This window comes from Rhamphochromis sp. 'chilingali' (assembly GCF_963969265.1).
Source record: "Rhamphochromis sp. 'chilingali' genome assembly, chromosome: 7".
NCBI classification, from domain to species: domain Eukaryota; kingdom Metazoa; phylum Chordata; class Actinopteri; order Cichliformes; family Cichlidae; genus Rhamphochromis; species Rhamphochromis sp. 'chilingali'.
In genome coordinates, this window is record NC_137934.1 from 38,285,932 (window position 1) to 38,346,879 (window position 60,948).

Genomic DNA, 60,948 nt, shown 5'->3' on the forward strand with positions numbered 1-60,948 from the left:
GGATCTTTGCTCACCGTTCTCATGATCATTTTGACCCCACGGGATGAGATCTTGCGTGGAGCCCCAGATCGAGGGAGATTATCAGTGGTCTTGTATGTCTTCCATTTTCTGATGATTGCTCCCACAGTTGATTTTTTTCACACCAAGCTGCTTGCCTATTGTAGATTCACTCTTCCCAGTCTGGTGCAGGTCTACAATACTTTTCCTGGTGTCCTTCGAAAGCTCTTTGGTCTTGGCCATGGCGGAGTTTGGAGTCTGACTGTTTGAGGCTGTGGACAGGTGTCTTTTATACAGATGATGAGTTCAAACAGGTGCCATTCATACAGGTAACGAGTGGGGGACAGAAAAGCTTCTTACAGAAGACGTTACAGGTCTGTGAGAGCCAGAGATTTTCCTTGTTTGAGGTGACCAAATACTTATTTTCCACCCTAATTTACGAATAAATTCTTTACAAATCCTACCATGTGAATTCATGGATTTTTTTTTCACATTCTGTCTCTCACAGTTGAAGTGTACCTCTGGTGCAAATTACTGACCTCTGTCATCATTTTAAGTGGGGGAACTTGCACAATCGGTGGCTGACTAAATACTTTTTTGCCCCACTGTATGTATATATGTAGCTGTAGCCAGTCTTATTCATGATCTCACTGAGGCCTTTGCAGAACAGCAGTGGGGACAGCGCATCTCCTTGGTAGCACTTGATGGTGACTTATCGTATGGGCTTGAAGTTGGCCTGTAGTGTTGCACTCCACATAGAGTTTCCGATGAAGGATCCAGGTGTGGGGATATTCTTCTTTTTGACATCCATAATCTAGAGGGGTTTTGGAGCCAGCCTTTGGACGCAATTCCCAGAAATAAGGAGTGACAAAGAGTGAGCAAATGTTCTCTTGTACAGCCACGACAATAATCAGGTGGTGAAAGGCCTTGTAGGAGGAGAACATGTTCAGAGGTAAAAATGTGTGGGGGGGCAGGAGTGCTTGATGAGGAACCCAACGTGGTTGTGGAGAGTCTCCCCTCTTCCAGTTATTGTGCCGTTCTCATCCTCCATCCCACAGAGTAAAAAAAATACTCAGTAAAAGCAAAGGGGTATAGAGAGAAACACACTGACTGACACTACTGGCCAAGTAAGAACAAAATCCAAGTCAATGCTGAAGTACTCCTGTCCATGTTTTTCTATCCTCCTGCGTGGAAAGTGGCGCCGCATGACGTCACACATAAACAGGAAATAACGATAGTGAGCGGTGCTGTGGAGAAAGAATTAAGAAATCACGACCTGTCGGATTTAAAATATTAACACACAAATACAATGTAAAGCTATCAGTAACAGTTAAGACGGACGAAGTCTGAGTTTGGTCCCAGTACGACGTGTCGTTTTCCCAGCTCCAGGAAATCAGCAGGCTCAATGGTCCAGAACGGCACAGATCAGGTCCTGCAGCACGTCAAACCTGTGAGTCACGCTTTGTGCTAAGAAAGACTTAAGTAGGGGAGACCGGGGATAGTTGTAACATTTTTGACATTTCTGTCTGTAAATTGGAGCTCTTTTAAGGTAGTGGATTCAAAATGTAATGCAAAGTATTTACATGTCTCGGCTATTAAATAGTGCAGCTATTTTCTCTGCAGCACAATTACCCATTGCATGGTATGGCCTCAAACACAAAGAGTGAAATGTTACAATTAACCCCATAGTCTGGGTTAGTTGTAACATATCCCGGGGTGAAATGTAACACAATGAAATAAGGGTACTAACAAAACATTAACATGTAATCTTTGTTTATTCAACACATGAATGCACTTAGAGCCATTTATGTAGCTGTGTGTGTGTGACAGAATGCAGAAATCTAGCTTTTGAACATATTCCAACCCCCCAAAAAAGACAAATTATGGAATTTTCTGTTTTCTGCAACTGAATATTTCATTAATTTTGGTTGGTCTTCCTTGCGTTTGGCCTCATTGGCTCAGTGGGCATTATAACCTACAACTCTTGCACCAATTTTGAACATAACAATGAAGCTGAAAAAATTTAGTTGTTCACCAGCATCGCAATTCCATTACTTTTTATCATGGCTTACCTTGGTGTGGTTTGCAGAGTGCTTCAGAAAGATGAGGAAATCTGTTTCTTGCACCCATCCTGATTTATTTCCACTACCAGTACTTCCTACTGGTCCATCTCTGACACAGTGTGGGAATGTGTATGTGTGGGAACACAAACAGTGGAGGAATTTTGTTCCCAATGGCATTAACCGCATATACAAAGGTGACCAGTGAACCTCTCTCTGCTGATGTCATTGCCCCAACTTGTTTAATATAAGTTAAAGTAATAGTGTGGTAAGTTGTAACATCTGCATTAACCCAGACTGTTGCTGTTACAACTGACCCAGACTCCTATAGCCATGAACTAGCTAACATTACAGCCAACGGCTAAAACATTAGCTCTAAAGACCTACACAGAATATATCCCCATAGACATACAAATAACATAATTTAAGTTTGATGAGTTTAACTGCAAAGCAGATAATGCTATTAGAAATTGAAATAAAGTAGAAAAACTTACTTTTTGGCATACAAATTACTTTTTTTCGTGTTAAATTGTTTGTGTTTGACAAAATGTGCTGATTTTTCACATGTGATAGCAGAACTGAGTTGGGCATGCACAGGATTAATCACATCATTTGAAACTTAGCCCTGATTGGAGAAATTGGAAGTGTTACAACTGACCCACGTTACAACTATCCCCGGTCTCCCCTACAATAACTAGAGTCAGTTATCCGCAAAAACAAACATGACGAGGTCATATTTGTTAGGATAAGACCATATGTCATTTATGTTTATTTATCCCAAAGTTGTGAAATTCAACTACAGCTGTCATAAGTGTGCGTGCGTGTGTGTGAAAACCTAGATGAATATGGAAATGCACAGTAGTTTATACAGGAACCATTTTCCTTGTTTTAGTTTTATATTGTTTTAAATGCAGGGAAAACGTGCTGCTGTTGTACTGAAGGGTTAAAGTACCAAATAATCATAAACAGCCAAAATAAATAAATATCTGCTTACACCTATGAGTAATGTTGAAAGCTCATTTATATTTTACAGGCTGGGCCGCAATCATTATAACGTTCAAATATTTTGATGAAAAATCACTCCATGTTTATTAGCTGGCAGATGTTCATCATCTTCTATGATTCCAGAGAAGTTTTATGAGAAGTTTTATGAGAACTTTTCTTTTCTTTTCTTTTCTTTTCTTTTTGAATAAATAGTTACCAACCCTTTTTTTTTTCTTTAATTTTTACCTGTACCAGGTGAGCTGGGAAAGATGAGTACTGTTCATCGATCATGAAATTCCAAGTTTATAAAAGAAAGGTCTGCACATGCCTTCCAAGGTATGGCTGCATCTTCCTATTCTTGGTCGTGTTTGCCTTAAGCTTCGTGATAGATTTCATGGACATCCTGGAGGTGAGGAATTGTTTTTTCATTCATTTATACATCTTTTCTCTTACGCTTGTCCAATTCAGGGTCATGAGGGCTGTCCCAGCTGTCTTTGGGGAGGAGGCAGGGTGCACCGTGCACATAGAGACAGACAACTATTCACACTCACATTCACACCTATGGACAATTTAGAATCACCAGTTAACCTAACCCCACTAATTGCATGTCTCTTTATTCATTTATTTGGGACTTAAATCATTTTAGGCAGTGAGATAAGGTTCAAGAACTGTGTTTTTAGAATAGTTTCATTTAATGACAGGCATTGTTTTTGTTTTGTTTTTTTACATTTCAAAATTAGCAGTGTAGTTTTCTTGCCAATGGTTTCTGTATTTAACTGGAATGTTGTAAATATAACCAGCAGACATGATGGTGAAGGATTGATCTGTGAACTCTATGTGGCAAATAAATGTCTACCTGTGCTAACCAAGAAGCATTGTAAACAGGTGTATTTATCTTATTTCCACCAGTCCTGATACGAGAGTAATTCTTTCACCTAGCATGTAACAAATAAATCTAAACCAATTTAAAAAGTGATTGGTGATTATACCCCCACATTCCATACATTATACACCTCTCCAGAAGTCCCACAGTCACTGTGAGTGGAAACACATGTAAAAAATGTTTGTACAAAATGGCCTTGGGCACCTTAAATAGCAACATAATGGCTTCTTACACAAAAAATACAATTTCTAATCTGACAACTTAACTATAAACTTTGAAAAAAGTAACAAAATAGGAGTATATTTCACAAATAATTCTTTTAAATATTGCTTCAGTAAAAATGTTTAAAATCCACAGTATACTACTAAAAGTTTTCAAATCTATTACAATCGACTGTGCTGTTCTCATTGTCAAATACAAATTCTTTTCCATTATGTGTATTTTGTCGTATATGATAGGAAAGGTCTAGAAGTTACTCCATAGTCATTTGCAATTACACTGTAAGGAGGGGAAGTCTTATTTCCTATTTACCCATTGGTAAAACTAAATACCTACACTAACTGAGCAAAAGAATGAGAAACAATATACAGAATCTTCAAGTTTTATTTGTTTTGTCCCTTTTACCAGGACAAGGTAACTCCATAAACCTTTTTTTAGGTTTGCCCCCTTATGATTGAGGAGACACGCTGAAGCTCACTCACCAGATAGCTTCCAACTCTCTTTACTTGTAAGCACAATCAATGAAGAGCAGTTACAACCCACTCTCTGAATAATGATTTGTATTCACAATGTAAGAAGAGAAGGTTAACATGCTCCATAATATGGGCTGCATCAAAAATATTGTGCAGTTAAAATGTGCAAACATCATTGTTTTTTTTGTTTTTTTGTTGAAAAACAACAAAAATCTATCTAGTACGACCATCTTTTTTTTTAACTACTCAGAAGGTACTCATTAGTTTAAAAAAAATAGATGAAGTATCCATCCATGTAATTTGAAAGTTTTGTCATAATTTCTTTCTCTTGCAGTATATTTTTAATCTTTACTGTAAAAGTCCAGGTCAAAAGAAAATTAAACCATGAGTCACGGGCAAGCAACATGACTTACTATGTGTTAATAGACCTCTCTGCATTGACTCATACTTGTTATTAATCTCTGTCTTCCTTCTCTCTCCCCAACCGGTCGCGGCAGATAGCCGCCCCTCCCTGACCCTGCTTCTGCCGGAGGTTTCTTCCTGTTAAAAGGGAGTTTTTCCTTCCCACTGTCGCCAAAGTGCTTGCTCATAAGGGGTCATACGATTGTTGGGTTTTTCTCTATATGTATTATTGTAGGATCGATCTTACAATATAAAGCACTTTGTTTGTATAGCGACTTTTGTATTGATTTTGTGCTGTATAAATAAAATTCAATTGAATTGACCGTGGACCACAAATTACGCCCTTGGAACTGTTCTGTAGGATGGATGTCTGGAAAGATGGCTGGCTTTGTTGCCTCATTGTCCTAAATAGAGCCAACATTGTGATAAAGTGCATGTTCATGGTAAATCATCTCTTTCTGTCAGTTTAATGTTAATGTTAACCCAGACAAACCTGAAGTAACTCAGATATTGGAACAAGCTCGGGTTTAGTGCACTCATTTGTATTTGACATCTTCACTGAATAGTTTATTAATTTTACTGAAGATTGAAGATCAAGCAGATGTGGATCATTAGACATTTGTATTGGCACAAATAAGACATGAAAGTAGGAAATACAATTTCAAGAGAAACGTTTTATTGTAATTTGTTAACTGCTGGCCATTTATTTGATGGATTTTTGTGTCTGCTGTGCTCTCTCTCTGTTTCCCATTTTCAGAATACTGTGAAATCTACCATCCATAGCTCATATGCCGACAGACATTATGACTTCTGCAAATTCCAACCACTGTCCCTTAAGGAGACTCGTGAAGAACACCTCCTATTAAAGTCCATCGCTTGGCCTGAAACTCCACCTTTACCATTTCCTCATTACCTGAGCAAGACCAGTGATCCCTCACACAGCAGCTTCACCATTCTCTCAGGGAGGGAAGACGGAGAGTGGCACAAAGATGATAACCTGGAGATTCTGATCAAAATGTACGACTTCCAGGGGCTTCCAAAGAAATTTGGGGGAGACGTTTTACTTGCCCGGCTCCATAACCCGACTCTTGGTGCAGGTGTGGTAGGGCAAGTGGTGGATCATCTCAATGGCTCCTATTCTGCTGTGTTCTATTTACCCTGGGAAGGAAACGCAGAGGTTGAGGTGATGCTAAAACTGAATTTCAATGTGATCATGGTCTTTCAGTCAACCTTCCTTTTTAATACAATATGATCTTCAGACAAAGGTAGGATTCTCATTTCAAGATAGTGGACTAAACAAGACACAGGTGCAAACGATTAAAATAAGGATAGGGAAGTAAAATTCAGACACAGGAGACAACTTTCAAAGTAAAACACAGAAATGGTAACAGAATCTAACCAATCAGACACAATTCACACTTGACATAAAATGAACTAAATCTGAAAGCCAAGCTATAAACACTGAAAAAAAAGGTTTCAGGTCCTAAAAGGACATGGAAGTTAGCTCTAATTTGGCACTTGTCACGTTTAACTTTAAACTTTGTTAAAACTTCAACTGCACCCAGTCAAAAAGCCACACTCTAAAGCCGAGACCACATTTTTGTGCATGACTCTTACTGCAACCAACTTTAAGCATCAATATTATGTGATACATCATACAACCTCACTTCCAAAAAAGTATGGACGAAGTGATTTGCAAATATCATAAATCAAGATTTTCTTCATAATAGAACAATATAACAAGTTTAAACTGAGAAAATGTCCTGCTGTAAGGAGAAAAAATGTCATTTTGAATTTAATGGTAGCAATACATGTTGAAAAAGTTAGAACTGGGTCGTGTTTACCACTGTGTGGCATCTCTTCTTCTTTTAACAACTAAGGAAACCAAATTTTGTATCATCCTCACTTGATATAGGATTCTAGTGGCTTAACAGGCCTCATTTTATTTTCCTAATGTTGGTCAAAGTCTGTACTGTAGGTAGCCCAATTAAGCAGTATGTGACTCTTCTACTATGAAGCCATGGTGTTGCAAAAGATGCACTGTTTGCTTTTGCATTCTCTTTCTGAAACATGAAAGTCTTCCCATGAAAATGCCATCATCTAGATGGGAGCATATATTCCTGTAAAACCTGTAGAAGAACGGATCCTCCCACCAAGCACTGATGATGCTTTTCCACATGTGCAAGCTGCCAGTTCCAATAGCATTAATGTGGTGCGCCTGACATCAGAGAAGCAGGCTTTTGAACGGAGTGCTACTAACATGTTTCCTTTCCTCTTTATTAGAATTTCAATTCATATGACCACAGAACAGTTTTTTCCACTTTGTCTTAATCCAAATGACCTTAGCCCAGAGATGATAGTGGTGTTTCTTTATCATGTTCACATGTTGCGTCTTCTTTTCAGGATAGATCTTTAACCTGCACTTGTGAATTGCATGGTGAACTGTGTTCACAGAGTGATTTCTGGGAGTGTTCCTGGGGTCACACAGTGATTTCCATGACAGAATTATGCATGCTGTCTGTAAGCCTGAAGGTCATAGCTATCTAATATTTTTTCCCCTTATCCCATGCTTACAGAGATTTCTCCAAGATGCTTGATGATATTATATATTGTAGGTGCCGAAATATGCTAAGTGTTTTCAATCCTACATTTTGGAGCATTGTTCTGAAATTGTTCCACAATTTGTAATTTTTGCATATTTTCTTTTATTCAAAGAAACTGGGCCTCTCTGAAATGTTCTTTATACCCAAATATGTTACTACCATGTTGCCCATTAATCTAATTACTGCCAAATCCAACTGTGTTTTAGTAGAGCTCACTTTTCCACTTTTCTTTCCATTATCCCAATTTTTTTTGAGATGCTGCCATCAAATCCAAATTGAACTTCTATTTCTTAGAAAATAGTCAAATCTTCAAACTTCTAAAAGTATGTTTAAAATGAACAAAGAAAAAAAATGTATATATATAAAATGTATTTCTGTTCCCTTACAGATAAATACTCAGAGAGTGCACTGGTGTGGTAGCGGTTTGCACTCTTGGAGTACTTCTTTTGCTTGTTGATTTCTAAAGCAACTAAAACCATATTAATACTGATAAGATGACCACTATACATCGATATACATGATGTCTAAAAGTGTGGTTTGCATATTTAACTTCAACCATTTGTTCTTGTCATAAGCAGTATGCCGAGGCATGATCATTATGACGTCATCATGATCTAAGGGAAGTTTAGCTGTGCTGTATGCCAATCCACAGGGAAATACACAAATAGGAATGTCATTCTTTGTCCTCCCAGGTAACACTGGTTCACCCCAGTGAGGCAATCACAGTGCTGCGCAGTCTGACCAGAAAACACCCTGACAGGATTTACTTCAAGAGCTTCTTCCGCTCAGGCTACATCAATGAAACTACTGTCTGTAACGTATGTTTGCGTCCAACCCAGCAGCCTGTGTGCAACTACACTGACCTCAGTACAGGCGAGCCGTGGTTCTGCTACAAGCCAAAGAATCTGAGTTGTGATACCAGGATCAATCACTCCAAAGGAAGGCTTAAAAAAAACCTCATGACCACAGAGACCCTTTTTCAAAGGTGTGTATATGCCACATTATCTGTGTGACCTAAATGGGGAATTTCTAAAGTCGAGGCAAAAAGTGAGTTTTGAGGCTTTTCTTCCAAAAAGCTAATTATTTACGCTCGGATATGAAGAAAACTTCGTCTGTACTTGTGTTAATGGTAAATGGGCAAAAAAAAGGGTATTTTTGTTTTGTTCTCTGCAATCTAAATCATTTTGTTGCGTGTGCTTTGCCTCAGTGATGTCAACATGAAAGTCTCCATTCCAGCTTCAGGACCTTCCTGTGTCACTGTTTTGCCAAAAACTAAAGGTAAATTACAAGTTTTCCAATTTTTTACATTCTTTTTAGTAGTATGGAGTAAGCTAAAAGTTTTTGGATGCGATGTTAGTGTTCATGTGGAGAGATAATCCCTAAGAAGTTTTTTTCAGTGCTCCTTCAGAAGCTTGACTGCTACACATGGATCACTCCCTGGAAGCCATGTTCTGTGCCCTTGCAGTGCTGGGTCTTCGTAACTGTGTCAAAACACAACTTGTCTTGATCTCACAATTTTCTTTGCACTGTGTGTGGGCCCACAGTTGTGTGCTGATACATACTACATGTTCAGTTTCCAGTGGATATACTCAGACTTCCCAAAATGTTACAGTACAGCTGTCCTTCAGGAATTCACCTGCACAAACCTGTAAATGTCAAACAGTGACTACAGTTCCAGTTGATCTCCCACTGGATGTGCTCTCTGCACAAATTTAAGGTCCATAAGTAAATGTAAGTGATTATAACAGGACCTTCCAGATGCAATTTAAAAGTAGCTGCAACAGAAGAGTGTCATAAATGAACCATGAGCAAGAGATAAGGTTTTTGGTTTTTCTGACTAGTTTCCAAAATGTTTTGATCACAACACAAGCTGCACTTAGCAGATAAAATGCTGAATGAAGTGCACCCTCTCTCTTTAATCTTCAGTTTGAGGCAAGTTTTCAACATCCACATATGTGGTGAGTTGTAAGGTTTACAATCAAGACAGATTATGATATGTTCAAAGCTGCCATGATTTCATGTAGATGGCCACAGGGTTAAACTGTTCCAAAACTAATATAGTGGTGTGAAGTCTTGCATCTGTAGTATGATGGTAGAGTGGCTTTTTTTCTCTGGAATTTGCTTAACTTACGCATGATTGCCACAGTAAGATTAGACTTATCAGCTGGTTAAAAATATACTATTATTTATTTTTTAACGTCTTCTCAGGTTGGTCCATGGTGAGTAGGCGCACTGTGAAGTCTAGACCCTCTGGGTATTATTTCCACGGTGTGTGGCGAGCATTACGTGGCCACAGAGTTCCTCACTTCAACACTTCCTCAGCTATCACTCAGTGTCTGAAAGGAAAGGTGGTTCATATATACGGAGACTCCACCGTCAGGCAGTGGTTTGAATACTTTAACGCAACACTACCAGGTAGCTGCTCCACAAACCTCTCTGGCAACAATTTGATTTTTTTCACAGTGAAACTTAAATCATTCTCTCTGTATTATTTTCAGATCTTAAGGAGTTTAACCTGCATAGCCAGAAAAAAATTGGACCTTATATGGCTCTAGACTATGTGAACAACATCTTGGTGACATACCGCTGCCATGGTCCTCCTATCAGGTTTTCCAAAGTCCCAATCAGCGAGTTGCGCTATATTGCCAACGAATTAGACAGCTTGACTGGAGGCAGCGATACCGTCGTAGTTCTTGGCATTTGGTCGCACTTCAGCACTTTCCCCGTTGAGGTCTACATCCGGCGTTTGCAGAGCATCCGCAGGGCGGTGGTGCGGCTGCTGTCCAGGGCTCCAGATACACTGGTTGTCATTCGGACTGCAAACCCAAAAAATCTGACGCTCTATGAGACAATCACTAACAGCGACTGGTACTCGCTGCAGCGTGACAAGGTGCTCAGGGCCATGTTCAAAGGACTGAATGTCCATCTGGTGGATGCTTGGGAGATGGTCGTGGCCCACAGCCTGCCACATGAACTCCACCCACAGCCTCCAATTATTGAAAACATGATTAATGTTCTCTTGTCCTACATATGCCCTAAAAAAGGTGGCTAGATGTGATTGTTTTTCAGCAGCCCATGCACACACACATTTATTCCTTGCTTATTTATAACAGAGATAAATAGTAATGAATAATTAAACTGAGCCTTTGGATTCTCATGCAACAATCCAGGAAATACTGGAACTCCTTATCTGACACACAAGCAGGATTTACATAAGGGAATATTGCCTCATACAGGCTCATTCCAATGAACCAATCTATGACACACTATGAATGTTTTATTGACAGTAGGTTGTAATTCAAAGTCACTTATTGAGTAGTTTACTCATTACCACAAAAGAAGTAAGCTTCACTATGCTGCCTTGCTTCCAAAGAAAATGTGTTTCGCCACAGTCATCTTTTCAGTGCAACTCTTATTGTGTTTTCTGCAGCAAATCAAATAACACAAAAAGGCAAAATAAAAACGTAAAAAGGGGTAACATTGAGCAAAGTTAGAAATAATTCAAATGTTTGCCATAGATATATATTCAGGTGGACATAAAAATACCGAAATTAATGCTACTAAGAAGGGACATAAGATGGGATATAACATCTCGAAATAGTCACTGATTGTTAATTTAATAATGCTAAACATTACTTTATAAAATATGCAAACCCTGTAAAATGACGTCAGATTTTACACAACACTGCCAGTGAATTTGCATCTATTTCTAGAGTACTGTTGGGAGCATTAATCTGACTGACTTCTCAGGTATTACCTCTAGAGTTAAGTGTTTACTGAAAATATCACAAGACACGTGAATGTATTTTCTGGATTCATGAAAGGACAAAAACAAGAAAAATGTTCTCCAGCTGAATGAAAAGAAAAAGGAAGTCCTTGTCTTTGCCCGTGACAGATTAAGTTAATGACAACTTAGGTTCTCTTGCCACATTTGCTAAATCTTCTATCAGGAACCTTGGTGTAACGTTTGACTCTGTCTTCACTGTCAATGCTTACTTTAAATCTCTGGTTCGTTCTTATTTCTGTTACTTGGATCACCAGGTTGAGTTCTACTGTGTCAGGCTTTGGATTGATATTTGTTATTTATGCCTTTATTTTATCACATCTGGATTACTGTAAATTCATTGTTTACTGGTTTTAATAAAGCATCCTTGGAATGCCTGCAGGTTGTTCAGAACGCTACCCACATACATTAATCCAGGTGCACTGACTGAATTATGCTAAGGACAATTTGGAGAAAAATTATTTATACCAAAAGCATGACCTGTGGTCAGATGAGACTAAACTAGGTCTATTTGGGTAAAGAGATACTGCTCATGTTTGAAGAATGAATCCATCCACAACCCAAAGAATACCGTCCCCAAAGTAAATATGAAAAAAAGATATGAGAAGATTTTGAAAGTAGTCAGCAGCAAAACTTGGGTTCTCGTGTTCTCTTTCAACACGACAATCTCCAAAAATATACGTTGGCATTCTGGTCTGCACATAGCCCTGACTTGAATCCCATTCTCAGGGGTGAAGACCAAGAACCATGCCAGAAGATGGTCAAATCTGGAGAAGTTTAAGAGATTTGCCAAAGAAGAATGGTCTAGGACTGCTCAGGTGGTGCATGTGAGACTTGTTGAAAAAGACAACAAAGGACTGCTGGCTGTTATCCAGCAAAAAGGATTTTCAACATAATTACTGGCAACAGAGGGGCTAATAATGTTGACTCTGGCATATTTTAGTTCTTGTAAAATTATTTTTAATACATAAAAAGAGAGGGTAAGCAGTGCTTTAACAGGAAGAGACCTTGGGTAGAACTTGATTATCTGGAAGGCATGTTTTTCAGTTTAGTACAGAAATGACTAAGCATTAACAATACACTGATTTTCATGCTTTTAGCATTGTATTTTACATATCTCCTTCACAGTTACTTTTCTTAAAAGCTTTGTTGAAAGTTTTTTGCAGAATGAAAATCAGCACTTGATAATTTGAGGAGGTTCCTTTCACACCGACTTGATCATCATTCTTGTGGCCTTGGCTGAGTATGGTGCAGGTGGTTTCCAGGTGCGCCAGTGGAGGCCCGAAGCCCAACCTATGTGTTCACCGTAGGAATGCCAGTCACCGTTTAGATTGGCGGACCCACACTTGCTGTACCACCACCCGCCGCCCTCTCTAACGGTACATGCCCCAACAGCAATGTCACCAAAGATGCAGGGGGAGCAGCCATCATTATCGCGGTCAACTGTGCTAAAGCCATAGCCATTCTGATCAATGCCTTTATAGGCACCACGGATGGCATCACCTTTGGATAGAGTGGGAAACAAATCAAGAAAAATGAATTTTTAAAATTCACAGGGTTTCTTTAAAGTACAAAAAAAGAACAATATCTAACACCTGATTGCATTAACAAACAGTGAGTAACATTTATGTGTATATAAAAAGCAAAAGAAATATGGCGACAGTAAAAACTTCAACAGGCTTCAGTACCTGCATTTCCACGGTACTTCCCAACATGTAGTTTGAACGCAGTTTTCTCATTTCCCAGTCTAAAGTTTTTGTACTCAGCGAAAGCAGTCCCATCTTCATGATCCCACAGATCCACCCTCATTGTCCACTTCTTGGACTTGTCTTTGGTAAGATAAAAAATCTTATTCAGCCCGAGCCAGTGGTCCTCTGAAAATCAAAGCACAAAGAAATAAATGGTAAATGGCCTGTATTTGTATAGTGCTTTATTTAGTCCCTAAGGACCCCAAAGCGCTTTATACTACATTACACTACAAAGAAAAGATTTAATATTTTTATGTTAGATCCATTCTTGATCTCTAGGATTATATATCACTACATCATAATAATAATCATTCTAATTTATTTACGTGTCAGGTTTCCAAAGCCAGTTTTATATGCTGCCCATTTTCTGTGGAAAGAAACGGCTCCTCCGCTTCGTTTTTGAAACACCGTCCAGCCTCCATCTGGATGCATCTCACAGTAAACCTGAGTAAGAAGTTCATTCACCACATATTAAGAAATTCAGCTGGCATTTACTTCTACTTTTTATCTAAGGAGCAAGAAACATTTTAGAATATGGCCTACAAGTAGTGGAGTAATTCACCTGTAATAAATGGAAATTGAATATTTTATTTGAAATTACAATCTAATCATACTAACCTATGAATACTTAAAAGTAGGTACACTACAATAACTCGGGTTTTTACAGGAAACAAAGAAATTATTATATTGTATGTTAAGTACAGTGTAAGTAATTTTAGCTTGTGTAAAATGTCATGGTAATTTTGCAGAAAAATAAATATTTATGTATCTTACATCCATTTAGATAAGGGGAAATTACACCCTTGGTCGGGGCTATATTATCGAGTATATAACCAGAAGCTCAGTGTGCTTTTTGTTTAACATTATTGTTAACTTAATAGTTATGAATATAAAGTAAACTGTATCCTGTTATCTATAACCAAATGAAACCTTGTTCTGGTGAAATCATTTGATAGATAAATTGCAGTTATAGTTTACAGTGCTGCTTCTGTTTGCTGTGATCTTATAAACATGACTTTGTTATTATTTCTTGGCTCGATCGATACCTTAAACTTGGTCGCGGCTCCATTTGGCTGGATCGTATAAACGCCACTGGATGCTCGTGGTGACAGAGTCTTAATCTGTGTGCAGTCTGTTCCTGAGGCGTACACCATAACAGAAAGAAACACAATAAGAAGCAGAAGAATAAGACTGAAATAGTATACTTATCTGAGTAATAACAAACAAGATGATCCATACCTTGAGGAGAACCTGCTTTGTCCTGTCTCTAGCAATACAAAGAAACAGTTTTAAAATGAGTCTTAACCTCGTTTAAATATCCATCTTAAATACTGACAATACAGAAGCAGGACAGACCAGAATTTTAAAGCTCTTACTTTTACCCCGGCCTGTTCTGTGCAGCTCGAAAGAAATGCCAGGATGAGTCCACAATACACAACCAGACTCTTCATTTTGACCTGTGTTTAAAACAGACCAGACTGTAAACAGTGTTTAGTCCGATGAAAATTGCTGGTAACTCTGCTCTCAGAAGATGACTGGCTGCTCAGAGTAACTCTGTCCTGTTCATTACTGCAGCAGTAATAGTCAACAGTTTTTTCTCCAAACACATACTTGCGTGTTAGGTGAACCTTAAACCCCGTCTCAAGATTAACAACAGCAGCAGTCCCTTTATCCAATAGCTTAACTACCACACCCCCTTCACTGCTATGACAAGCGCGTCACTTCCTACCTTAGGTCAGTGTGAGTGTGACAACTCAAATCTGAACAACTGATGCAGTCATCCAACATGAACTGCACTGTTCTCTGAAAGAGCTTGTTTACCTAATGTTACACAACTTTCACAATGCTAATTTCTCAGACCTCTCTGGCTACACCTCTCTCTAACATTCCAACTGAGTAGTTCTATTTGCACAGCAATAAAGTCAATGTTTGTGGAAGCCAGTTACAGACATTATCTTTTTATTGACTCGGATAGCAAGGGATGTTTACAATTGCTCCTTTGGCGTCTGTAGTTAGAAAAATTACATGTTTCCCTTAAATCTAAATTTCTCTTCAGATATTGTTATTCCCCAGAGACTCTGCTCAGTCATTTCTTCTTATTCTTGAAGATGATAAATTTGATGTAGATATGAAACTGAAAGAATAAATTCTAACTACTTTTAAGCAATTGCCTAACTTTTTATTTAATGGCTCCACCAGATGAAATGTTTTAACCATTTAAGCATGGCACCAAATTTTCCAGTTATTTATGGTTTGTAGTAGTTTCAGTGATCGCCAGGTGTCCCATGAGACGTGTCGTTTTAAGTAAAATGTTTTTGCAACTTTTAACTTCAACTTTTTACTTTGAAACACAGAGGTGCCACAGTTCTCAAACCAAACTCTGGAAGTTGATCAAAAAACGATTTATGTCTTATTTTTCCAAATGTTTACAGTAACTTTGGATAAAGCACTTGTGAGATGCTCCACATTTCCCTTGTGTATCTGCGATAATGTCTATATGTACTCTAGCAGGATAATCTTTGTGGTTGTTATGCTACAATCACAGTAGGAAAAACAGTGGTTGGAGAATGCAACACAACCAAAATTACTGTGTATGGTGCGCAATGAACTTGGTTGTTTCGAGTGATTGTTTCGACGACGGGGCCAGCATGACGCACAGGGTGACGGCTGAGGGAGTTGCATGCTTAATCTCTGGGTGACCTTGGTTAGAGCAACTACTTCCAACTGGTTTTTGACAGCAAAGAAATTGCAATTGTTTCTAGGGAGGTTGCAATCTACTCTGGTGTGACTGAGCCATTAAATACAAAAAAGCTAGACTGTGGTGAGTAGAGCAGACAATAATAGCAATTAAGTATGTTATTGTGTGTACCCAATAGGGTAAGCATGAACATGCATGAAGATTGTCACACATACAGCGATTATCAACAGCTATACATATAATTCTTTTGATTTTCATATTTATCATCCCCCTGTGAATCCAATGTTATTTGTTTCCACAATGGAATTTCACCACTAAATAGGGAATGAAGAAATTGAAAAATTTGATGTAATTTGGTGTAACTTGGTGTACCTATTTCTACTGGTCATGTCATCGAGTCAAGTGCTGACTTGGAGTCAAAATTGGGACCAGTCATTGGTTGGGAGCAATGGGACATCTGCAAAAGGGATGTTTAGTGCAGCTATCAAGTTGAAAGCTAGCAGTTACAGTATTAACATTTTATAACCTGTTACCTTGGTCTTGAATATTATTAATGGAATGAACATGGTTTCTGCCATTTTTATGGTCATTTTTTTTTTACCTCTTCTTTTGTGGCAAACTAGTAATGGAGTGGGCTCATTGGAGGGTGAAAGAAGGTATCTTTTGTAATTAACTGATTTAAGCCTTGTGTAACAGAGATGACTGTTAAGCTGTGAATGCTAAGTTATGAAATTTGGGCATGTGCTATGGTACTAAGGTTTATCCAATTTATTGTAAATCTATTGTGTGATATGTGTAGTGTGGTGTATTTTCCAGTTGTTTAATGATTCAAAAGCTGTATATTTTAATTATATAAAACTCTAAGTAGCCAATTATGACCAACTGTCACCAACATGATTATCACTATTGTTTTCATCAGCAGTGATTTTTGAATTATTTGCCACAATTATTCATCGGTTTTAGTGACAAAAATATTTTTAATGCACTGCCATCTACACCAAACACTGCTTTCGCATTTTCTCACCTGTACAAATCTTTACATCCAAGTAAAACTGGTCTTCCGCCTTCCTCCTGCTTTAATTCAGTGCATCTCTTATCAGAAAAATAAAAAATTGACACCAAAACTTAAAGAAATTACATCAACAGGGCATTGCCTTCACTTTTACATTGTCCTACATTCCTGCTAATTAAAATTTCTTTGCAGGAAATGTGTTTAGTATAAGTCCTTCACTACATGCATTGTAGGGGGGGCGTGGTATGAAAAGGGGAAAAAAACCCAAAGAAAATGCTTAGACACTGCTAGCATGGGCGCCCACACAAAGGCAAAGCAGGAGATGAAGCATCGCTGAATATGTTTCCAAAACAACTTCATTCTAAGCAAAGACTAGAAAATATGGTGAAGCATATCTTCCCTTTGGCTTCACCTGCACAAGTGCCAAGATAGGTCTCCCTTGCATAATTGGTTTTCCCTTTGTTGGAAGCACGCGTTGGGCTCTTCAAATCACGGACAAACAGTATCCCACATTCTTAATTTTTAGTTCACAAACACTTCTTTAATGACTAACTACTGACATTTTGGGGATGTTAGCTCTTTATACAGTAAGGTTACAGTGGGATACAAATAATATCAGGCTGATCCTGCCACGATTTGTTCCCTCAGTTCAAATCACGGACTAACAGTATCCTACAGTTGTTTATGTTTTTAAACCCATTTTGCACAGAGAGGCATTTTTTGACAAATGTATTGATAGCAATGTTGAATATTATTATCCATCCATCCATCCATCCATCCATCTTCATCCGCTTTATCCGAGGCCGGGTCGTGGGGGCAGCAGCCTAAGCAGAGAGGCCCAGACCTCCCTCTCCCCAGCCACCTCCTCCAGCTTATCCGGGAGAACACCAAGGCGTTCCCAGGCCAGCCGAGAGATATAATCTGTCCAGCGTGTCCTGGGTCTGCATGCCCGGAACACCTCACCCAGGAGGCGCCCAGGAGGCATCCTTGTCAGATGCCCGAACCACCTCAGGCTGGCTCCTTTCGATGTGGAGCAGCAGCAGCTCTACTCTGAGCCCCTCCCAGATGGCCGAACTTCTCACCCTATCTCTAAGGGAGAAGCCAGCCACCCTTCGGAGGAAGCTCATTTCTGCCGCTTGTATCCGCGATCTCGTTCTTTCGGTCACTACCCACAGCTCGTGGCCATAGGTGAGGGTAGGGACGTAGATCGACCGGTAAATTGAGAGCTTCGCTTTTACACTCAGCTCCCTCTTCACCACGACGGACCGGTGCAGCGTCCGCATTGCTGAGGCTGCAGCCCCAATCCGTCTGTCGATCTCCGGCTCCCTTCTCCCATCACTCGCGAACAAGACCCCGAGATACTTGAACTCCTCCACTTGGGGCAGGAACTCATCCCAGACCCGGAGTGGGCACTCCACCCATTTCCGGCTGAGAACCATGGCCTCAGATTTGGCGGTGCTGATCCTCATTCCCGCTGCTTGACACTCGGCTGCGAACCGTTCCAGTGCGAGCTGGAGGCCCCCATCCGATGAAGCCAACAGAACCACATCATCCGCAAAAAGCAGATTCTGAGGCCACCAAAGTGAAAGCCCTCCGCCACTTGGCTGCGCCTAGAAATCCTGTCCATAAAAATCATGAACAGAACCGGAGACAAAGGGCAGCCCTGGCGGAGCCCATCACCCACCGGAAACAAGTCCGACTTATTGCCGGCAATGCGAACCAAGCTCTTGCAACGGTTGTATAGGGATCAAATGGCCCATAGCAATGGGCCAGACACCCCATACTCCCGCAACACCTCCCACAGGACAGCCCGAAGGACACGGTCGAATGCCTTCTCCAAGTCCACAAAACACATGTAGACTGGTTGGGCAAACTCCCATGCACCCTCAGGTATCCTTGAGAGGATAAAGAGCTGGTCCAGTGTTCCGCGACCAGGACGAAAACCGCATTGTTCCTCCTGTATCCGAAGTTCGACGAGTGGACGAACTCTCCTTTCCAGCACCCTGGCATAGACTTTCCCAGGGAGGTTGAGGAGTGTGATCCCCCTGTAGTTGGAACACACCCTCCGGTCTCCCTTCTTAAAGATGGGGACCACCACCCCGGTCTGCCAGTCCAGGGGTACTGCCCCTGATATCCACGCAACATTGCAGAGGCGTCCACAACGTCCTACAACGCCCAGAGCCTTCAGGAACTCGGGGCGGACCTCATCAACACCAGGGGCTCTGCCACCAAGGAGTTGTTTAACTGCCTCAGTGACCTCGCCCCCGGAAATTGGCGGGTCATTCCCCTCATCCCCAGACTCTGCTTCCTCCCCGGAAGACGTGTCAGTAGGTGCACCGGGTCTGTCCAGCGTCCTCCCCCGCCACCTGATCCAACTCATCACCAGGTGGTGATCAGTTGACAGCTCAGCCCCTCTCTTTACCCGAGTGTCCAGAACATATGGTCGCAGGTCTGGTGATACGATTACAAAATCGATCATCGACCTGCAGCCTAGAGCGTCCTGGTGCCACGTGCACTTATGGACACTCTTATGTTCGAACAAGGTGTTCGTTATGGCCAAACTGTGATTTGCACAGAAGTCCATTAACAAAACACTGCTCGGGTTCAGCACGGTGGCACGGTGGTTAGCACTGTTGCCGCACAGCAAGAAGGTCCTGAGTTCAGTTCCAACATCAGGCCGGGGTCTTTCTGTGTGGAGTTTGCATGTTCTCCCCGTGTCTGCGTGGGTTCCCTCCGGGTACTCCGGCTTCCTCCCACCGTCCAAAGACATGCAGCTTGTGGGGATAGGTTAATTGGATAACCCAAATTGTCACTAGGTGTGAATGTGCAAATGAATGTGAGTGCGAATGGTTGTTTGTCCCTGTGTGTTAGCCTTGCGACAGACTGGCGACCTGTCCAGGGTGTACCCCGCCTCTCGCCCTATGACAGCTGGGATAGGCTCCAGCGCCCCCTGCGACCCTGAAAAGGATAAGCGGAAGTGAATGGATGGATGGATGGATGGATGCTCGGGTTCAGACCAGGGAGGCCATTCCTCCCAATCACGCTGTCGTTACCCACGTGAGCATTGAAGTCTCCCAGGAGGACAACAGAGTCTCCAGGTGGAGCACCTTCCAGCAATTGATTAAAGCAAAAATGAAAGCTTTCACGTAATGTCAAAATTGAAAAGCTTCGATTTTTGAGTTCATATATTTGTTTATCTGACTCAGAGGAGTCAGTGCCTTACCAATCATGAACCTCACTGCACGTCACTGATGTGAGTTATGAAACACTGCTTAATCACTTATCTGGATTATGTGTTAATATTTTTGACTTTGTTTTGTAAAGAGGTTGAAAGGAACCAAAATAGGAAACTTCCCTCATATTGAGTTCTTATCTCCACCAGAATCCCAGCGTTGATGTTTGACGGGAATGCATTCTGAAAGCTGTCTGTGTCTACTTAAATGAAAAGCCAGATAATCTGTTCAAGGAATTCTTGGTAAGTTAAAAACGGAACGATCAGTTATTTTCCTTTTTTTTAATTTGGGATTGGAAATGGAAGGTGGACTTACTTGTCCATATGTATATGTAATTAACTTATCTTTTTCTTTTATTTTTATTTATGTGGATCTTGGAGCAAGCAGAGAAACAGAGAAGCTGACTTTGGGAGTCTATGTTGTCAGACATGAAGGAGCAAGCTCTGCAGATACACCTTAGGACATTGGTGTCATCGTAGAAGGATGCACTGTGCAGCAAGCTCTTAGTGATGTGGCAAAGGGTTGTGCCCTCCTGCTTGGACTAATCTACACTCTAAATCTGAGCATTTGAATTTCTTCAGAAGGTACTGATGGAGTTAGATGGGAACAACCTATCCATGAAGGTGCAGGTTCTGAAAAACAAACTGCTTGAGTTTGAGCAGCCTGCACTCTATAGTTCTATAGAGGACACTGAACTTCTGCAAGGCCTTTCACTTTTCTGCGTTCTTTGTTCTTGGACCTTTACCAACATCCAACTACACTGAAAAAGACTGCTCCTAACTTTGGACTTCAGTTTAAGTTTTGAAGCAAAGGTTATTTTTCTAAATATGGACAAAAATGACACTAAAGTAATTTCTCCCTGCTGTTTGCAGGGCTGTATTGTGGGCTTTTCATTGTAGCCCAATCAAGTTTACATTAAGTCATGTTAATGTTAAAAGGGCGATTGTGGCTCAAGAGTTGGGAGTTCGCCTTGTAATCGGAAGGTTGCCGGTTCGAGCCCCGGCTTGGACAGTCTCGGTCGTTGTGTCTTTGGGCAAGACACTTCACCCGTAGCCTACTGGTGGTGGTCAGAGGGCCCGGTGGCGCCAGTGTCCGGCAGCCTCGCCTCTGTCAGTGCGCCCCAGGGTGGCTGTGGCTACAATGTAGCTGCCATCACCTGTGTGTGAATGGGTGGATGACTGGATATGTAAAGCGCTTTGGGGTCCTTAGGGACTAGTAAAGCGCTATACAAATACAGGCCATTTACCATTTAAAAATGTTGGAATCACAACACTTTCCAGTTTTAATCATTTCAGTTTAACATGACATTCTTTATCTTGTCTTCCTGCGCTTAAAATGCACTTGAATACATGTAAAGATTGTTTAGGAAAAAAGATCTAGAAGCATTTGAATTGCTCAAAGTGTGCTTCAACAAGTTTTACACAAAGTGTTATTAAAGTTAGGTTAACTGAATAAACTTGTGTTCGATTTTTTAAATTTACAAACTTAAATAGAGTAAGTTGCAATTCTGTTAAAGTGATTTAATCCTATAGTTTCAGTAGAGCGTGTTTTGGGTGAGTAGATTTATCAGATTTACTTAAAATTTGTTGTTCAAATTAAATATATCATACATTTTATATTTCACTAACCCAGTTGTGTGGAACCGGTTGACATAACTGGGTGGAGTAAATACAACATTTTATTTCTTAGAGTGTATAGAAAAACATATTATAGCTCCCATATCAACAGCCATAAAAGAGGGGTGGCCATTCTTATGGCGAACAATATGTCATTCGAACTCTTTAAAGAAATAAAAGATAAAGAAGGACGGTACATTGTTGTAAAGGGCAAAACCTTAAATAGTGTCTTGACTTTTGTCTGTATATATGCACCACCAAATAGTCCCAAATCATTCTTTAAAGATCTTTTTGACCTAATCTCAGTGGAGGCAGAGGGAATTTGTATTTGTGCAGGGGACTTCAACGTAATATTGAATTATAATTTGGACACGACTAGGCAAACTAGATGCAAAACACATATAAGCAGACACTTAAACTTGACACTTGAGGAAACGGGACTGGTGGATGTCTGGAGATTACTGCACCCTTCACAAAGGGACTACACACATTACTCAATTCCACACTCAGTGCACACCCAGACTGATTATTTTCAAATGCAAAAGGAAGAATGCCACAGAGTGTTAGACTGTAGAATCGGGGTAGCGGATGTCTCAGGGCATAATGCGATTTTTTAAACAATTCAGTTGGACTCACTTCCAAAGAACACGGTTTGGCACCTTAATGTTGGGCTTCTGAATAATTTTAAAAGAAATTTTTTTTTTTTTAAAAGAGCTGGAACAAATCTTCAGGACTAAAAAGGACACCATAACACAGAAACAAATTTTAGAGGTTAAAATACAAATAGAAAATTTATTGAATCAGGAAGCAGAAAGAAAGGCAAGATATTTGAAACTAAATTATTATGAGATAGGCCCTAAATCTGCCAAATTATTAGCTCGCAAACTGCGAAAACAACAGATAGATACAGCAATACACAAAATTAGAAACCCTATAACTCAAAAGTTGGAAACTAAACCGGAAGAAATAGAAAACATTTTCAACAATTACTACCAAAATCTCTATCTGCAAGAAGGAAATGTAGATGTACAATCAATGAAAAACATTTTGTACTCCCTAGATCTACCTACCATCGGGAAAAACCAAAACGAAGTACTTACTAAGGAAATCACAGTAGAAGAACTGAATAAGGCAATCAGTAGACTGAAAGCCAACAAAACCCCAGGCAGTGACGGGTTCCCCGCAGAATGGTAAAGGTATTTCGGGAGAAGCTTAACCCTATATCCTGCTAAGAACTCTGAATTGGACATTAAAGAATGGCCAGATACCCCCGTTGTGGAATGATGCTATCGTATCTTTGATCCCCAAGGAAGGAAAGGAAGGATGTAATATTGTATCTGAGGGACTTGAACACCTCCCTTCCTAAGCTTCTGGAAGTAATAGCAGAATTTCATGAATGCTCGGGATATAAACTAAACATCGCAAAAACACAAATGATTCACTTCAATTATGTACCGAGCAAAGAAATTAAAGAAGGCTTTAATATCAATTGGAAAACTAAAAAAATCAAATATTTGGGTGTCTTCATAACAAGAAGCCCAGCTTCATTGTACATCCATCCATCCATCCATCCATCCATCCATCCATCTTCATCCGCTTTATCCGAGGCCGGGTCGTGGGGGCAGCAGCCTAAGCAAAGAGGCCCAGACCTCCCTCTCCCTCCAGCTTGGAGGAGGTGTACAGTTCATTGTACAGTTCAAATTATTTTCCAATCACGGATGATATTAGAAAAGACTTGGAGAGGTGGTCAACATACCCATTGGACTTTAGCAGCAGAATAAATGTGATAAAAATGAATATAATGCCAAGGCTGCTGTACATTTTCCAGGCACTGCCGGTTGAAATCCCATCTCAACAGTTCGAGGCCTGGGATAAAATGTTGTCAATATTCGTATGGGGAGGCAAAAAAGGCAAGAATACACTTCTCCACCCTGCAGTTGCCAAAGGACAAAGGGGGTGCCCAACCTTAAATTATATTTCCAGGCAGCACAATTACCCTTTATGCCTATGGTGTGATAATTCATACACTGCAAAGTGGAAACAGATTGAGACACAAGATAGCACGGACTATAATGTCCAGACACTGTTAGGAGAAAATACCTTAACTGACATTATTAAGTCAAAACTCGATCCCATATCCCAGTTTTCATTACAAATGTGGTACTCTACTGTCAAACATTTAAAACTGCAAAATGGCCGGAGGAAGTTGAGATGGATAGCCTTGGACAAGAGTTTTAAACCAGGACAATATGACTGCTCTCTGTTTAATTACCAAAAAGGACAAAGTTAGGAGCTTTCAAGAGCTTAAGGACATGTTTGAATTGGAAAACCAGGATTTTTTTCGATATCTACAACTTCAAGATTATTACAATAAAGAGATAGCTGAAGCTGAGATGATTAACCCTCTAATTGAAACATTGTGCGACGCCTACCAGCAGAAAACTACTAAACTAGCATCCAAATTATGCTCTAATTTGATGAAGAATCAAAGATTTACCTCTTTATATGTAAAGACAAAATGGGAACAGGAACTAAAACTATCAATTACAGATGAAACATGGTACCAGTTATGGGGTTCACTTCAAACGTCTACAAATCCCCTACAGTGACGGGAATTTAATTGGAAATGTCTTATTAGGTTTTTTATCACTCCTCACATTAGGAGTAAGCAGTTGGGCATACAGCAGCCTTGTTGGCGAAACTGTGGTGAAATGGCAGCTAACCACTCCCATATCTTTTGGTCTTGTTCTAAAATTAACCCATTCTGGAAAACAGTGAATGATACCTTACAAAAAGTCTTTGGTTACAAGGTCCCTGAGGATTGTACTGCTTTATTTTTAGGAAATATTGATGATAGAGTTAAAAGAGAGGACTTATATTTAACTAAGATTCTTCTTACTGCAGCAAGAAAAGCCATTACCAGGCTGTGGCTTAAGCCTGAGGCCCCAACTTTCCTTCACTGGACAAACATAATTCAAAAAGTATACATAATGGAAAAATTAACTTTCGCATTGCGACTGAAACTACAGCTCTTTACTCAGAACTGGAAGAAGTGGTCAATGTTTATCATTTCTGATGCAAGAATTGACTTTACTCTCTGAGAACTGTCTCTTATCTGGAAACCATAACAACAACGACATGTAGTCCTGTAGATTTTTATGGATGTAACTTTTAATGTTATTATTAATATTATTATTATATGTGTGCTTTATCTTTATCTACCTGCATATAATCTGTACGAGGGGTTCAGTGGAAAACCAAATTACTGTCCTTTATGTGTACAAACGTTCTAATCTCTACAAATTTTCAACATGAAGGTTTTGGTTTCACATAGGAATCTTAAATTTTATTTTAGTTTATGATCAAATTCTAACTAAGAAACAAAATGCTAATAAAAAGAGATTTGCAAAAAAAACAAAAACAAAAAAAACATTACCTTGTATGTATGTGTGTGACTGTCCTTTATATTCTTACTTTTGTCCACATGATTGCTGGGAACTGATAAGGAAGCAAAGAAAAGAAAGAGCTGTTATGTAACCAAGCTCTTTTGCCTTTCAAACTTTAAACACTAAAGTTTGTACCTGTAAAAAATGTTTAACCTTTACTATAATCCTCCTTTAGAGTATCAGCCCACAGTTTGAGTTTCATTCTCATCAGTATATCCTCAGTAATAGCAACAGCACCATCGTAGCCAAATGTTTGCACCAACAGATCCACAGTGCCTGTTCTGTCCATCCCATCAACCCGAGACTTTGGAATGTGTGTGAATCCTTTCAAGTAATGTGCTCAAGCACATTACTTGAAAGGTACCAGTGGAAAGTCCTGAGTTGCTCATCGACCATTTCTTCCAAAATCCCAAGAAGCAGCTCTGGAACACGGGCCATAGTTACATGTCGTGTAATTAGTTGCACTGCTTGTGTCCATCCTCTGCTTGAGTTCAAATGCAGAAGCACTTTCAGTTTTGAGTTCATCTAGTCTGCTGTTGTTGTTGTCGTCTCACCCACTTCCTGCTGACCTCACAGTCATGTAATCAGATAGAAACTGCTCTCACTGCACACAGTTAAGAGCCGGGTGTTTACTGTAAGTGCTTTACCCCTGCCCTTTCTGCCTATTTTTCATATTAGTCAGTACAGTATATGGAAGAACAGGTTCAGCTAGTCCACTGAAGGTGGTTGTATGTGGATTTGGGGGTTTCTTACAGTAATAAAGTAATAATAATGTAAAGTAAAAGACAAGATGCCTTTTTATAAAGTGCTTTGTACAAATAAATGTGACTCACATTATAAATTTATGAAAGACATCAGGTAAGATTTCACTTTATTGTTGTCAGAAAAGTTGAATCTGACCTGATTGTTATAAGCCTTACCTTATATACCTTATAATATAAAGTGCCTTGGGGCGACTGTTTTTGTAATTTGGTGGCATATAAATAAAATTCAATTCAATTCAATTGAGAAGTGTGTTTGTGTGTGTGTGATTAGTCCCAGCTGTGTTTCCCTCCTGGTCCTCATTCCTATGCTTGTGATTATTTTTACATTTGTCTTATATAAATATGATTAAATAAATCCTACTTTATTGAAAAACTGGCTATACCATGATTTGATGACTGGAACAGGAACTCCCTTTATCTACTTGTTGTGCTCCATTATCCCTAGAATCTAGGGATCTCAAAGTCCTCGAGGGCTGGTGTCCTGCAACTTCTCCATGTGTCCCTGTTGCAGCACTTCTGAATATAATTGGTAGGGTCATTAGCAAGACTCAATAGAACTTGACTGCATGCTGAGGTGGCAATTTAGTCATTTGATTCATGTTACAGCAGCGCATAAGTGAATGAACATGCTGCAATAAAAGTACTTTTAGAAGTACATTTTTCCAAACACTTACATTTACTTCAATTTACTTGAGTAGGGTTAGGGGTTGCCACTTCAAAACATGCAGTCAGGTTCTATACTCTTGCTAATGACCTACTAATTTTATTCAGAAGTTTTGCAACATGAAAACACATGAAAAAGTTGCAGGACACCAGCCCTCAAGGATTGGACTTTGAGACCCCTGCCCTAGATGGTATGTAACTAAATCACACTGGCTTTCTTACTAACGGTCATCTATCTGTATTGCTATTACTATTTCTGAGTAAATGTAAGACATGTACATGATTATAGTGAACAAATGATAAAAAATAAACACATTTGAGAAATTACAAAATAATTAGGAATGAAATGCTGTAAAGTATACAGGCTATTATTTGCAAATGATTTATTGGGACTTTAATTAACAGGTCTAAAATCATGTTATTTAACAAACAATATATTGTTATTAACTAATACCCACAAATTCTCACATGCTTATGCCACTAATCATATCATGTTCAGCAATTTAAACTTCTTCATTTTGTTACTATTAAGCTATATCCTGATGTTCATTTGTGTTTCAAGCCCAGGCAGATCATTGTGTGACTGGTAGCCTGAGCCATCATACTTCATCAGCAGTGACGTTTCTGTTTGTCTATTTTTTAGTCTTTTCATCAGACACATTTGCACACTGAAATAAAAGTGTGTGATCACACAAATACCAAACTAATTGCACAACAATGAACACCAGAACACAGAGGACTGCATCACATCCTCCTAACAGGAAGCAGGAAATACAGTCTGAGAAGAAAATGGAAAATAAGTGAGTTGTTGATAACAAAATGGCAACAACAGATATCATTTGCTTGTAAAATTGCTGTCCTACAGACCTTCCTCCACCTGCCTCGGAGGCTTTACGAGGATCATGTGACACAAACTGTTTGTGCCCAGGCTGGAGGCTTCCCGTCATATGCGACATCAAGCTCCGCCCCACTGTGCTCCATCTCACCACATCCATCAGGTCCAAACAAAGTTTCAGGATCAGAATATGGTTTCTTGAGAACTTTGAGAACCCTAACAATCTGCAGGACACATTGATAATAACCTTTAAATGACCTGTAACTGGAGGTACAATAAGTTCACTCAAAGAAATGAAACAGCTGCTAGACATGCAACAAGGCAGGTGATGACTGAAACATGTTTTTCTCCACCTAGTGACGGACTCAATTTAACTGACTTGTACTCACTTCAATTAATTCCAACAATAATGCTGAGGTAAACAAGCACTTCAATGAGAAATTCACTACTTAAGGACTACATTAAAGTTTCATGAAAAAAAAAAAAGTTGCCTAACCTCAGAGAAGTCTCCTTTTTCTGCAGCTTGAATTGCATTCTGAGCAATGTAATTGCGTAAGACCACACGGGGGTTGATGCCGTTCATCACTTTGAGTCGCTCCTTTATGATAACAGGTAAGTCACTTGTGCTATCACACTCCCGTCCTAAACGCATCCTGAGATTTAAACACATAAAAAAGCAAGATGGTAGAAAAATGATGGGGGTAAAACAGATATTCCTGCTGATTCATACAATCTGAAACATTGTGTAAATAAGCATGAACAGATATTTAGCTAGGCAGCACTGTGGTGCGGTGTTTGCATGTACTATTTATATGTGGCTTCTTTCCAGTACTTTAGCTTCCTTTCATGGTCCCAAGACATACATGTTTGGTTAAACTGGCAATTCTAAATTTCCCTTAGGTGTGAATGTGAGCCCAGGTGGTTGCCAGTCTCTCTGTGTGAGCTCTGCAAGAGACTGGAAACCTGTTCAGGATGTACTCAGCCTTTCACAGCTCCAGCCACCTTACAGCCCTGAACTGGATAAGCAGAAAAAGCTTTTTGTTTCATATTGGATGGATGGATAGATAGATAAATCACGGCCTTGCTGTATTGGTCCATTTGATCGACCTTTGTTGTTACTATTTATTTTATTTTCAGTTGTTACAAACGGGACAGACATGTCTGGGGGATAGGAAAGGGAGAAAGAAAGAAAGATGAAGGAAAAGGAAAAACAGAGGGGAAGAGGGACAGTGAGAAAGGACACTTAAAAAGAAAGAAAATCTCCCGGATCACCTGTTGAGAGAAAAAAAAGACAGAAAACATGCAAAAAAAAAAAAAAAAAAAAAAAAAAAAAGCGCAACATAATAAACACAACACCATCCATCCATCTCCATCTTCATCCGCTTTATCCGGGGCCGGGTCGCGGGGGCAGCAGCCTAAGTAAAGAGGCCCAGACCTCCCTCTCCCCAGCCACCTCCTCCAGCTTATCCGGGGGAATACCAAGGCGTTCCCAGGCCAGCCGAGAGATATAATCTCTCCAGCGTGTCCTGGGTCTGCCCCGGGGCCTCCTCCTGGTGGGACATGCCTGGAACACCTCACCCAGGAGGCGCCCAGGGGGCATCCTTGTCAGATTCCCGAACCACCTCAGCTGGCTCCTTTCGATGTGGAGCAGAAGCTGCTCTACTCTGAGCCCCTCCCGGATGGCCGAACTTCTCACCCTATCTCTAAGGGAGAGGCCACACAACACCATCGCATTAATCTAGCTAAGTGTAAATAACAGTAAATACTAAATATTGAATGTTGTTTTGCAGCACGCAGGACCAACAGCACAATGTGCTTTGAGGTAGCAGCCAAGAAAGGTGTAGTTTGTGTCTATGAACAGTGCACACCTGTGTGCACACCTGTGTGGATGACCGCGCTTGTATTCAAAAGGTTTCTCCATGTAATGATCTACTAGATGGTGTAGGGAGACATAGCCCCGTCCCCCAGGGCATCAAGCAGGCATGGAGGAGATCCAGCCAGTACATACCTGAGCAGCCAGACCCAGACACCAAGAACCACCAACATTTTAATAAATAAATAATAAATTAAAATAAAATAAATAATGCTGTTCCATCCCAGCGGTGCTGAAGGTAGTCAGGCCATTAATGGCAAAGGAATGGGCTATCTGAGTCCGGCTCTGGAGGTCATCCATTCAAGGCCTTGACATAACCCCTCTCCCATAAGTGCACAGCAGGACTGTATGTGCCACGCCTGAGGGCATCAGCAACCAGCAGGGAGTGTGGTGAGGGGAGATAGGCCTCCATACTTTGGAGGGCCTGAGATGTTCCCAGAGAGGTGGAGTCTGAGACCCGACCTGACATATAGACACAGACAAACAGGCACACACAGACACAAATGTGCATTCCCACCCTCATGCACACATATACAAACACTTGGCACTCACCCAACGTAAAAACAGACACAAATACATATTGCACACACAATCACACTCCCCAAACATACTCTATACCCCAGGTCCAGGTACCCTCGCCCCCAGAGGGGGAAACCACACCCAGGAGACCCAGGAGGTGTTACCCTTTCCCCTGGGGTGGAGGCAAGCAGACTGCCCCCAGCTCCGCAGCAGTAGGGAGGCCTCACATCCCAGACCCCAATTGGACAGCTAACACCTTCTCCCAGCCCATCCGCCCCAATGGATAATAGAGAACGGGGGTGTGTGAAGATGTGTGCTGCCCACAATATAAAATGAGTTGGATGTGGAGCAGCAGTCCCCAACCCCCAGGCTATGGACCGGTACTGGTCCGTGAGTCGTTTGGTACCGGGCCACGAAAGTTGAGGCTCAGGTGTAAAATTCATGGTTTTTATCGTTTTTATTGTTAACTGTGTTTCCCTGGGTCTTTTCCTGTGTGTTATGAAAAAAAAAAATTTTTTTTGGTTTTATACTGGTTTTATTTTGCTGTATTTATCCGCTACACCTTAAAGGCCGGTCCGTGAAAATATTGCTGAACATAAACCGGTCCATGGTGCAAAAAAGGTTAGAGACCGCTGATGTAGAGTACAACAATTATTCTTTTGTTTTGCATCTTCTTTTCAGTTTTTCTGGTAAACATTCATCAGCGATGCTATTCCAACAAATCAGAGTGCAACACAATCAATCACAAGTACCCTCAGTGCTCTTGCAGATTGGGGGATCTAGGGACCAAATCAGTTTTTCAATTAATGTGCTGCACCAGCCGCTTTTGTAGAAGCCATAAAAAAAATTCTGGCTTTCTTTTCATACCTGTATCGACCAATCCAGTGGATCCAGTCATCACGTTGCTTCCTTTTAAGGTCATCTTGGTTGGTCTCGACGAGCTCCTTGAGTCGGCCCAATAATTCAAGCTGTTCGGTCATACCTGGGCTGTCTGCCACCATGCCATACATGAGTGGATTGGTTTGTGCCAGAGACAGGATCATTGCCAGTTCACTAAAAAGAGACATGGTTATGTTTAAAGTTCATTTTAACCCTGGGGTCAAATTTGACCCCATGGTTTCCCTAGAAAACCAATGGGGTCGGCTCTGACCCCATGGGTTCTCCAGGGTTAAGTCCACCTCTAGTGCTTCTTGATTTTTCCATATATACATATTAGAGTCTTCCACAATATACCCATTTAAAATACCAGAAAACTTAGCTTTAACTTACAGATTATCCTGGTAAGATTGGCTCCCGAATTGCTAGCATATAAAAAGAAGAACAGATGTAACGATTTGAAACTACAGTGGTAAGCAAGGATTCGAGTAACATTGGGAGTATATGGTGGGCAATTGGCAGATCTTATATACATGTTCTGGTTGTTCTATGAAAAGAACATCAGCCACCATACACCCCCTCACCGATCTTCCATTGTTGGCTTATTAGCCACCTTTAGCTCCTCAATAGAGGCACACTGCTCTAGGATGAGGTCCACCACTGAGCCCACAGTGGCTCTCTCACTATCGCCCTCTTCAGGCCAGGGGACACGACTCAGCAAGCGGAAGGTGTTTGTGAAATCGGCACCTGGAAGGCATAATACCAAGGCACAATGGTGACAGAGTGAGAGGGAGAGGACATATAGGTAGCTTAATGATTAGGCTTCCAAGAATCCTTTTTTTTTTTTACCTGTGTTGTGCATGACACGCAACAGATCTGATACAAGCTCTCGGTCCTCTACCTCTTCTATTCTTACAAGGCCCAGCTTTTTCCTCATGATAGATAGGTAGAACGCCTTATACGTGGGCATGAATTCATCCAGGACGGCTCCTGCCTCTGCTGGATCAAGCTCAGAGCCCAACGCCTCAGCTAGGCGAGCCAGGTTCCAGCGACACACAGATGGCTGTGCTTGGTACGAGTAGCGCCTCTTTTTGTCTGAGGCATTGCTGACAAAGTCTGGATCAAATCTGACACACAGAAAGACGGTCATCATGTATCATATAATACAAGCACAGAATGTAATTTTCAGTTACTATGTCTCCAAACACTGCAGAGTTAGACTGTAAGGCTTCTACTCTCCGCTGCATACCTCTCCATGAAGCCAAAGGGGCCATAGTCCAGGGTAAGACCCAGGATGCTCATGTTGTCTGTGTTAAGGACACCATGGCAAAAGCCAACACACTGCCACTGGGCCACTAGCCTAGCAGTTTGCGTCATCACCTGAAAATAAACAGAAACTGAAAACTGACACACCAGCATGGAATGAACCAACCTAAACGGAGAGTAAAACACGTGAAATTTTTGTTAGTTCTCACCGCTCTGAAAAAAGCCAAATTCCTGTCTTTCCGGATGCTGTGAGCCTGCTGAATTTGAGGATAAAAAGTGCCACCAATATAATCCAGCAGCTGAGCACGGATATCATCCCGCCCGGCACTGGGACCCTGCAGACCTGAGAATTCATCTCGGCCCAGAAAGATTTCAAAAGAGCCAAACCTTCAAAAATGAAAAAAAAAAGAGAGAAAGAGCCATGATAGCATCTGTTTTTTAAAAACACCATTATTACTTATATTTTTCTCTCTATACTGCTTCCTGTGTGGCAACCTGATGAATGTAGGAGCGACACGAAGGACAACTGAGCAGCGCTCAAGAATGCGTTGGCCATTGTTGAGTGGATCTCTGCTGACATAAAGGTCAGAGGTAACAAGGGATGCTGCTCGAGTGCTGGGTATCCCTAAGGCAGCCATGGCCTCGCTGCAAAGGAACTCTCTGATGCTGGAGCGCAGCACCTTCCTGCCATCGCCGTCTCTGAGAAAATCCAAAAATATGTCAGATTATTCAGCTCTCAGTAACCATCAAGTGGCCAAGCTATTTTAGCAACTCAAACAAAGGCTGAGATAATTTATGATCAATTCCAATCAAGTCATAATACTAGCACAATTCTTAAAATCTGAGAGGGGCTTTCCCCCTTAACTTCAGCTGCATCCAATAGTCCTTAAAGGTGATTTTTTTTAAGCTAACTTCATCCACTGGGAAGCCATGGGAAAAAAGTTTTTCTTCGAGTGCTAGAAATGTGGTTAGGAAAGATTGAAAAACTACATCCTTTTGTTATTTATTTACTGATTTATTTTTAATTTGAAGAAAACCTTTTCAAAAGCTCTTTACCCCCAGGTCAGTGTGAAAATAATAATAAATAATGGATTAAGACTGCTGAATTATAGCTACTTTCTTTCTTTTAGTTGACAGTCAGATGTTTGCTGTGCATATAACACTTTTGGAATAGTATGATTATTTCGACCTCTGTTAGAGGGAACTTTCTCTGTTTAACCTCCTTAACATTTAATTGAACACCCCTACACTAATCAAATAAGATGGAAAGGCTGGGTGCGCTTATTTGTAACAGCCACACAGCTATTGAGCAGCATTTAATGTGTGCCAGGCAGTTAATCTCTTAAGCAGCTCTGCCCGGGTGAACGCTTTCACGTGAGCTATACTAATGTTTGCTATGTCACTTACTGAAGTGACCTTATTTATCATTTAGCAAGAAAAAAAACGGTCCCGGATGTATAAATATCAACTTTGTCCATGAGATGAGTCTGTATAATGTTTGAAAACTGAGATTAGTATTTTGGTCTAGACAACCCAAAACGTGGTGTCCACATATGTGGGAAGCAAACAATACCTGGAGTAAGGTGTGACTCCTGCGCCTTTCACCTGAACCTCCCATCTCCCGTGTGCACAAGACTCCACTTCACCGAGATACATCACAGCCCCATCTCCGAGCTGACCCGCAAACAGCCCGAACTGGTGCCCGCTGTAGCAGTGCGCCGCTGGCTCGGAGCCTGGCAACAGCCTGGAGCCACTCATATACTCCGGACCCAGAGGATCGCTGAGCACCTCCTGCGCACTCAGGCCCAGTAGCGAGAGCGCTGACTGTGATAGTGCCACAAAAACAGGTCGGACCAGCGGTTGGAGAGCCCGAATTCGGGAGAAACAAGCCTCTGGCACCACCCGAGACCCGGGTTGGTCCGAGTCATCTATTGGTAGTTTTTTCAATACGGTGTTATTGAAAGGTAAGCGCCCCAGAGCCGACGGAACACACTCAGCAGACTCCATGAAGACGTCGTGCGGCTTAATATGAGCCAGTCATTCATAATCACAGCTGTGTGGTGGTGTCTGGGACTTTGTAATGTCAACGAGTGTGAAATAGCCCCAAGGATTCAGTTCTATGAGGTCTAAATTATGTGTATGAAAATATTAAGTTTAGAAATATAATAATTTGTCATCAGTGTTATTTGTAAAAAAAAAAAACAACAACAAGGGGGTGGGGGGCAAAAGAAGTTTATTTGGGGGAACATGGGACGTTATACAAAGAATCTCCAGCAGATGGCGGTAACAAGACGAAGAATGTAACGTAACGTAAAAAATATATATATATAAAGAAGAAGAAGCCCTTAGCAACAAAAATGCAACATGTATGATGTAAATATGTGTGTTTTTAATATTCATACGTTTTTCCTCTAGCAGCTCGCTTAATTTAGAAAAGAGCTTCCAGTTGGATAACGACCGCGTTCAGAGCTGTGTCTTCCTCTGGCTGTGTGGGTAGTTGTAAGGCTAACAGCTAATAGCAGCTAATCAAACTTTTCAGCACCGATCCGAGAAGAAGATGGATTCAGGGGTTTTAATGGCCACCTCCAGAGGTCGGTTTGTGGAGGAACACTTAACACACTAAAACACATTTTCTAAACAATTAGGAGCAGGTCACAGTTGGGTTAACGCAGACATTTAGGGATTCGTTCCTAGCAAAATTAGCTTAAGTATACAACATACCTTTGAAATTAGCTCTGTATGCTAGCTTATTGTCTTATTCCTGTGTGCTAAGGTTACCTTGACAAATAATTTTACAGCATGTCTTATGAACGTGAATGCTGAATGTACAGACTAGGTAGCAAACATGGGGGAAATGAAGGTAACGGAGTTTGAGAAACATTGTTGTTGTTGAACATTCACTTGGAGGTTGCATTCAAAAACAAAAAGCTCCAGTAGGTAATGAACGAAAACGCTTTTGCTCACTGTGAACTACAGAATATTATTGTCTAACACCATATTTGTTTTATTGATTATACCGTTTTTTATTATTCAATACAAAAAAATCACATAATGTCTCGGAAGTAACTGTAAATGATAACTTAAAGTTTACATCCCAAAATCATATATATATATTGGTGTAATGTAATCGTTAACATCACAAGCTAATGTGATTTTCCAATATGGTGTCTATATACAATTTTTGTCCTATTCTCAATTAAATATAAGATGTAAATTATTTGCATAATTACATTTCATTGTTATTAATTAAATTTTACAGGCCATGCAACCTTTTTTTTTTTTTTTTAAAAAACAACAAAAAAACTGGATAGTCTGAAACGATGGGCTTTTGGTTAAGCATAAATGGAAGTACAGATTTCAGTGGTTTCTTTTTCTTTACAGGTGACTCATTACCTCTGGCATCACTGCGCCTTCTGGTATCTCCTTTGCAGCTTATGACAGCGTCAATGTGGCAGGTGCTAAAGAAACAGGACGTGATGAACTACTGGAAGGTGGCAGAGTTTGTCTCATTGGTGGTGGATATGGTCCCTGAGCTGCTAATGTGCAAATACAGGACTCAACTGAACCTAGGGTTAAGAGCTAGAGTGAGTACTAATGATAGTTATTTAAAAAAAAAAATAAGGCTTTAGGCTCATCACCCTCATGGATGCAGATAAACTACATGACTAGTAAACTGTGCTGTGAACAAAGGGCTTTTCTACTTTTTTTCTTCCCCTTAAACAGTATATTCTTGAATTGTGTCGAAATGAAGACCTTGTGAAACCTGAGTTTATCATGCGTTACCTGGACAAGGTTAAATCGTCGCACGCCACCCTGGTAGATGTGAGTGTTTATACACAGATTAAGTTTTCATATTCAGCACACCTGTGTTTGACCCTTAATCCGCTTAGTCATGGCTTTATGAGGAACATAATTTTTATACATGTGTTGCAGATAGAAGCCTCAAAAGAGGATGTTACAGTTACCTTTCTTGAGTTGATTCAGACTCTCCTCAAAGACCCTGAAGAGAGACAAGACTTTTTCACGGTGAGGCAGCATAATTTACAACCCGTTAAACCAAATGCACCCAATTGTGTTATTTGTAGTGACAGTAAATTTCATATGAAGCAGATTTCTGTTGTCATTATTGTTATCAAGCTACAATACACCATGTTCTTTATTGTTTACTGTAATTAAGAATGCATGAATGAAAATGCCATAAAAGATAATAATGATGACAGAAACAAAATATCCAAAATGTATTATTTTTAGGGGTTAAAATGTTAAAATAATATATTACACTGCTGCAGTGTCTGGGTGTGGTTTTTATTTGGGTTCCAGTAACATTGTTTTTATCACAGGAAGTCTTTCCTGCAGAGTTTGGATCTCAGTATGACCGTGATCTGCAGACGCTGTTTTGGGAGTTCTACTGTCGACTGGCTCAACTGCTGCCTGTTCCTGACGTTGAGCAGGTGAGAGGTGTTGTACTGATAAATACAGTGTGTAACAATAAAATTTGTTCAATAAATCACTATGATTTAGTGAGTCACTATATAGGATCATTGTACAAATACTGATGTGGTAATATAAAGGAAGTGTTATATGGAGGTTTCCCACAAAATTACCAAAAAGACCCCACCCCAATTAATTGTATGTTTACAGCTATTTGGTACAGCTCTTAAGTTTAATGCAGTTTAATACAGCATATATGAAGCTTCAGTAATTTGAGTCTTTGATGTCAGAAAGTTGGCAATTCTACTTTGTGTTTATTATTACAGTCATGGTGATAGTGATGTATTGAGATTTTATAGAGATGTGACATTAAGTTGTCTGCCATTTTGGACAATCATGGTGACAATGTAGGATCAAGTGAATAAGGCCCCAGTCACTCAGGCCTAAAGACCAGTCCACAATCATCTTGTAGCCACTGGTCATGAGCGAAAAATGAGTGTTCCTGATAGTGATGTGTCGGTCGCGAACGAAACGGCTCTTAGAGCCGACTCTTTGAAGTGAACGACGCGAGCCGGCACCTTATTGGGAGTCGTGGGTTTTTTTTTTTTTTCTTTCTCTCACCCTCTCTCTCGCACTTTTTTTCCGCTTCACTCCGCACGCGAGCCTTGTGCTTTGCGCTGGGAAGAGGGGGGAGGGGCAGTAGTTACACTCTCAGTAGCACAGGAACAGAGCGGGAGGGAAAGAGAGCCAGGGACAACAACGTCACATTAGAAAGGTATAGTAATCATCTACAACTATTTTCATTTGCGGATGATAAAGGATTCAGAAAGTTTATTCATGCAGGCCCATATGACAGAGAATGTGCATCTTCTTTTTGTTTTCGTATTTTAATTTATATTTAATTGTGTTGTGGTTTGCAGTGTTTTGTGTTGTTTCACTTTAAATTTGTTTAAAAGGAAAAAGCTGAAAATTTAAATAGTTAAAAGTTGAAATGTAAATAGTTGGTTTTTGTATTATATGATTTATTTATTACATTTTATGTGGAGTGAATAAATAAAAGTATATTTACAGTGGCCCCTAGAGACAAAGCACATAAAAACTCCAAAACACGTACAAAACACAACAGAAGTGCTCCAGGATGCTGGGCGCAGTGTTGAGCTTTTGTTACCTAGTGGCTACACAAGCCAGCAAGTACCAACAACCGGATTTGGTGTGTGGTAGTAACAGGTAAATGAACTTTTTTTTTTTCAATTATTTGAACATATATGAGTGCTTGTGTATAAATACACACACACAATACACATGTGCTTTCAATTGTGTAATTTAAGTGATCTAGGTAGCTCTGGTTTGGAAGTTCAGTTAATGCTAGAAATGTGTTTTGGAGTTTGTACGTGATTTTTGGAGTTTGTATGTGCTTTGTCTCTAGGGGTCACTGTATATATTTATATATAAATAAAACCACTTTTTTTTTCTTTTACATTAGTAATTCTTTTTGTGAAAGAGCCGGCTCTTTTTAGTGAGCCGAGCCGAAAGAGCCGGTTCTTCAAAAAGAGCCTAAAATCCCATCACTAGTTCCTGACTGGTTGTGTTTGGTTGCTCGAGGTTGATGATAGTTGCTGGGAAAATTGCTGAAGCCTCAGTCAGGCAGAGAGTCATTGGCCCTGTACTATGAAGCAAGTTCGGTATACCCAGGATATATTTATGCCATCTGGCTTCAGATTTTTTTTAAAGATTTTTTAAAATATTTTTTAATATACAATAACAATAAAAAGGTTATGTACATAAAATCCAAACAACAAAACTGGTTGAAAACCTACAACTTTCTGTCCATGTAGCATTTATTCCAGTAGTCTTTGCACTATATGCTCATGCTCATCAGTTCACAAAATGTGTTTTTTGTCTAACTCTTAAAGGTAAATGGATAAGAGCTCCTTGTATCCTTGTATTTGTCTAACTCGGTGTCTTTGTTTAGCTTTCACTGTGTCAGCATATTTTACTCTGAGCAGTCAGTTTTAGTAAAGTTTCAAGCCCAATGACACAAGAAATTACTGCTAATAAATTATATGTTAAATGAGTCAAAATAAGTTAAAAATGTATTTTTATTAAAAATATATAATAATAATAATATATATTATGAATAATAATAATAATAATAATAATAATAATAATAATAATAGTATTATTATTAAAATGCTTCTGCATTCTTAGTCCTAAACCAGTGATGAATCTTACACCTGTTGTAATTTTAGGATCCTGTATGGGTCTGTATTATAGATGTGTAGAAAACTGCAAAAGGTCGAATCAACACGTAACAAATTAATGCTCTTAAATGAAAGCTGTGACCTAATATTTTAAAACCTACTTATTGTAGTGTCACCTGTTATGACATATGGAAAAAGATAAAGTTTATGATTAATACGAACTACATTATGTCACTGCTAATAATGCCACGTGCATTAGTAACACTGTTTAGGAACTGGTAACTGTCTGCACTTCTGAGGATTTAGGCCTTTTCATTTATTTAATCACTTGTACTAATAATACCTGAACTACAGTAAAGGCACATTTTACTTGATAATACCAATGGTTCAGGTTGTTTTTAAGCTATTTTTGAAGTTCAAACCTGTGTTTAGGTAATTAATTCAAGTATACTGCATATTTATTACCTTTACCACAGACTGTGTCCTGGCTCAGAGCTGAATCCTCTGCATTGGAGGATTGTGTTCATGCAGTCTGTGAACCTGCAGATCTGAAAAATCTGCTCCAACACCACAAAAACCTTGCGCATTTAGAGCAACATGGTTAGTCACTTCTTGCAATCGCATCAATTGTATTTTACATTTTTGTGCAAACCAGTGGAAGTAACTCATGAATCTACCTCATTCCGTTTGTGCAGTTCCACCTTCAAGTATGGGCGACAGCATCGTTTCCTCACTCTCTGCAGTCCTCCCCAGCAGAGGATCAAAATGTATAGAACAGGCCAACGAGTCAGATCCACCACAGGGTACCGGTGAAGACGCACACACTGTGACATTTGTGGATGACATTGCAGTTGAAATAATCGCAGTGACTGATTATGCAGAGGTTGAATTGGGTCCAAGCACTGATATTGAAGTGCTGATGGGAGAACACTGCTTTGAAGGAAGAGGTGCTAATGCAGTGGCTGAAGATTCATTGGTCACATTTGCTGAAGAGAGAGCCAAGGAAGAGGGGTCAGGTGAAGCAGATGAGAAAGAAAGACAAGAAAAATCAAACGCCCATTCAGAAGTGAACATGGTTGACTCGGCATCCCCTCAGCCTGTAATGCCTGCGGGGCCGCATGACTGCCCTGACTGCGAAAAGAAATTCAAGTTTGCGTCTTCACTAATTGCCCACAGAGTCATCCACACCGGGGAGCGCCCTCATCGTTGCAGCGACTGTGGCCGCTGCTTCTCCTTCAGGCAGTCCCTCGACAGACACCGGCACACACACAAAACTGGGCGCAAGTATAACTGCCTCATCTGCGGAAAGATCTTCAACTCCCTGTCAGCACGCACTGAGCACAAGCAAACGCACATGAAAGACTACGTTTACACCTGCCAGCAGTGCAACAAGACATTTAACTGGGAGCTGTCGCTTGCGAGGCATCTAAAAACTCACACTGATGGGCAGACTGCAGACGTGCCTACAGACCGCTGTGAAGATGGGAAAGACTTTGCGATGGCCGAGGCCAACATCAGTGAGGCTAATGTTGAACTCTCTGAACTGCAGTGCCAGGTGCAGGCAGATGATAACTGCAGCCCAGACGGTGAGCAACATAAGGGCAGAGAGCCTCAGGGTCTCATCTCTGAACCTGACAATGATGTCATTACTCCAGTCAAGGTCCGTACAAGTGGGCGCAAACGCAGGCCAACCATGAAGATCCAGCTGATAAATTTACAGAAGCAAATGATGACTAAAAGCAGGAAAGAGATCACGAGTGCAAACCCTCCTCCACTGAAGCCTTTGCCTTTAAGCCGGTAAAATCTTGCTTTTGATGCGTCATGTTTTAGATATGGTTTAGCTAGTTCCTGATTTTGTTGTGGTGGCATGATGCATGCTCTCTGAAACATAACATCCTGTTTTGCTTACACTTTTTATTACAAGTGTAGTTGTACATATGATTGAGTATAAAAATAATGGGAAAGAGGCTGATTAAAATAATTTTTGATTAATGTCTCTTTTCTTTTCTTTTACAGTGCAGAACACTCATATGGGTCACCTGTGGTCTCGTCGAAGGATGCTAATGAGAGCAAGTGTTCTTTAGCATTTTGGAGTTACTGAATCTTTGCACCATTAATACAAAATCCCAGAGAGAACAATTCATAAATAAGATTGAATAGAAAGTTTATTTATAATATTTATATAATATTATAAATGTCAAAGTATTGATAGATGTAGAAATTATAACTTTATTAAAAACGCAAGTACCTTATTAAACAACAAAAAATATAAAAGCATGTAACTGTTAAAACACAAAAGTTATAACAATTTATCCAACATTGATTTTGTTTTATTTTTAGTATGTTTTGTTTTTTTTTACTCTCATTTATGATCATTTTGTCAGGTTCTGCAGCAGACAGCTCATCGGCTGCTTTCTCCTGTCCTGAGTGCTCCTTCCATCACTCAGAACAAGCACAGGATCAGCAGCACATCTATGACGTTCACTCCATTGAGATCACTGAGGACAAGTCAGTTCTTCAGGCACTCACAGATGAAGAGGGAAATTTTAGTTGTGCAGACTGCGAGAAAAGCTTCAGGTTCCTTTCCTCACTAAAAGCCCATCAGCGCATCCACACAGGTGAGCAGCCCTTCTCGTGCTCCCAGTGCGGGCGCCATTTCTCTTTCAAACAGTCGCTGGAGAGGCACAAGCAGACACATACCTTGGGACGCCAGTACGAGTGTGTGATCTGCGGGGAAGTCTTCAAGTCCCTGGCTGCTCAGAAAGAGCACAAGAGCACCCACATGGAAAATGGGGAGTACCTGTGTTCAGATTGTGGGCGCGCGTTTACCTGGAAGTCAGCACTGGTGAGGCACCTAAAGACCCACAGCCTGGATGCTGGCAAGTCAGAGGATTCTTACAAATGTCCTCGCTGTGATTTGAGTTTCAGCTGTGCCAGCTACCTCAACAGGCATCTCCAGACTCACCAGGAGGAACGAGTCCATACCTGCAACTGTGGAAAGAGCTTTGCCTACCGAGCAGCTCTTACTGCACACCAGCGTATTCATCAGAAAGAACGGCCACACATGTGCACACAGTGTGGCAAGGGCTTCCTCTACAAGGGAGGTCTTCTGAGCCACATGAAGATCCACTCCAAGGAAATGCCATTCATGTGTTCTTTCTGCGGCAAGAGCTTCAAGAGAGAACGCAACATGAAGAAACACGAGCGCTGCCACACCAGAGAAAACGTTTTCAGCTGCTCACAGTGTGACAAGAGTTTTGTGTACAAGGCAACACTTGTCAGACACGAGCTGACGCATTCAGGTGAGAGGCCGTATCTCTGCTCTGATTGTGGGAAGGGTTTCTTCTCCCACGCAGAGCTTTTGAAGCACGAACGATTCCATACAGGCCACAAGCCCTTCCAGTGTCCCCACTGTGGCAAGAAGTTCACTCAGTCTTGCTACCTTACTATCCATCTGCGTTACCACACCGGAGTCCGACCATACGCCTGCAACGAGTGTGACAAGAGCTTCCTGAGTGCCAACCGCCTGAAAAGACACCAGCGAACACATTCAGGGGAGAAACCTTATGTCTGCGGAGAATGTGGGAAGGGTTTCAGGCAGTCTTATAATCTGAAAATGCATCAGAGGACACACGTCATGAAGTTTCCATAGAAATGATTTTCATTGTATTGACTGCATTTGAATTGTGTTGCAGGTAAAACACACTGACTAGAAGTTTGTTTGTCATCTTGGCTTGAATTCCTCAAATAATAAAAGTAACAAGGTACTATAGAAATTCAGTCTTTTATTGGTAAGTGTGGCAACAGAAACTTTAACCAAGGTTTGGGGAAAAAAATGTTTACAACAAGACACGTTATTTTCTTTTAACAGCAGTTGATTCATTTTACACAGTAACAAATATCTGGCAGTTCCTGAAAATTAGCTTACACATTTTGATTATTTAGTGTTGCATTTGTTATAAAATTGTCAAAAGAAATTTGGATCTCATTTAGGGACAGAATTCAGTTACAGGAAGGAAGGACATTTTATGTAGAGAGGGGGGTAAAAGTACAAGAAAGTATGTCCTAAACTACCAAGATGAAACGCTGATTTTACTGTAAGAGTGAGTTTGAGCAGCACATAGAGAAGACACCTCAGAGTGACCGGATTATACAAGTTGAAACAGACGTATGAACAGACTGAAGGTTATGCAAAGCCTGTTGAACTCAGAGTGAACTTACACAGCTATGTGCAGAGTGATAGGGCAGTGGTCGCTCCCCATCGCTTTGTTGCGGATCTTGCTGTCGCACAAGCCCGGCAACAGAGAGGATGACAGCACAAAGTAGTCGAGCCTCCAGCCCACGTTCTTTGAGCGGGCATTCATCATGTAGGTCCAGAAGGTGTAGGCGTTGGTCTGCTCGGGGTAGAGCTCGCGGAAGCTGTCGACAAAACCTGCCGCCAGTAGCTGGCTGAAGCCTTCGCGCTCCTCGGGGGTGAAGCCGGCATTTTTCTTGTTCCCCTTGGGGTTCTTCAGATCGATCTCCTGGTGAGCAACGTTGAGATCTCCACACAGCACCAGGGGCTTCTGCATGTCCAGCTCACTCAGGTACGCCCGGAAGTCCACGTCCCAGGTTTTGCGGTAATCAAGGCGAACAAGGCCTCTGCTAGCGTTTGGCACATATGCCGTCACCAGGTAGAAGCTGGGAAACTCGGCAGTGATGACACGGCCCTCCTTATCGTGCTCTTCTTTGCCTAGAATATTAGTCAAAATTAAGTCAGTTGCTTCACCAGTACTTAAACTGTTTGTATAGGTTTAATGTGTTGGTAAAGCATACTAAAAATGTCTCTGTTGGTTTCATCTAAAATTTTATACTGATAAGGCAAAAACATTAGTTTTTCAAGAGCAGGAATCTGGTAATCACACAATGTGCTCATTATGGGAGGACCTTCTAAACTACCAATGGGGCTTCATGCTAAACAGTCCCTATTTGCTGTTATCCACTAATAATTTAAAATAATCATTTACTTCAAACATAGAAGATTACACATCTTTAAAATGTTGCTGTACATGTTTTTTTGCCATTTCTAGGCACCATAAATAACTAAGCAGAACACAAAGTTCACCCTTACCAATTCCATAGGTCACTTTGATGGGTTCAGTCTTGCAGAGCATAGCCACCCCACTGTAACCCTCCTTGTCACCTGATGCAGCCCAATACTTGTGAGGGTACTCAGGCATTGAGGTGATTTCAGCAGGGAGGGCTTTCTCTGCACACTTTGTCTCCTGTAGGCATAAAATGTCTGGATCCTCCTCTCGCACCCACTGGGAAAAGACAAATGTGCTTGTTAGTATCAGTCAGTCTCAAAACTAGCTAATTAATGCTTCTCCAGACAGCAAACTCACATCCAGGCCCTTCTTTTTAACCCAGGCCCTCAGCCCATCCACATTCCACGACGTGATCTTCATGTTTGCGTTGCGTCCGTCTTTGCTGGTCATTTTGTCAGGAGGGTCATCATACAGTATCGGAGCCTCTGGTTCCTTGGCTGCCTTTGCTTTCTTTGAAGGAGCTGTGAAATGAAAGACAAATAGCACAGGGTTGGATAATAGATGATGTTGGAAAATCTATCTATAGTAAAGGAAAAATCCATTTCAGTTCATCAGGGCATGCTGGTAGTACCAGAGGCTGTGTCATTTTCTCCTTCCACAGCTGCCTCTTCTGCCTTCTTGCCCCTCTTCATACTTGAACTCACTCGGACGGCAAGCACACCTCGCAGACACACAACACCACAGGCACCGCTGAAAAACACAACAAGAACCATTTAAGTAATGCATCTGTTCAGTGCACAAAGGTCAAATGCTGCACCAGTATGCAGGACACACAGGAAGGAATCTCATACATAATAGAAAACAATCTCAACATTGAGGATTTGTTGCGTTTCCACTTTTATGTCTTTGTGTACACGTAATCAGCGTTTTAAAATGTAAGCCACAGCAGTCTGAAACAATCAACTCTGTATATTTTTTATTTATTGTTTACTCTATTTAATTTGTAAAATGTGTACACACACACACACACACACACACACGTAGAAAAATATTTAGTATACACATCCAGAAATGCATATACTATTATATATTGTACATATATTTATTAGTTTCAGATGTAGCCATTCTTGTATTTTGCTTGTTTACATTATTGTATTTTGCACAACTCTGTTGCTTGTGAAGCTCGCACACAAGAATTTCACTCACATGTGCTGTACCAATGTACCTGCACATGTGATGTGACAATAAAAGTGATTTGATTTGATTTTGATTTGATTTGATCATCCTGTGTTCTGGATAATTGCAACCAGCTCTTTTCTGAATCAAGACAAATTCAGAAAATCAGCGTTAGTTCAAGTTTTAATTCAAATAAATTAAAACTAGATTGATTTAGCAGAGCATTTATATAGGTTGTTTGGCTGAATACAGAGCTGTAAACATGATTAAGGCCAACAAACTAGAAACGGAAATTAAAGAAAAAAAACAATAGAAGGAAATGGAAAAGGTTTCAACACTGTAAAGGTAGCAGGTACACCAGAGACGTCTTGAAGAAATTTCACCAGTATGATCGGCAGTTGCTGACTTATGTTATTATATTCAAAGATGCTCAGGGATACATTCAGAACCTTGCGGAGCGTCTTAACTACATCTGAAATGTATTATTAATAAAAGTAACTAATACTGGACAGATGCTGCTGATATCAATGTTTATGTTTGACAGTTAACAATTTGGATAAAATTAAGTCCTTCTATCGCATAAACATACGTAAAACGAAAATAAGCGAACATAAACACAGTGCAGAGGAGCAATAAATACGTACAGTAAGTTTTTCTAGTTCTCTCTGTCTGTATGCCGAGAATTAGACTTACAATGGCCGACTTCAATGTGACTATTTACATCCTAATCACATTTTCTGACAAAGCGGAAGCGAGATGAGCTTTTATTTCAGTGCAAGTCTCTGGTTGAGTGCTTTAAATTCAACACATTGTAGAAATTGGCGACCAGCTGATGTAAAATTAATGCATGCATATAATTTAACAGCAACAGAATGAGCTATTAGGAAGTTTGCCATGTTAAACAACAAGTTTAGCTAACAGCAGACTGTGCTACCGCTAGCCTTTTCTCTCTGACAAAGAAAGCATGCGGCCTACGCCGAGAATGAATGGAAAATAAGCAGCCAGCTAACAAGCTTTCCTCCGAGCTTATCTGATTATCAACGAATGCAAATGCGCTGAGAATAATTAGCGTCTTCATTTCAAACACGTTTCGGTGAAAAGACATGCAAATAACCTTACTTGCACTTTCACAACAGGATGTAAAGCCCAGACAACTGCTGCTTCCCAGGCACTCCCCCCCAAACACACACACAACACACGCGCCACAGCACAGCTAAGACTTCTGTCCACGTGCTTTGCTGAACTACTGACTGTCTAAACACATGCCTGAAAATTACCGAGAAAAATTCCACATTTGTATGTCTTCTTGAAAAATAAATACGTACTTGCTGCTGTAATGTACACAGTTTATTACCGTGGCATGTTAGTTAAGTAAGGCTCTGTTTTTACGTTGTCTTATGTTAAGGGAAAATGTTAAGGCAAAATGGTCTGTCAATCCTACCAGTGTTTGGGTCCTCTGGGCTTCGTTATGGAGGAGCTGAGCTACAGAAATTAGCCCAGCCAGTTAGGTTTACGTGCGTAAAAGTTAAAGCGATATGAATTAAGATTAATGTGACCTACCGAAGGAAATTTTAAAAAGTAGGTAAATATATTTTGTTTTCAAAACCGCATCACCATAAATTTACTTTTGGAAAAAAAAGTCGGTCTGTTCTCTGGCGGTTAGCATAGGAGCTAATTAGACAGCTATCAGGATGCTTACGCTTTGGTTCTTTTAGAATAGAATTGAATAGAATGCCTATATTGTCACTATACAGTTGTACAATGAGATACAGAGCATCTCCTACTCAGTGTAAACATGCTGGGGGGAGGGGGGGGGGGGGGGGGGTACAGTTCTGCAGCGCTATGTACATATGGACAGTATTAACATATATATAAAAACACCCAGCACGCCCCTGCGGGCGGTTTATCCTTCAAGCTCGGGTCCTCTACCAGAGGCCTGGGAGCTTGAGGGTCCTGCGCAGTATCTTAGCTGTTCCCAGGACTGCGCTCTTCTGGACAGAGATCTCCGATGTTGTTCCTGGGATCTGCTGGAGCCACTCGCCTAGCTTGGGAGTCACCGCACCTAGTGCTCCGATTACCACGGGGACCACCGTTACCTTCACCCTCCACATCCTCTCGAGCTCTTCTCTGAGCCCTTGGTATTTCTCCAGCTTCTCGTGTTCCTTCTTCCTGATATTTCTGTCATTCGGAACCGCTACATCGATCACTACGGCCATCTTCTTCTGTTTGTCTACCACCACTATGTCCGGTTGGTTAGCCACCACCATTTTGTCCGTCTGTATCTGGAAGTCCCACAGGATCTTAGCTCGGTCATTCTCCACCACCCTTGGGGGCATCTCCCATTTTGACCTCGGGACTTCCAGGTTATACTCGGCACAGATGTTCCTGTACACTATGCCGGCCACTTGGTTATGGCGTTCCATGTATGCCTTGCCTGCTAGCATCTTGCACCCTGCTGTTATGTGCTGGATTGTCTCTGGGGCATCTTTACACAGCCTGCACCTGGGGTCTTGCCTGGTGTGATAGACCCCAGCCTCTATGGATCTTGTGCTCAGAGCTTGTTCTTGTGCTGCCATGATTAGTGCCTCTGTGCTGTCTTTCAGTCCAGCTTTGTCCAGCCACTGGTAGGATTTCTGGATATCAGCCACCTCCTCTATCTGCCGGTGGTACATACCGTGCAGGGGCCTGTCCTGCAGCTGGATAGCGTAGTGGTTAGACTACACGCCTTTGGAACAGAGGATCGCAAGTTCGATTCCTGCCTGGGGCGTCTGTATCCAGTAAGGGTCCTAAGGCTAGACCCCCTATGCTAAGCAAGCCTACCGCAGACATGAGCGAGACAGATAAATATGAAGGCATGCCGGCTCGGACGTCGCCCGGATCAACAAGGTCCGCGTCAGGTGTTGAGGAACCAGGGCACCCTGACGAAAAGTGGGCTACTGGAACAAGAAGGCATCGGTGGGCAAGAGACGAAAACAGGGCGTTGTTGGAATGCTACTATGCAAGTAACCCCGGCGGAAGGGGCTACATGAATAGGATGAGGGATATATATATATATATATATATATATATATATATATATATATATATATATATACAAGACGTAAGTAATATGTAATAAATAGTGTTATGTATATACAGTTGAGTATTGCACATGGAATTGGTATAAATAGTGTTATGTATACGTTATGTTGTTAACGTATGTTATGTTTACGTATTGATTGTCCGAACGTTTAATGTGGAAATATGTAGGTTAAAGGTGTATTATCAGGGTTAAAAAAATGCGCGCAATAACATGTTATCTGCATAAAAATGTTTGCTGCTAAATAATTTGAATCTTGAATTTTGGTGTTGATTGTATTTGTGTTGTGTTGTGGTCAAGTCAAGTCAAGTGGCTTAGGACCATCCATCCATCCATCCATCCATTCGCTACCGCTTATCCTTTTCAGGGTCGCGGGGAGTGCTGGAGCCAATCCCAGCTGTCATAGGGCAAGAGGCTTAGGACCATATAATAATAAATATGTGCGTGATGAAAGTTGGGCAGCTCGACTTTATATGCTCATATGGGTCTGACCCTTTCACTCCTTTGATTTTTTTCCGTTTTGTACATAACTGTTTTTGGGGCAAATAAAATGCAAGTAGGGATTAAAACCGCAGAATTAATGATTACCGGTGCTGGAAATACTAGCGCTTGATGCAGTGTTTTGATTTTGTTGCCACGGGTACCCACAAAGCAATGCGCGAAAGTCACGTGGTCTGTCAATCTCTATCCGGTTGTTCAATCTGACGTCACTAGCCGTGTCTGGGTCTAAACTCCGCTGCAGGTCCATATATCAAACGATCACTATGGCATTACTGAGAGTTGAAAAACTGTCTAAAGTCTTTCATCTTTAATAAAATGATCAGTGTCTGCTCTACCAGGCGTAACAATTGAGTTTAACATCCAGGCATCCATGAAAACGGAATTTATGACATTTAACGGAGTTAGAAGTTAGCAGGGAGTTAGCTCGCTAGCTTCTATCTAAATACAATATAGCATGTCCTGACTGCGGGGTTTTGGAAACAAATTAAAACGTACAGCTCTGTTATCACTTCCAGCATAAATGAAGACAGAAAACTAAACAGCAGTGACGTTTGTAGGGTTACTGAAGTTGGGCTAGCTGGTATATAATGATGTGCTACGTGACCGCTAGCGACACAGGTATGTTAGCATAATATAAACAAGCTAACTTTTTTTCCACTCGATAAAGGTTAACGTGAGTGTTCTCGGTGGTCAGAAACAAATGTAATCGCATGGCAGGATGCTGTAAAAGGACCAAACTTCAACCAGGAGAACAACTGAGATAATCCATCCACAATACGAGGTTAGTCATTCATATACTGCTGCATGGGCTGGGCTGTAGTTACATCCTAAGGTTTTAAAAACTGAGCTTAAATAAATGATTAGCGGTAATAAAAGCCGAGGGAGGTCAACAGTGATCACTGACTGTTTTAGGAGCTTTTTGAGATCAAATAGAAGAAAATACATAACATTAAACATGTTAACAACACAAAAGCCATATTAAACGCAGACAACTTTAGACCCGGAAGTAGGATTCGTGGCGTCATCACTGAACAACCGGATTGTTATTTCAACCATGAGCACCGCAACACCAGACAGAACAGCACGGTACAGACACAAGACAGTGCAGACACAACAGTGCAATAGAAAAGGGCAACAATGACAGTGGGTTGTGCAAAAAGTAACTTGCTGTATGAAGGTGTGTGTATGAGATTGTGCAGATGAGTGCTTGAGATAGTTATGTGTATGAAGGTGTGTTTGTGTGTGTGTGTGTGTGTGCGCGTATGCGTATGCGTGTGTCAGTCCAGTATGAGTGTTCTGACGGCTTGGGGGAAGAAACTTTTTTGCAGTCTGGTAGTGAGAGCCCGAATACTCCGGTACCTCTTGCCAGAAGGCTGCAGGCAGGGTAAAGAATGTGTGTGAAGGGTGCATGGGGTCCTCCACAATGCTGGTGGCTTTGTGGATGCAGTGGGTGTGATGAGTGTCTGTGCTGGAGGGAAGAGAGGTTCCAATGATCTTCTCATCTTTTCTCACTATCCGTTGTAGGGTATTGCGATCTGATACGGTGCAGTTACCATACCAGACATATTTAGATATGTGGATGTCTAGTCCAAAAATTTCCAGTATAATCTGATTTTGTTTTATTGTGCCTTTTTCTTGCCTGTAATAGACTTCTAAGAGAGATGAAGGGTTTAAATGAAAAGACACTATAACAACACAGTGACTTCCTTCTTTCTGAAACAGTTTTTTCTGCAGCCATGACTGTAGTGATTGGATTTGAGGGCAGTGCCAATAAGATCGGCATAGGCATAATCAGGGATGGGGAAGTGCTTTCCAACCCCAGACGGACTTACATTACACCTCCGGGTCAAGGTAAGTTAGAGTTCCTCTAAGATATTAATGATAACTCCAACATACTGCTTATATGAAAATCTGTTAGTTGACTGCATGCTTTTTTTTATATCTCAGGGTTCCTGCCAAGTGACACAGCCAGACACCACCGTGCTGTCATACTAACCGTCCTGAAGGAGGCGCTGGAGCAAGCGGGGCTAAAACCTGCAGACATCGACTGTGTGGCATACACCAAAGGTAATATAAAAGATTTTAACTTTCAGATGTCTGTCAAAAATTTATCCAAACATGTTCTCATCAAATAAGGGTCATAGTGAACTTTAAATAACTGAGAGTTGATTGTTTGTTAACAAACAAATGTTAGTTTTATATTGTAAGTTACTCAAAAATGTCACTAATTTCTGTGTGCCATTAAAGTTCAGACCTTCGTTAATGAAGAGCTCCCAGTCAGAAAAAGGATAGCTTAAAGAGATAGGGGATTTTTCCTAATAAACAAGCCAAAGAACATTTGTCAAGCTCCACAGTTTATAAAGAAAATGGATCATGTCAAAATTTCTCTTATTTGTCCTTCCTTTGACAACTATGACAATTATTAAGGCCTGCTTTAAGAAACACATGCTTATCTGACTTACATCTTACATCTTGGGTTTTTTTTTTAAACTATGACAGAGAGAATATAGCTTAGGGCTATAGCAGCTTTAGACTCTAAGAACATAACTAATGGAGGGTTCAAAACCACCTGATCCAGCCCTAGTTATCAACTATAACAAAAAGTAAGTTTAATCAGACCCTGAGGAGTCTGAGAGCTGAAGGCTCTGGCTCCCATTCTATTTTTATAAACTCTAGGAACTTAAATTAAGCCTGCAATCTGAGAGCAAAGTGCTCTGTAGGAATATTATTGTACTAAAAGGTCTTTAAGATATGAATTGAAATAAAGGGACTGTGATTCTTGACTGATGTCTGTAGAAGACCAAACCAATAAGTTGTTCTCCTTCAGGTCCTGGTATGGGTGCACCCTTGGTGACGGTGGCTCTAGTGGCACGCACAGTTTCACAGCTTTGGGGAAAGCCGCTGCTCGGTGTGAACCACTGTATCGGACACATAGAGATGGGACGACTTATCACCAAAGCCAACAACCCCACCGTGCTTTATGTTAGTGGGGGCAATACACAGGTTGGTTCCTCCCTGTAAGCCTCATGCAGAGCTTTTTGGCACAGAACATCTGCACTGCATTTTCTGATGAGCAGCTGTCAGCTAAACAGCAGTATATTTGAAGTAGAAATGCAGTTTGAGTTTTGTTCATCCTGAATTTTGTGCAGGTTATTGCATATTCAGAGCGGCGGTACCGAATATTTGGGGAGACCATCGACATTGCAGTCGGCAACTGTTTAGACAGGTTTGCCAGAGTTATTAAGGTTTGTGTCATACTTCTCAACATGAAACCATCAAGTTGCATTTCACTTAGTGCAACAGATTATCGAAGTAATCATACATCTATGAAACGATTTCTACACTCAGATTTCCAATGATCCAAGTCCAGGCTACAACATAGAGCAGATGGCCAAAAAGTGAGTGAGATCACTGAATAGTTGTGAATATTTAGTGTTCTTTATGTCTTTTAATTTTTTTTATGTTTATTCTAAACTTTGCTTTCTCTCCACATTGCCAGAGGGAGTCAGTATGTGGAGCTGCCATATACAGTAAAGGGCATGGATGTGTCCTTTTCTGGCATTTTGTCCTACATTGAAGTAAGTCCTTTGCTCTTCTGTAAAGTTGGTTGTGTCATATTGATTGAGTTATCTCAAGGCTACTTTTGGTTTACGTTCTTTACATTTATATTCCTTCCACAGGACGCTGCTCATAAGATGCTGAGCTCTGGTCAGTGTACATCAGAAGACCTGTGTTTCTCACTTCAGGTACAGCATAGCGCCTTTATACACACGAAAGTCAGAAAGTTCATATTTTGGTTACGTGGAAAACATTTGATCCAGTTACCTTTGGTGTCGCAGTGTAGTTATCCTCTGATAAAACACGTTAAAGGAGTTTTTCTCATTGACTTTATAAGATTGTCAGAACATATTCTGAAACAAAAATGCTCCTTCTCATTTCAAGTGCAACTGGAATGAAAAGGAGCAGCTGGCATCTTCTGGCAGCTGGTTTACCAGGTTTTGTACATTGTGTGATTTACTGAAAAGTGTGATTCAATTTGTTTAAGGAGCGGCACAGAGGAGGTTTCACACTTTTTTAATTGATAAAATAAACTAAAATGAAAAAAGAACAAGCTTTTCACACACACTGATTTGAACATAAAGTCCTTTTTTGAAAAGCTTGTTCTTTTTTTATTTTAGTTTATTTTATCAATTAGTTTTAGCGAGAGTTACGAGAGTTTTAGCTAATAGATTAATTACATTTTGATTACTGAAATGATCAGTTGAAAGCAGCACATTATTTGAATTGTTTAAGATGATTAAAGCATACTGGATTATCAAAATATTTACCTCTTGAATTTCTGTTAATCAACTACTTGTTGCAGCCCTGATTGGTGTGTTGGCATCAGTGATGTCAGTATTTCCCATTAGTATTGCTTCTGTCTTTGCAGGAGACATTGTTCTCCATGCTGGTGGAGATCACAGAAAGAGCTATGGCTCACTGTGGCTCCCAGGAAGTGCTGATTGTCGGGGGCGTTGGCTGTAAGTATATCTGAAACGATCAGCTGCAGCTTATTCTAAAATATTAAAGCAAATATGCTGAAGCATTTAAGTTTTTGCAGTCATTTTGTGTGCGCTACTTTTACTGTTATGAAATGCTTTGCAATCAGAGTGTAAGGCTCGATTTTATCTGTAAAGAAACGGGAACACCAGTTTTCTTCTGTGTAAAATCCAACAGAATAAAATGACTTCCCACAAGCAGTAAAGCTGTCTACATGAACTTCAGCAATTCTAATTATTATACTCTACAGCGATGGGATACTGTCATTGCCTATCCCTAGCCTGGTTGAGGAGTTTAAATGTGCAGAAGTGAGGCCTGAGATGTCACTCATGGACTCCCACGACCCCATAGTGAGAGGCACTGCTCCCACCCTAGCAACGGGGAGGAAGTGGACCCCAGCCACATCTGTGCTACAGGCGAAATCCGCTCTTCGGCATCGTGACGTGGTGGGTCACGTCCAACAGGGCAGAGGAGGATAATGGCCGAATCACTCGATGAATCCAAGGTCCACTACTGATGATGTGTCCCAAATTTTAAAATGATAAGCTAGATCAGATCTCTAATCCCTAAACCTAACCAAGGAAGGAAAATGGCAGATTAGCCTGGGTAAAAGACCGAAAGTTGAGGCACACAACGATGCGTGCTGCTGACAAAGTTTCTGGGCTGCCTTTCCATCCCTCAAGAGTCTCTCCATCTAAAGCAATGCATTCTTATCAGGGACTGTAACATCTAGTCCTTCTTACTGATTCCAAGGTTCGTTGTTTCTAACTACTGTTTGTTTATGTACTTATTGTTACAGTCACCCAGGAATGCCTTGGATCCCTTAAAGTCTAAGCCCATTTTTGAAACTCCTCTCTGTTTACTGTTGCTATGAATGGAAATGAGTTCACGCTCTCAGAAATGTGTTTATCTCATGTTCCAACCACAGGTAATCTGCGTCTGCAGGAGATGATGGGAGTGATGTGTAAGGAGAGAGGAGCAAAGCTGTTTGCCACAGATGAAAGGTAACCCAGTCTGCCCAACACTCAGATCCTTCACTTTCATTTCCATTGAAACTTCACTAGAATTAGTTTCACTTTTACACGCACGAGCAGCAGTTTGGTCCTAAGACCGAGTACAGCATACTCTCACCCACCCTACTTTTAAGAGTTAATGTGTTTGTTATTTTCAAAGCTCTGTGAATTCCAGGTACCGTACAGTCATGAAATTTCCTAGCTGATTCCACAGTCAACTGTTAGTGATATTTTAAGAAAGTAGAAATGATTGGGAATGACAGCAACTCGGACATAAAGAGGTAGGCTACATATAATCACAGAATGGGGTCAGCAGCTGTTGAGCCACATAGTCAAAAATTTCCATAGACACACCAGAAGGTCAGAAGCTGTTGTAACTGCAAAGCCTGTGGATTAAGAGTTGGATGTCACTCAATCTCATATGTGTGTGAAGGCAGATGAGCAAATACTTTTGGTTATAAAGTGTACCATTCATAGCCACAAAAACATCTGATGTATGAAGCTGTTCTTGTGTGAACACATGCAATGGAGCTCTTCATTGTGACTTTTTCAATTGGTGTGATAGGATGTTGATCTGGCTGAAAGATGCAGATAACAAAGATCAGTTTGTTGCCACAGATTTTGCATTGACAATGGAGCGATGATCGCTCAGGCCGGCTGGGAGATGTTTCGGTCTGGTCAGGTGACAGAGCTAGAAGACTCATGGATCACACAAAGGTAAGGCTTCATAGACCTTTTCAGTTGTGATTTACGGTAATAACCCACCATAGAATCACATTTATGTTCCTTACTCATTATAGGTCGATTATATGTCTGTATGAGTTAAAGTGGCTGTTGGGTTTAAAAGTTGCTAATCCTGACTCTAGGATGGAAAAATTCATTCGTATTGTGTTTGTGTTCATATTGCTGTGCTTGCAGTAAATGACCATGGGTTTCTCTCCTGTTGCAGGTATAGAACAGATGAGGTGGAGGTGACATGGAGAGACTGACTGCAGCACCATCATTTTGTGGTCTGTTGTGACACATTTAGCGTGGTACAGCGGGCCTCAAACATAACACGGCAGCTCCACAGATGAATACTTTTCTGTACATCCAAAACCTGATCTCATCACATGTTTGAAAAACTATTCAAACACATCCAAGAGACATACTGCTGTAACATGGTCCTTCATGAAAAATGTCTCAAACGCTCAGACTGTAAATTAGTTCAGTTCCTGAGCTATGCTTCACTGGTTAAGGCCTTTACACGCCAACAACAAAAAATGCAGACTATTAACCAGGAAGACTGCAGGTTTCCATTTTGAAGGGTTTATCCAGACAGATATTTGATATCAAAGGAGCTGGTTTCATATTTTTAGTGCCTAACTAACATTTAAACAGCTCACACACAGAGCTCGGTGTTGGATTGTATGAAGGAGTAGCTTTGTATTACCAAAAATTTTACTTTTCTTAAATTTCCCACCTTTGTAACTTTAGGTTCTGGAGATGTACCCGCAGAGGCCCTCTCCCAGAACTTGCTAGTATAATTTCTTGCACATTTGTGCTCTTATGTACAGTTACAACAGAAAGTTTCTCATGAAATAAGTGAGATTTTCAACCCTGTGAGGTTGCCAGCAGTAAATGACAATTTGTATTGAAATAAAGAGGATTAACAGATCCACTCAAGTTTACTCATTTTTATTAAGCAATACTGTCCTTTTACATTCTTCCTCCTTCTCCAGTGTAATTTTTATTTAATAAATTCTTTTCAAAAATCAACACACTGAACATGGTGACATCCCTTATGGATTCATAAGTAACATTCACCCAATTGGGACCAAATGAAAACAAAAGGAACACAGCATTAATATGGTGATGTGATAAAGGGTGAACTCTTCTGTGCCTTTGACTACACCCCCTGTAAACTGAAGACTTGGGTACAGGAGTCCTCTGCATACATTAACAGTAAAACTCAAGCAGGAATGAGACATTCTTCTGATTTGTAATTGATGGGGGAGGGGGAAAGTCACTCTGGTGAGGGCTTGCACACAGGGATTGGTAAACAAATTCTTTGAACAAAGTGCTTGATTGACCACTCGCTTCACAGAGGACAAAGTATGATAAAAACGGCAGCTTTCAAAAAGGAAACAAATTAAATTACAGCGCCTATAGTTAAAAAAAAAAAAAAATCTACACATACAAGCTTAAAATGGTAATGTGAGACAATGAAAACAGGTCTGATTAATTAAGGCAGGCTTTCTGTAAGGCGTTAAAAAAAAGTCCATTGCTGTAAGATCTTAAAGGAGTTAGTCCAAAGTGTCTCAGTGTGGCTTTGCGTGAAGACATCATCCTGAGTGCAGTGTGTGAGAACAGGACTCAAATTCGTCCATCTTTATGTATTTTATGTGTATGTACTTGTGTGTGTTTCCACTAGGGGCCTGTCACACTGCTAGGCTGGGTGCTCCTTGGTGTCCTTGTACCAGATCACCCTTTTTGGATCTGAGAAGCCAAAAAAAAAAAAAAAAAAGTCAAAAGGGACGCTTCATACAAACAGCAATGATTAGACCACTTTGTTATGCAACACATTTTAGCAAATTACCATCAATGAGTGTGTGTGACAAAATAGTAGGGAATAATGTCTTGCGCATATGAATGAATGCGCATAAATTAGGAAAACTCACCTTTTTTCTGTCTGTTGCAGATAGCGTTCCACTCTATGGAGTGAGAGAGGGGAAAAGAGGTAGTTGTTATTCACCATAATTTCAGATTTAATGATCTCTAGCCAGATGTCATTTTTAAAGCTTCTTGTGGTGGTTACCTTTACTATGATAGTTCAGAGCTTCCACTAGGTGGCGACAACTGAGCAGCAGCTTTCCATTGCTCTCGTCGACCTCTGCGCATGCAATTGGGTTGAGGGAGGTAGACACTGGAATTGGCCTTTCTTCTGGGGGCCTCACTGTGAGAACTGTGTCTAGCTGTAGGTCTGCTGGATGTTTAGAATCTGTGGGCAGTGGGGTACTGGAACGGGAGTTGGGGCCGGAGCCCTCTGTGACTGGTCTTGCCTCGCTAATGAAACTTAGACCCCACTGGTTCTGTAGCAGCATGCCGATGGCAGGTCGGTCTTCCTCCAGTGCTCCAGTTGCAGCTCCCGCCTTCACCTTGGAGGCATAGCTAACAGCAGGCTGTAGCTTGGCAGGACTGTCTTGCACTGGGAAGGCAGGTGGGGGCTTAAGTAGAGACAAACTGTCCTCGACCCATCTTTCCTTTTGATTAACCTTTTGTGGCCTTTCACTTACACGGCCAACACCCTTCTGACTTTCCCTGCGCAGACTACGACCTTTGTGCTGTGGGCCCCTGCGTTCCTTTTCCCTGCGGAAGCTAAAGGCATGGCTGGGACCCATCAGGTCACCATCGGGTGAAAGCTGCCGTGGCAGCTTGTCGCCTCCAGAGATGCATCCTCCACCCCCACCACCTCCACAGTTTCCCGAGCCAGGAGACAGGCGGCGGTTCCGAATGTGTGGCTCAGAATTGGCGGCTGAAACAAGGACTGCTTGGTCACATAGACCATCAGGCTCACACACAGTGTTGCTGGCTTCCCATGTACCTGAAGAAAATGAGCATTGACAAGTTGATCAGGTATCTGCTGTTTTAATATGTTATCATGCATACGAGCAGAAAATTCCAGTGCTTGGTGATTTGTAAGTGAAATCACTAAATCATATCATAATCACTTCCAATCAACATTACTGTCCTACTAGTATCTTGCCCTTACTTTAGTAAGCATACTTGTAGTGAGTAGTACACAAAGACTTATCACTTGGCATTGGTTAATAATGGTCTTTGCACTTGTCTCTACCATGCACACAAACATTGGGGGTAGATGACACACTTTCATGTGACTTCGGTGTGGCAGAGGAGGTGAGGCTGAACAACAGTTCCCTGTATAGCTGGCTACTTGCAAAGTTGTACAGAAAAAAATACCAATCCCAAAATAGACAGGATTGCTGGAATCAAAACAACTCTTCTGAAGAAATCTACCATCAACACTTTTGATGAGCAATTTATCAAGCACCAGTATAAAACGTTTTAGGTTCAACTTCCTGAGTCGGAAGGTGGAAAAAATGTAATTAAACAGACTTCACCTCGGGCCGTACCATGTGACTATTAATGCAATCTCACACAAGATGCTGATATAATTCAGGTCAACTAATCTCAAATTAATAAATAAATAATGTTGCCGTTGGTTAAGAGTAAACTAATTGTATTCCTAACTGGCAGTTGCCCATCACAGGTCTCAGCTGTCATCACCATACTTGTCCCCGTGTCTGATCTTGCCCAATGACCTGTGTCACGCTGTCCCACTTGCTGGCTCATCATGAAAAGGAGTGACTGGGTAACAGTCTTTACGGGAAGGCTCTCCCGTTTTGGTTGTTAAATCATTCTCTGTCCGCATGGCGCCACTGAAACATACTCAGACCGACTCAGACATTACTGTTGGCCGTGTTCAAATGCACCACAAGTTGAAACATAAAGAGGAAGCACATAGCTTACAGCGGGCCTGATTAGCGTACCCGCTCCAAAGCGCCACATTTCAAAAGAACTGGTGAGACCGACCACCGCCCGGCCGACCCCGTCTCATTTACCGCTCCGAAATTTCGAGAAGCAGGCTACCTCCGCAGACTCTTCAGTGTCCCGACTATTTAGAAACAAAGATGTCAGAAATGATTTAATAGTTTCCATTTGTGGAAAACAACTCCCGCTGGTTCATGTGAGCGGTGCTTGCGGCTAAAAAGATAGAAGCTAACAGCGAGCACCGGTGTTAGCAAACTTTAATTAGCAGCGTCACGATGTGGAGCATAAAACTCGACGGTTTTATGTATCTAAAGGTTCCACTTTGACCATCGAAAAATGTATGAACATTAACTACAGCGGGTCGAGTAGATATGTTTGTTTTTACACGTATTAAGGTTGTAAAAAGCCACCCAGAACGCTAGCCGAAGTTTCGTAACTCCCCCCACCACCTCATTCAAAGCGGAGAAAGGCTTCCCTCGGCGCTGCTAGCCCGCCGCTAATGCCGCGGCCAAACACATAAATAACACATCTGAAAGTGAAGCGTTACACTCAAATATACCGAAATATAGCACAAACTCACCTGTTTTAATATGCATCTCTTTTCGCTTGATGTGTCGTTGAAGCTAAACCGTTGAGTAACTTGTTTACAGCGTTGAGATAACGACAGCAGCCTGCTTGTAACCACCACCCGGAAGCGACACGAAAATGTGGGTGGGACAGGAAGTGCCTGCAGATAAGTGGTCCGGCGGGAATCTCGCCGTGAATTTAACCCTCCACTTCACACATTGTGATAGTGTATGCTTAAAATTGTTCAGCATTATTTTCTGACACATTTTGGACCATTTTATTGCCAAAAAAAAAATGTTATATTTCAGACACCCGTTTCCGAGATATATCCACAACTTGCCCCTAGGCAACTAGGCTTGTATAAAACAGAGGCAATTACTAACTCATAGATCATTACACAATTGTTGGAAAGCAATAAAAACATAAGAAAATCGTCCAAAAATGTCAACCAATTTTGATCAAAGAATTGAAAAAACACATTTAGATTATTTAGCTTTATGGCTTGATACAGGCTTAAGTTCGAATTGTCCAATATAATGTCATATTGATTCTCATGTTGTGAGACTTTGCTGTCATTCTGTGTGAAACTTAATAAAAACAGTTCTTTTGTGCTGTAAAACAGAGCCGCACATTACACTTTATAGACATTACCTCTGTTTTTTCTGTGCACCCGGGAACCCTGCATCTTGCCTTGTTCAATATTGTAATGCAATTAACCTATAACAATGCAGAGAAAACCCTGACAATTAGACGAGCCCCTATAAGCAAGAACATGGCTACAGTAGAAAAGGTAAACTCCCTTTTAACAGAAAGAAAGCTCCGACAGAACTAGACTCAAGGATGGGCGCTGTGGGTCTCTGCTTCCTTGTTTTCTCTTCATGCTTTTGAGATATCCCACACTGGATTTGCACAGACTTTGAGCAATTTTGCATTTAAAACCACATTTTCATTTTCAGGTGCCCCTACACCTGGAAGCTCAGACAGATGGACACACTTTCCAATGTAAACTTAGGATTGTAAAAATAATAATCTGATATCATTATTATTACTTGGTGCTACATGAAATAATATTATTATGAAAAAACACACAGTTATCAAAGTCTTCCACAAAAGTACCCCTTATCGCACAAAGAAAAACTGAATTTCTGATCAGGCAAAGTAAAAAAAAGCAAAATTAAAAACAAAAACACTCTCCACATCTTCTTACACTCACACGTATTTTTGATTTACAGTTTATGTCATTTTAAATATGATTACTAGAGGAAATATTCTTACCTTCTTCTCACATCATGCGATCGTGTCACTGTGTCAGAAAAGGATGCCCGATGTTCAAATCACGCTTCATAGTGATTCCCACATCTTATTGAACTGAAATTAGATACCTTTCCAAACATTCTGATTGATCATTTAAGTTCACATGTACTGGGCCTGAGGCTTAAAAATGTTCTGTGTTGTGCTGTAGAGGATTAATGTACAAAACAGACTACCATGACAACTCATGTGAAAATCATGTGGACACTTTATGTCAGATACAATTTTGTGATTATTATTGTTACAACACTCATTACATTACTTTTTCATTATTCCACAAAATGTCCTGAAATGTATTGTCTTATAATTACAGTTAACCCCTCTGAGGTAGTGTTAGAGCATGGTTCTTAAGCCCAGGTCCTCTGCCAGAGGCCTGGAAGTTTGAAGGTTCTGCACGGTATCTTTGCTGTTCCTAGGTCTGCAGTTTTCTGAACAGACACCTCTGTCTCTGACCTCTGTGACTGTGGAATCTTTAGAGCCAATCTTACAGCTTGGCAGTTGCAGCTCTTAATGCTTCTATTGCCACCGGGACCAGTTGTTCTTCTAGCCACTGTTACTTTTCCTGTGCTCCATCCTGATGTTGCTTTCAGCTGGGATT

At 40.9% G+C, this 60,948-nt stretch overlaps 7 protein-coding genes across 11 annotated transcripts; 3 read left to right on the forward strand and 4 right to left on the reverse strand.

Moving 5' to 3' along the window:
- The first annotated feature begins 1,178 nt into the window (after window positions 1-1,178).
- LOC308399479 (NXPE family member 3-like) lies at window positions 1,179-11,777 on the forward strand. 2 transcript variants are annotated; one of them, XM_080886772.1, is made up of 7 exons: window positions 1,180-1,447; window positions 3,297-3,450; window positions 5,776-6,201; window positions 8,314-8,606; window positions 8,829-8,899; window positions 9,830-10,036; window positions 10,120-11,777. In XM_080886772.1, exons 2-7 carry the CDS (start codon window positions 3,331-3,333, stop codon window positions 10,671-10,673), a joined length of 1,671 nt encoding a protein of 556 aa, XP_080742898.1. In that variant the 5' UTR covers window positions 1,180-1,447; window positions 3,297-3,330; the 3' UTR covers window positions 10,674-11,777. The 2 variants fall into 2 exon arrangements, with proteins under 2 accessions (XP_080742899.1, XP_080742898.1); XM_080886773.1 differs by lacking the exon at window positions 9,830-10,036 and having other exon boundaries at window positions 1,179-1,447.
- Window positions 11,778-12,381: 604 nt separating this feature from the next.
- Window positions 12,382-14,782, reverse strand: LOC308399271 (angiopoietin-related protein 5-like). Its single transcript, XM_080886429.1, has 7 exons — window positions 14,765-14,782; window positions 14,530-14,610; window positions 14,393-14,420; window positions 14,200-14,291; window positions 13,480-13,597; window positions 13,094-13,279; window positions 12,382-12,908 (listed from the first exon to the last, which is right to left on the reverse strand). The coding sequence occupies exons 2-7, from the start codon at window positions 14,602-14,604 to the stop codon at window positions 12,610-12,612; spliced, it is 798 nt and encodes a 265-aa protein (XP_080742555.1). The 5' UTR covers window positions 14,605-14,610; window positions 14,765-14,782; the 3' UTR covers window positions 12,382-12,609.
- Window positions 14,783-27,008: 12,226 nt separating this feature from the next.
- Window positions 27,009-33,961, reverse strand: selenoo2 (selenoprotein O2; the record flags this gene model as incomplete). The annotated part of the gene is made up of 11 exons (XM_080887023.1): window positions 27,009-27,363; window positions 27,453-27,644; window positions 27,917-28,073; window positions 30,680-30,865; window positions 31,082-31,113; window positions 31,302-31,435; window positions 31,538-31,815; window positions 31,938-32,068; window positions 32,164-32,341; window positions 32,450-32,653; window positions 33,528-33,961. 10 exons carry the CDS (start codon window positions 33,959-33,961, stop codon window positions 27,486-27,488), a joined length of 1,893 nt encoding a protein of 630 aa, XP_080743149.1. The 3' UTR covers window positions 27,009-27,363; window positions 27,453-27,485.
- A 301-nt stretch (window positions 33,962-34,262) lies between these two features.
- LOC308399439 (uncharacterized protein) lies at window positions 34,263-42,681 on the forward strand. Its single transcript, XM_080886701.1, has 9 exons — window positions 34,263-34,545; window positions 35,336-35,538; window positions 35,678-35,776; window positions 35,888-35,980; window positions 36,295-36,405; window positions 39,063-39,186; window positions 39,282-40,383; window positions 40,603-40,655; window positions 40,971-42,681. The coding sequence occupies exons 1-9, from the start codon at window positions 34,512-34,514 to the stop codon at window positions 42,236-42,238; spliced, it is 3,087 nt and encodes a 1,028-aa protein (XP_080742827.1). The 5' UTR covers window positions 34,263-34,511; the 3' UTR covers window positions 42,239-42,681.
- apex1 (APEX nuclease (multifunctional DNA repair enzyme) 1) lies at window positions 42,352-46,040 on the reverse strand. The gene is made up of 5 exons (XM_080886706.1): window positions 45,909-46,040; window positions 44,245-44,363; window positions 43,971-44,134; window positions 43,697-43,889; window positions 42,352-43,318 (listed from the first exon to the last, which is right to left on the reverse strand). Exons 2-5 carry the CDS (start codon window positions 44,303-44,305, stop codon window positions 42,804-42,806), a joined length of 933 nt encoding a protein of 310 aa, XP_080742832.1. The 5' UTR covers window positions 44,306-44,363; window positions 45,909-46,040; the 3' UTR covers window positions 42,352-42,803.
- A 145-nt stretch (window positions 46,041-46,185) lies between these two features.
- On the forward strand, window positions 46,186-55,586 carry osgep (O-sialoglycoprotein endopeptidase). Of its 4 annotated transcripts, none has more exons than XM_080886704.1 (13): window positions 46,186-46,371; window positions 49,037-49,150; window positions 50,092-50,220; window positions 50,317-50,436; window positions 51,197-51,372; window positions 51,519-51,614; window positions 51,718-51,767; window positions 51,869-51,947; window positions 52,050-52,115; window positions 52,799-52,889; window positions 53,837-53,912; window positions 54,540-54,638; window positions 54,871-55,586. In XM_080886704.1, the coding sequence occupies exons 3-13, from the start codon at window positions 50,106-50,108 to the stop codon at window positions 54,908-54,910; spliced, it is 1,008 nt and encodes a 335-aa protein (XP_080742830.1). In that variant the 5' UTR covers window positions 46,186-46,371; window positions 49,037-49,150; window positions 50,092-50,105; the 3' UTR covers window positions 54,911-55,586. The 4 variants fall into 4 exon arrangements, with proteins under 4 accessions (XP_080742830.1, XP_080742829.1, XP_080742831.1 ...); XM_080886703.1 differs by having other exon boundaries at window positions 46,186-46,367; XM_080886705.1 differs by lacking the exon at window positions 49,037-49,150.
- LOC308399443 (uncharacterized protein) lies at window positions 55,583-59,207 on the reverse strand. Its single transcript, XM_080886707.1, has 4 exons — window positions 59,053-59,207; window positions 56,719-57,504; window positions 56,582-56,614; window positions 55,583-56,399 (listed from the first exon to the last, which is right to left on the reverse strand). The coding sequence occupies exons 1-4, from the start codon at window positions 59,066-59,068 to the stop codon at window positions 56,350-56,352; spliced, it is 885 nt and encodes a 294-aa protein (XP_080742833.1). The 5' UTR covers window positions 59,069-59,207; the 3' UTR covers window positions 55,583-56,349.
- Window positions 59,208-60,948: the final 1,741 nt, after the last annotated feature.

What these genes read in the sequence shown, in the direction of transcription:
- LOC308399439 (XM_080886701.1), top strand. Translation starts at nt 34,512, where the DNA reads ATGGATTCAGGGGTTTTAATGGCCACCTCCAGAG. An exon ending in TTTAATGGCCACCTCCAGAG is followed by an intron (nt 34,546 to 35,335) that starts GTCGGTTTGTGG and finishes TTTTCTTTACAG; the next exon opens with GTGACTCATTACCTCTGGCA. An exon ending in TGCGCATTTAGAGCAACATG is followed by an intron (nt 39,187 to 39,281) that starts GTTAGTCACTTC and finishes CCGTTTGTGCAG; the next exon opens with TTCCACCTTCAAGTATGGGC.
- LOC308399479 (XM_080886772.1), top strand. Translation starts at nt 3,331, where the DNA reads ATGAAATTCCAAGTTTATAAAAGAAAGGTCTGCACATGCCTTCCAAGG. An exon ending in AAGGAAACGCAGAGGTTGAG is followed by an intron (nt 6,202 to 8,313) that starts GTGATGCTAAAA and finishes TTGTCCTCCCAG; the next exon opens with GTAACACTGGTTCACCCCAG. An exon ending in ACAGAGACCCTTTTTCAAAG is followed by an intron (nt 8,607 to 8,828) that starts GTGTGTATATGC and finishes GCTTTGCCTCAG; the next exon opens with TGATGTCAACATGAAAGTCT.
- apex1 (XM_080886706.1), bottom strand. Translation starts at nt 44,305, where the DNA reads ATGAAGAGGGGCAAGAAGGCAGAAGAGGCAGCTGTGGAAGGAGAAAAT. An exon ending in TTAAAAAGAAGGGCCTGGAT is followed by an intron (nt 43,890 to 43,970) that starts GTGAGTTTGCTG and finishes GTCTTTTCCCAG; the next exon opens with TGGGTGCGAGAGGAGGATCC. An exon ending in CAAAGTGACCTATGGAATTG is followed by an intron (nt 43,319 to 43,696) that starts GTAAGGGTGAAC and finishes CTAATATTCTAG; the next exon opens with GCAAAGAAGAGCACGATAAG.
- LOC308399443 (XM_080886707.1), bottom strand. An exon ending in TCTGAACTATCATAGTAAAG is followed by an intron (nt 56,615 to 56,718) that starts GTAACCACCACA and finishes CTCACTCCATAG; the next exon opens with AGTGGAACGCTATCTGCAAC. An exon ending in CTGCAACAGACAGAAAAAAG is followed by an intron (nt 56,400 to 56,581) that starts GTGAGTTTTCCT and finishes TTGGCTTCTCAG; the next exon opens with ATCCAAAAAGGGTGATCTGG.
- LOC308399271 (XM_080886429.1), bottom strand. Translation starts at nt 14,604, where the DNA reads ATGAAGAGTCTGGTTGTGTATTGTGGACTCATCCTGGCATTTCTTTCG. An exon ending in CAGAACAGGCCGGGGTAAAA is followed by an intron (nt 14,421 to 14,529) that starts GTAAGAGCTTTA and finishes TTGTATTGCTAG; the next exon opens with AGACAGGACAAAGCAGGTTC. An exon ending in TGGCTTTGGAAACCTGACAC is followed by an intron (nt 13,280 to 13,479) that starts GTAAATAAATTA and finishes TTTGATTTTCAG; the next exon opens with AGGACCACTGGCTCGGGCTG.
- osgep (XM_080886704.1), top strand. Translation starts at nt 50,106, where the DNA reads ATGACTGTAGTGATTGGATTTGAGGGCAGTGCCAATAAGATCGGCATA. An exon ending in CATTACACCTCCGGGTCAAG is followed by an intron (nt 50,221 to 50,316) that starts GTAAGTTAGAGT and finishes TTTATATCTCAG; the next exon opens with GGTTCCTGCCAAGTGACACA. An exon ending in TTAGTGGGGGCAATACACAG is followed by an intron (nt 51,373 to 51,518) that starts GTTGGTTCCTCC and finishes AATTTTGTGCAG; the next exon opens with GTTATTGCATATTCAGAGCG.